This window comes from Camellia sinensis, chromosome 9, assembly GCF_055761805.1.
Source record: "Camellia sinensis isolate YWXY chromosome 9, ASM5576180v1, whole genome shotgun sequence".
Lineage (NCBI taxonomy): Eukaryota > Viridiplantae > Streptophyta > Magnoliopsida > Ericales > Theaceae > Camellia > Camellia sinensis.
This window is the reverse complement of record NC_138969.1, coordinates 75,093,690-75,165,778: the sequence shown is the minus strand read 5'-3', so window position 1 is coordinate 75,165,778 and position 72,089 is coordinate 75,093,690. Positions and strand designations below refer to the sequence as shown.

The following is a 72,089-nucleotide window of genomic DNA, read 5'->3' as shown; positions in this document are numbered from 1 at the left end:
ACTACCCACCACCCACCATCACCACTTTCAACCACCGTCTTCCGCCGCCACCTGCCACCACTTGCCATTTCTCACTCTTTTTTATATTTTTAAATTTTTTTAAACATTTTGTCAATTACCAAACGTGTTTGTAGTTTATGTTTTTTTAAAAATAAACAAAAATCAGTTTATAAAATTTTTGTAAATATAAACTGAAAACGTAAACGTTACCAAACACAGGCATTTGATAGATAGATAGATTGATAGCATTGCATTGGTAGAATGTTTATAAAAGAAAAAACCTGAATTTTGCCTTACACAAGCGTTACATGCTAATGATTGAGCACTAATCTTAAATTGTTTATATACCCAAGTTGATAAGGTTCTTTCTTTAGTCCCTTTTTCTTTGGTTACATGTTTAATGATGTGAAGGTATGACTCACCTAATACTACGTTCCTGGTATTTCTTGCAGGTGATTGCAAATTCAATCTAACTATTAAATCCATCTGATGTTATCAAACTTTTAGACTCACTGATATCCATAATCCAGTCTAAGTAAAGCACGTTTGGCTTAATTGGTTTTATATAATACCCATGTATGATGGATTAAAGTATGGTTTTGAATGTTACATATTATTATAAAATTTTCAACTAGTTTGTTAGTATTGGGAACTTTTGGTGATTTGGTCCTGTGCTTTTGTGGACTCACGTTGACATCAAACTTTTTTTAGCTGGAAATGTTATGAAAAGGATTTCTATGCACAAAACCATTCTTGTGGATTATTTGATGAATGATCATTTTTTTAAGTATTATCAATATTTCTATTTCTATTTCTATGCTTGAATTGACTTTAAATACATACTATTTACTAATCATCAGTTGTCTGTTTTAGATTTGATGAATCTCTTAGTGCTAACTCATGCTTGAGAGCCAATGGATCTCTACTGACCACCCACCACTCAGTGAACCTATCAACTTATTTTCAATGTGTCATTTATATCGCTGGTACAGTGCTAGTTGAGAAAGTTGGATATTGTGTGGTTTTTGTCTTACTAGTGTTCAATAATTAAATTCACGCCCCTTTTTGCTTGAACTTGTAGTTTCAATATTAGAGGTTGGTGATTTGTTTCCAATATTCTGTTGATAGAGGGAGCAGTGGTGGCAACAAGACTGTGACAAGAATTCTTTCAAGACAACCTATATTCTTTGAGACTCAGTAATAAGACTGTAAAGAAGTGCCCTGTTTCTTATTTCCATATACTAGTTTTTTTATTTGAATTAGGGTGGGTAATTGCAAGGATTATTAGAATCAGAACTGCTGTAACCTCAAATGTTTTTTGTAATTGCAAGAGGTGGAAAACCTTGCAGGATTCTTTCAGGAACTCTTTATTACTGTAACGAGAATTTTATTAAGGGAAGAGATGGAAAACAACGCATGAATGTTCAAATTTTTGTAAATATATCTTTACATTTATCGTATCTAATATTTGAATATATATATATATATATATGAGAATAGAAGTTGTTAAAACATTATAGGTATTTTTTTTTTGTTTTTTGCGACGGTAACAAGATGGTTATTAATACATTGTAGACATTTTTTTTTTACTTTTTTGCGACTGCAAAACATGAGTCGTCGTAAGTAAGTTAGGCGGTCGGAAATATTTTTGCGATTGTTGTTTTGCAGTCGCAAAACGTATTTGCCACCCCCACATTCGTGACCCCCATTTGCTGTTGCATGGGCCGTCGCAAAAAATTTTTTGTGACTGTATTTCTATTATTTGCAATGGCTTGTAGCGGTTGCCAAAAAATGCTTTTTTCAGTAGTGGTATAAGATTCACTTTATATAAGTAAAACAATTCACTTTTTTCTTTCCTTTCAAGATGTGAGATTGTAAAATAAAAGTTAAATGGAAGCTAACCAATGGAGATTTTGTGATTATCGGGTACGTAAGACATCCCATTCTTCTTTGTTTTGTATTGGAATCACCCTTGTTAGAGTGTCGGGTTTGATTGAGGCCTTGTCAACCGTTTGAGTTTGTCATTTTTGAAAGCTTTCCTCACAATTCTCATTCTTAATATATTCCGGTGTCGAATTTCGCATGTTTCTGGGGGGCATGAGGTTAGATTCGGGAATTTCAGCTCAGTTGGCAGAATTTTCGGTCTGGGAGCCAGGGCCGCACGTGACGATAAAGATAAAAACAAAATAAATAATTAATTAATTTATGATGGGTGGTTTGGAATCTCCTAACAAGTATACACTTTTTATCTTTTTTAAGTCACATCACCTCTCTAGTTTTCTGTACATCTTTTTCTTAAAAGTTAAAAAGTACACTTATTTATATTATTCCAAACCATAGATTTTACTTTTGGATATTTTTGTTGAAATGAAATTTGATGGTCAAATCATATAATGGAGGGCAAATGAGGTTTAAGGATGCTAGTGTGTGTGCATGAGAGGAAAACAGAGGGTTAAGGAAGGAGGGAGTAGAGACAGAAACAACGGAAAATATTAAATAAGTCCTATTTTTTTAAAAGAAGTTTTTGTAGAATCAAGTCCCTCAACATAGTGTTAATAATTATTTTTAAGAAAACTATGAGTTATTTGATATTATCCCCTAATTATTCCCATGTTGAATCTTTTATTCTCCCTAGTACTTTAATGACATGAAGATAATTGAAGGATACCTGCTAGGCTTATTCAATCTATCTTATGTAGGAGGAATTCATATTACCAAATTTTATTTTTCGTGAAAATAAAAAATTAATAGCAAACGATTAAAAACTTTACAATTAGTTTTCTCATTTCCATTTTCTGATATTTGTTTCTTTTCCCCATCTTGAGAGCTCAAAATCCCTTTCTTTAAATTCATAAAAAAAAAAAATGATTTACATATAGCAAAAAAATGAGGTCCCACGACAAAATCTTAAAGTACCAGTGCATTTCGGTTTGTTTCATCCTTCTAGGCCGCCACAAAAACTCAATAATGGAAGTCACCAGAAATAGATCCACGTTTCAATTGAAAGCATACGTGGAACCTGTTTGGTAATTTAGCTTTTTGATTAAAAATTTTTTTTAAAAAAAAACACTCAAAAAAGTTTAAAAGACTAAAAAAAGTGAAACAAAGATGTTAGACTTCAAAAAAACTATTAAAAAATTTATCCATGTTGCGTGGTCTAACATCCTTGTGAATATTTTGTAAAATTTTTAATAATTTTTTTGGGTCCTTATCATTGTTTAAAGTAAAAAAATTTAAAAATTATTAAAAAAGTCAAATTATATACACAAGTCATCCACATTTTTTATACATCTAAAAAAGTAATTCCTAAACATATAAAAAAAAAATTTTCTGGCTAAAAAAATTTTAAAAATCACAAAACAAAGTCAAATTCCAAACAAAAAAATATTTTCAAATTTACATCAGTTTCGTGGCATTTGAAGACCACCACCTTGAATTTACCCAAAGTTAATAATTTCCATTCAGATTAATATGCTGTTGGAAACACACATCTATGGCAGCAAGGATGCTCTATCCCCAAATAACTCTATTTTCCTGTCTCAAATCACTCACAACCATTGGATATGTCTTGAAATTTTCACATCTTGAGATTCTCATATGATCCAATGATTGTGAGTGATTTGGAATAGAGAAACAAGATTATTTGAGGACACTGCATCTATGGGAAGAGTAAATCATTTTTTTAGATAAAAATATCCCTTGGAATCTTCAAATTTCCCAAAAAGTTACTACTTTCTACTTCCTCTCTATATATTGTGTGTGTCTAGGGATAAGAGGCCATAAGTTTCACAACTATGGTAGTGTCCAAGTCCTAGCCATTCATATCTCTCAGAATTTATAGATTTAACATCATTTTTAATTGTTAATGTATATATGGTATATATTTCTACATATATTAGGTATTGATTTCTTAGATATAGTAGGTGTTATCATAGTTAGGTCTCTTATATAATACTCTTTCTCAGCCTATATATACAGGCCTTCTGTTGTATAGGACAATTAATTCAATACAATTCATTCAATACAACACATATTATTCCCTCTCTCTTGACTATTATAACATGGTATCAGAGCTATAGGTTAAGCTCTTGGTGGTCTTTGCTTCATCAGCGGACGGCAGCCTTGCCTTGGTAGCCCGCCGGACCTTAACATATTCTGCTATCATATTTTCCTATTAGTATCGCTTCTTGGTGATCTCTTTCTTTTGTCCGTTGTTTATTCCTACCCAAAATATCTCTATCATATTTTTGTATTTTTGTATTACTTGCAATGCATTTTTTTTCTCCACTCTATCTTTTTCTCTGCTTTAACCTCAAATTGGTTTCTCTCTTCAAACCTATTTGAGTTTGAAGAGGGGCATTATACCTATATCATGGTGAGTATGGTTATACACCAAGCGAACCACCCAAGCCGCCCCCTTTGGTTCACAATCCAAGTTGCTCCCTTTAGCACATAACTTAAGCCGTCCATTTTGGTGCACAATGCAAGCCGCCATCATCGTTCAGGACCACGTCATAAGTTATGTGTGTGCCACGCTTGTTGGTTCAACATCCAGTTCTCTACATCGGTCCGACATGACTCTTTTAAACTGTTCCGACAATGATTCCAGTTAGCTCTTACATCGGTCTGACATGACCCCTTTAAATTGTCCTGACATTGATTCCGGTTAGCTCCTACAACGGTCTAGCATGACTCCTTTAAACTGTCCCGACATTGATTCCGGTTAGCTCCTACAACGGTCCAGTATGACCCTTTTAAACTGTCCTGACATTGATTTCGGTCAGCTCCTACAACGGTCCAGCATGACCCCTTTAAACTGTCCCGACATTGATTCCAGTTAGCTCCTACATCGGTCCGGCATGACCCCTTTAAACTGTATTGGCATTAGTTCCAGCTAGTTCCTACAATGGTCCAACACGACCATAAGCTGTCTCTCGACATTAGTTCCAGCCAGTTTCTATATCAGTCCAGCATGACTATAACGACCCCGGTCTTTTCCCATTTAATTATTGTATCCGGACTGTTCCGTAGATTCTGTCATTGTATAATGGTTGTTGTTGTTATTCCTTATTTTCTCATTTGGAATTATAGGATGTGTTGGGCAGGTTTGTTTCAGGTTGGTTGGGTTTAGAAACCAAGAGTTGCTGTCCAGGTTTTTGGTTCTCCGCTCGAGCGAGGAGTTGTTCGCTCGAGCGAGAGGTAGTGTTTGATTTGGACCTGTAGCTGTGCATTCTTGGCTCGAGCGAGCTTTTCTTCGCTCGAGCGAGTTAGTTCATCCTTCGCTCGAGCTATAGTTCCTTCGCTCGAGCGTGTGTCTGGGTTCAGACCTGAGGGTATGAGTTCTTCGCTCGACCGAGCTTTCTTTCGCTCGAGCGAGCTTTTGAGTTGTTGGCTCGAGCAAGGCTTCCTTGGCTCGAGCGTAGTTTCTCTGTGTCTGGTCGCTCGAGCAACCAAGTCTTCGCTCGAGCGAGCCTGTCCAGTTTAAATACACAGCAGCGGGATTTGATCAGTTTTTTTTCATATTCATTTGATTCAAAACCCCAGGTTCGACCTCTCTCTCTCCCTACTCACCTTCTCTCTTAGGTTTGATCTGTTTAGAGAGTGTTTCAACCCTAGTTGCTTTATTAAAAAGATAGAGGGAGTCGAGGGCTTCCATTTAATCTGAACTTTTGGCAATTTGGAGCACTTGGGTATTTGGGCATTCATCTCCATCTTCTCCATTCGGGTTACTCTCTTCGAGGTAGGGATTTCCTACTCCATTTTATAGGTTTTGTTCTAAGTTCTGGTATTTTTAACATGTTGGGGATACTTTGGTAAATTTTGGGAAAAACCCTAGTTGTATTATTGAATTAATTTGTATAAGTAATTCATGGAATTGGGAAAAGAGGGTTAAATTCATGGAATTCATTGATTAAATGGCGTAATTGGATAATTGGTATCATTTATCTATGGAATTGTTGATATAGTTATTTTCAGTTTAGAAATAACTGTTTTGGGCTATCGGTGGAGGATAGTCGTGATTGTTGTAGATATTGCATGTGGATTAGGAATAACTGAAACTAATCACATTGGTTAAGTCATTAATTTTGACTATGGCATTGATACAGAAAATACGTGTAATGATTGAGCATTGCATTTGCATACATTGTTTTGTGTGTGGGAGGAGATAGGGGATGTACTCCACGGTTTAGGGGAAGATAGGGGATGGACCTCTAAACCGGATTTTGTTTGGGAGGAGATAGGGGATGGACTCCATTAGCATCACTTTTATGTGTGCTTATTTATAGAAGTGTTTTATTGATACAGCACTAAAATGTGTATCAATCTGGAAGTATGAAGTGTTTGATTTGAGCTTGAGTCTCATTTGTTGTTAATATTGGAAGATTGTGAATATGATATATGTGATTTCACTGTTATAAGTTTGGCCAGGTTCTGAGCCATGTTGATAAAACTGGAAAGTAAAATGTCTCTTTGGCAATAATGTCATGAGTCTGTAAAATGTCGTAATTGATTATTTTGGTTAACCATCTGTTGAATGCTATTGCTTTATTCATTGCTTATATGTGGTTTAGTATATTTCTACTGGGCTGTGGCTCACCCTTTATGGGAACATCATTTTCAGGTTCAGGTGATAAACTACCTCCAAGGAATTAGCTTGGGAGGGTTTGGCTTCTGGATTGAAGAAGACTACTTTTAGTTAACTGTCTTAAATTATAAGTACATGTAAACATTCAAGCCTAGGGCTTTTATTGTATTGAGTTAGAACTCATATTTTTGGTATCCAAGTGTTGGCTTGGAAAGATGTAAGCCTGTAGGGCATTTTATTCGATGATACATGTTATGCTTTATTTTGTAATACTCTGATGAATGAATTAATAGATTATCTTCTTTAAATAATGAATGTCAATGATATATATAATGGGTTAATTTTTAGGGCGTTACAACTTGGTATCAGAGCGTACCGGGTTTGAATACTTTGGGTACGTGGGAAGTGATTAGTATCACATTGGGTTCGTCTCGTTTGATAGAGACTTAGTGTAATGTTATATGCTTATGTGATAACATGTTTATGTGATTATGTGGGTATGGAATGTAGTTTCTAGGATGTTGATTGGACCCTTGAGTTTCTGGTAGTCTTGTTGGAAAGGCACTTGATCACTGCTGCTTCCAACCGGAACTATAGTAACCCTTTGGGACTATCATTATCCGGGAATGAAATTCGTAGGTGCTTATGTGATTATGTGCTTACGTGGAATGAATTATTGTTGTCCATTGCATTAGGACGCGAGTGTTTAGCTTCGGCACATTTATTAATGTGCTAATGTCTTTGTTTCCTTTATTAGGATGTCAGGACGAGGACGAGGACGCGGTAGGCGTGGTAGGCCGGGTAGGCAGGAGGTGCCTGTGCCAGAAGAGATTCCGGCAGTTCAGGAGGGAATTGGCCAGGCCAATGTGGCCGAGCCAGTAGGCCAGCAGGCTATGGGCGCTCTAGCCCGAGAGATAGCAGGGGCATTCAGGGAGTCAGTAGGCATTCTTAGAGCTGAGAATCAAGCTCAGGCTGGTATTGCGGATGCAGGACCTTCCTTTCTGAAGAGGGAGTTCTTCCGGTCCAATCCGGATGAATTTGTGGGTGATCCTAAAGAGCCACTTAAGGCAGATGAATGGCTCGAACAGACAACGAAGACGTTTGAGATGCTTGGCATCGAAGACGAGGGATTGAAAGTGACCTTGGCATCTTTCCAGTTGAAGGGGGATGCAGGTCAGTGGTGGAAGTTTACTAAGGGGCGTATAGGAGGTACATGGGAGGCTTTTGTGAATGCTTTCCAGGAGAAGTTCTTATCTCCAGCAGTCAGGGAGAAGCTGCGAGACCAGTTTTGTCAGCTTAAGCAGGCGAGTTCTTCAGTGGCCGAATTTGAGGCTGCATTTACTAGTTTGTCCAGGTTTGCACCTGAGTTGGTGGCGTCTGAGGAACGCCGTTGTATTGAGTTTGAGAAGAAGTTGAGGCGTGGCCTCAAGCTGAGAGTTGGGGGAACTATGATTCGGGAGTATGGGCGTATGGTTGATGCTGCAGCCCACATGGAAATAATGATGCAGGAGGAGGAGGAAGGGCAGAAGGGCTCCAAGAGGAGTCAGGATGGTCAGAATGATGGTAGAAGACAGAAGGGTTTTAATCCCCAGCAGTCTCAGGGTAGCTTTTCTCGATCGACTTTTCCTGTACCGAGTGTTAGTTCGGGGAAAGGCAGCCAGGGAGACATTACCTGTTTCAAGTGTGGCCAGCTGGGCCACAAATCTCCAGTTTGTCCTCAGAGGGGAGGAGTTCAGAGAGCAGCATCTTCTTCGGCTCGATCTCAGAGCCAGAGTCAGGGTAGAGTTCAGCCACTCTCGTGTTATCAGTGTGGTCAGCCAGGGCATATGAAGAGGTATTGTCCGCAGTTGGGTGGCACATCTGGTGCATCTGGTTTGAGGCCGATTCAGGGTCAGCAGCCAGCTCAGTCGGGTCAGGCCTCAAAGGCCAATCAGGGGGCTTCATCGTCTCAGTCGGTGCAGCAATCTTATGCTCCTAGGGTTGAGCAGGTTGATCAGAGGTCGTCTGGGCGCGTGTATGCTGTTACCGCGCAGGATCTTGTGCCAGTACCATCAGTTGTGAGAGGTACCTTCTTGTTTTGCAACTCGGTTGCTAATGTTTTGATTGATACGGGTGCATCTCATTCCTTTGTGTCTGCTGCATTTGCATCTGTTTTGGAGTTGGAGTTAGCACAGCTAGCATCTCCTATTTGTGTAGTGTCACCTCTTGGGGGTGAATTGATTTTGAAACAAGGCGTTAGGGGTTGTGATATAGAGGTTGATTATCATAGAATCCCATTTTCCTTTGTAGTTATGCCTATGAGGGGTTTCGATGTTATTTTGGGTATGGACTGGTTATCGTCATACCGGGCAGTTATTGATTGCTACCGCCAGAGGGTCACTTGTTGTACCGTGAGCGGAGAGTATTTTCATTTTCTGGGGGACCGGGTTGGTGATGTGTTGCCACCGGGGTATGTTCGGCGAGGAAGGAGTGAGCTTAGTGGGCTACTAGCTAACCTTTTGATTAATGAGGATGTTGAGACTCAGATTGTGTTGCCTAGGGTGGTTTGTGAGTACTCGGATGTCTTTCCCGAGGATCTTGTTGGTTTGCCACCGCATCGGGAGATTGAGTTCTCTATTGACCTAGTGCCCGGCACGGCGCCGATTTCCATGGCACCTTATCGTTTTGCCCCAGCCGAGTTAGTTGAGTTGAAGATCCAACTCCAGGAATTGCTAGATAAGGGCTTTATACGTCCTAGTGTTTCACCGTGGGGAGCACCTTTGTTAAAAAGAAAGGTGGTGCTTTGAGACTTTGTATAGATTATCGGAAATTGAATCGGGCTACAGTTAAGAATAAGTACCCTATGCCTCGTATCGATGATTTGTTTGATCAGTTGAAGGGTTCCCGTTGTTTCTCTAAAATAGACTTGAGATTGGGTTACCACCAGTTGAGGGTCAGGGAAGAGGATATTCCGAAGACGGCATTCCGTACGCGGTATGGCCATTATGAGTTTTTGGTGATGCCATTCGGGCTCACCAATGCACCGGCAGTTTTTATGGATTTGATGAACCGGATCTTCCGGGAATTCTTGGATCGGTTTGTAGTCGTTTTTGTGGACGACATCCTTATCTATTCGCCTTCTGAGGAGGAGCACGAGGCACATTTGAGGGTGGTGCTTGAGTTACTTAGAGCCCATAGGCTGTATGCCAAGTTTGGGAAGTGTGAGTTCTGGCTGAAAGAAGTCAAATTCTTAGGCCATGTGGTATCCGGTGAAGGAGTGTCTGTTGATACATCCAAGGTAGAGGCAGTGCAGGATTGGGCACAGCCTAAGAGTGTATTTGAGATCCGTAGTTTTCTGGGGTTAGCTGGGTATTACCGTCGGTTTGTGAAAGATTTCTCCAGGTTAGCATCACCGTTGACTAAACTGACTCGGAAAGGAGTCAAATTTGTATGGGGTGAGACTTGTGAAAAGTCGTTTCAGGAGTTGAAAGTTAGACTGACTACCGCTCCAGTATTGATTATTCCAGAGAGAGGGTTGGGTTATACGGTCTATTGTGACGCCTCACGAGAGGGTCTGGGTTGTGTATTAATGCAAGAAGGGAAAGTAGTTGCCTATGGCTCTCGTCAGTTGAAAATTCACGAGCAGAATTACCCTACACATGATCTAGAGTTAGCAGCTGTGATATTTGCCTTGAAGATTTGGAGGCATTATCTTTATGGTGAGAAATTCGAGGTGTTCTCGGATCATAAGAGTTTGAAGTATTTATTTACACAGAAAGACTTAAACTTGAGGCAGAGGAGGTGGATGGAGTTCATAGAGGATTATGACTTTGAGTTGCATTATCATCCGGGAAAGGCCAATGTGGTGGCCGATGCCCTTAGCAGGAGACCTGTTGGTGACATAGCTAGCATAGCCATCCGAGAGTGGGAGATGTTGGGTGCACTTGGAGAGTTTGATTTACTTATGGGCGAATCCGTTGAGGCTGCGGCCTTGTTTTCTGTTGTTGCACAGCCTACACTTGTGACTCGAGTGTTAGAGGCTCAGAGAGGTGACCTTGAGGTAGAATCTCTCCGTGAGAAGATTTCCAGTGGAAAGGTTGAGAAAGGTTTGACGGTGTATTCCGACCTGAGTGTGAGATACCGAGACCGTCCGTTTGTGCCGGAGTCTTGCCGAGAGGAGGTACTCCGAGAGTTTCATCATTCACGCCTTGCGGTGCATCCCGGAGGCACTAAGATGTATCGGGATTTGGGTCGTCAGTTCTGGTGGCGGGGTATGAAGAGAGATGTGGCAGCTTTCGTATCTAAGTGTCTTACTTGTCAGCAAGTGAAGGCCGAACATCAGAGGCCAGCGGGTTTGTTGCAACCCTTGCCTATTGCCGAGTGGAAGTGGGAGCATGTCACTATGGACTTCGTTGTAGGTCTTCCGAGGACTCAGCGGGGTAGTGATGCTATTTGGGTGGTTGTAGACCGGTTGACTAAGTCGGCGCACTTTATTTCTATGCGCGTGAGAGATTCGGTAGATCATCTTGCCGACTTGTATATTCGGGATATAGTGAGATTGCATGGGGTCCCAGTGACGATCGTCTCAGATAGAGATCCTCGTTTTACTGCCAGGTTGTGGCAGAGTTTGCAGAGTGCTTTAGGCACTAAGTTGACCTTTAGCACGGCTTATCATCCTCAGACTGACGGACAGTCCGAGCGTACTATTCAGATACTTGAGGATATGCTTCGGGGTTGTGTTCTAGACTTTAGTGGGTCGTGGGAGAGGCACTTGCCGTTGGTGGAGTTTGCCTACAACAACATTTTTCAGTCTAGTATCGGTATGGCACCATTTGAGGCCTTGTATGGCCGACCGTGTAGATCTCCTGTGTGTTGGGCCGAGGTGGGTGATGCACCTCTGTTGGGTCCAGAGTTGGTGAGGGAAACGACGGAGAAAGTTGAGCTTATCCGTAAGAGGCTTGTTACAGCACAGAGTCGTCAGAAATCGTATGCCGACCGTAGGAGGAGACCTTTGGTGTTTGGGGTGGGTGATCATGTCTTTCTGAAGATATCACCTAAACGGGGTTTGATGAGGTTTGGAAAGAGTGGGAAGTTGTCCCCTCGATTCATTGGTCCGTTTGAGATCCTTGAGAGGATTGGCGAGGCTGCTTATCGTTTAGCTTTGCCGCCGCAGTTGTCCGGAGTACATGACGTGTTTCATGTGAGTATGCTTCGGAAGTATGAGCCGGATCCATCACATGTGTTGGATTGGACCGATTTGGTAGTTGATGAGGATGTTTCATATGAGGAGAGACCGATTCGAGTCTTGGATAGGCGGAATCAAGTTTTGCGAGGCAAGACCATCCCTTTGGTCAAAGTTTTGTGGAAACACCACGGAATGGAGGAAGCCACTTGGGAACATGAATTGGAAGTCCGCGAGAAATATCCGGACATGTTTGTTGATTTGTAATCTTATAATTAGATTCTGTTATATTGTTGAACTTAAGAGCTTTACATATGTCTTAAGTTGTAAAACATTGAGTATGTTTTGGTAAATGGGGTATCTTGAAACTTGTTTCATTATAGAAAGATTAGTGTAACATTGTATATGTTGATTACATTGTTGGATGTGGTATATATATCATGCAGTTAAATATGATATGGGATTGTTAGCATTGAAAGGAATAATGCATAATAATGATACAGATTGAAATATATTTTGTGTTATATATTTGGTATGAGATGCCTCTTGATAAAGAGATGAAATGACCAGTTTTGGGTCAAGATGTTTACTAATGAATTGTTTAAAAAAAAATCGGTTATAAAAAAAAACTTATGCTTAATTTCGGGGACGAAATTCTTTGAAGGGGGGGAGGTTATAACGACCCCGGTCTTTTCCCATTTAATTATTGTATCCGGACTGTTCCGTAGATTCTGTCATTGTATAATGGTTGTTGTTGTTATTCCTTATTTTCTCATTTGGAATTATAGGATGTGTTGGGCAGGTTTGTTTCAGGTTGGTTGGGTTTAGAAACCAAGAGTTGCTGTCCAGGTTTTTGGTTCTTCGCTCGAGCGAGGAGTTGTTCGCTCGAGCGAGAGGTAGTGTTTGATTTGGACCTGTAGCTGTGCATTCTTGGCTCGAGCGAGCTTTTCTTCGCTCGAGCGAGTTAGTTCATCCTTCGCTCGAGCTATAGTTCCTTCGCTCGAGCGTGTGTCTGGGTTCAGACCTGAGGGTATGAGTTCTTCGCTCGACCGAGCTTTCTTTCGCTCGAGCGAGCTTTTGAGTTGTTGGCTCGAGCAAGGCTTCCTTGGCTCGAGCGTAGTTTCTCTGTGTCTGGTCGCTCGAGCAACCAAGTCTTCGCTCGAGCGAGCCTGTCCAGTTTAAATACACAGCAGTGGGATTTGATCAGTTTTTTTTCATATTCATTTGATTCAAAACCCCAGGTTCGACCTCTCTCTCTCCCTACTCACCTTCTCTCTTAGGTTTGATCTGTTTAGAGAGTGTTTCAACCCTAGTTGCTTTATTAAAAAGATAGAGGGAGTCGAGGGCTTCCATTTAATCTGAACTTTTGGCAATTTGGAGCACTTGGGTATTTGGGCATTCATCTCCATCTTCTCCATTCGGGTTACTCTCTTCGAGGTAGGGATTTCCTACTCCATTTTATAGGTTTTGTTCTAAGTTCTGGTATTTTTAACATGTTGGGGATACTTTGGTAAATTTTGGGAAAAACCCTAGTTGTATTATTGAATTAATTTGTATAAGTAATTCATGGAATTGGGAAAAGAGGGTTAAATTCATGGAATTCATTGATTAAATGGCGTAATTGGATAATTGGTATCATTTATCTATGGAATTGTTGATATAGTTATTTTCAGTTTAGAAATAACTGTTTTGGGCTATCGGTGGAGGATAGTCGTGATTGTTGTAGATATTGCATGTGGATTAGGAATAACTGAAACTAATCACATTGGTTAAGTCATTAATTTTGACTATGGCATTGATACAGAAAATACGTGTAATGATTGAGCATTGCATTTGCATACATTGTTTTGTGTGTGGGAGGAGATAGGGGATGTACTCCACGGTTTAGGGGAAGATAGGGGATGGACCTCTAAACCGGATTTTGTTTGGGAGGAGATAGGGGATGGACTCCATTAGCATCACTTTTATGTGTGCTTATTTATAGAAGTGTTTTATTGATACAGCACTAAAATGTGTATCAATCTGGAAGTATGAAGTGTTTGATTTGAGCTTGAGTCTCATTTGTTGTTAATATTGGAAGATTGTGAATATGATATATGTGATTTCACTGTTATAAGTTTGGCCAGGTTCTGAGCCATGTTGATAAAACTGGAAAGTAAAATGTCTCTTTGGCAATAATGTCATGAGTCTGTAAAATGTCGTAATTGATTATTTTGGTTAACCATCTGTTGAATGCTATTGCTTTATTCATTGCTTATATGTGGTTTAGTATATTTCTACTGGGCTGTGGCTCACCCTTTATGGGAACATCATTTTCAGGTTCAGGTGATAAACTACCTCCAAGGAATTAGCTTGGGAGGGTTTGGCTTCTGGATTGAAGAAGACTACTTTTAGTTAACTGTCTTAAATTATAAGTACATGTAAACATTCAAGCCTAGGGCTTTTATTGTATTGAGTTAGAACTCATATTTTTGGTATCCAAGTGTTGGCTTGGAAAGATGTAAGCCTGTAGGGCATTTTATTCGATGATACATGTTATGCTTTATTTTGTAATACTCTGATGAATGAATTAATATATTATCTTCTTTAAATAATGAATGTCAATGATATATATAATGGGTTAATTTTTAGGGCGTTACAATGACCCCTTTAAATTGTCCTGGCATTAGTTCCAGCCAGTTCCTACAATGGTCCAACACAGCCACAAACTGTCTCTCGGCATTAGTTCCAGCCAATTTCTATATCGGTCCGGCACGACCTTAACTTGTCCTGGCATTAGTTTCATCCAGTTCCTACAATGGACCGACAAAAGTATAAACTTTCTCCCGGCTTTAGTTCCGGCCTCTGATCTATTTCAAGCACCCTTGCACTCTCGTTCGGATTTTGTATTCTATTTGCCTTTTATTTTATTTAGTTTTATTTCATGTTTTAATTTCTCTCTCCAAACTCAAGATGTTTATCCTCCTTGAGTTTGAGGGAGGATGTTAATGTATATATGGTATATATTCCTACATATATTAGGTATTAATTTCCTAGATATATTAGGTATTGTCATAGTTAGGTCTCTTACAGGATACTCTTTCTTATAGTTAGATTTCTAGTAAGATACTCTTTCTCAGCTTATATATACAGGCCTTCTATTGTATAGGACAATTAATTCAATACAATACATATTATTTCCTCTCTCTCTACTATTCTAATATTAATAATGGTCTTTGGATGCTCCACTTTCAGAAGGGGTTGGATGCCTTGTTTGGCAAGTGTTAAAATAATATATGTTATTTTAGTACATTATTTTATTTGGGTCACATTACTTCTCTACCACATCACTTCCAAACCCAACTCATATTTCATATTTTTCATAAAAATTCAAAAAGTATACTAGTTTAACACTTCTCAAACAACTCCTAAGGTACAAAGCATGAGTTAAGCCGCCCGCTAACTTTAGGACTAATAAAACATAATAATTGCTCTAAGTTAAAATTTAGTAAAATTTTTAGGGAAATTTTAATATTCACACAATTTAAAAAGATGTATCATATGCACTTTTAGTTATATAATTTTTTTTTTAAATTGTGACTATTTTCTTTTAGTTATGACATTATTTAATTATGACTAATGAAATCTTTGATTATATCTCATTTTTTGTTTGGTTATAATATATATATTTTTTAAATTATAACTCAGAAAGTATGAAATTATATTGTTTTAACTATAAAATATATATGGCATATATTTTTTTAGGAGTCTGTACTATAATGTTTACCTTAAATTTTATTAAATAGAGGAGGGACTAAACTATTTTTTTAGCTCTTTTAGCTTTGTTCTTAGTTTCAAATGTTGGTATTTTTTCATAATAATACAAGAAAAAGTTGGAGATGGTTTTTTACGCCCAAAAAAAAAAAAAAATGTTTCCTATATTCTTTTCCTAACCCCTTCTTTGGTTCTTGTTAGAGAAAGTGCATCCATTATCAAGTTTGCCAAAACTATTCAGAAGATGCTCCTATATTAGCTGGTTTCGACTGTTGTATTTTGAGAGACATACGCTGGCATATCTCCAGCATCCATCGAGAAGCGGTGAATCCATTTTAAGGAAACTGTCTAGTGCAGGTTTCGATTTGTTTTTTTTCTTATCATTTGTTCTTAAATTTTTTAATATTTAGTTTACAAAGATGAGTTTTAATATTTAGTTATCCATGTTAATAACTTGTTCTATTAGTAATGTAATCTAATTCATTTTTGTATTTAGTTGTGTCGTTTATATTATATTTCATCATTTAATAAAAACAATTGTTCACAAAATGGATACTAATGTTGGGTCACAACCTGATCTAAGCCCAATTTCCAAACACATCCACAAGCTAAGCCCAACACAACATAACTTAACCCAAGCTCAAAATTAAGTCTAAGTCCAAGTCCAAGCCCAAGCCCAAGTCCAAGTCCAAGTCCAAGTCCAATTCCATGACCAAATCCAGCACATGCACAAGCATAAGCCTAAGCCTAGGCCTACTTCAAACTAAGATTAAGTCCAAATCTAAGACTAACATTTATTGATGCCTACTTCATAAGACAACTCTCATTCCCAACTCAATGGTTTCGACCCATCATTTTTATATTGTAATCTTCTCACTTGAGAGAATACAAAATCACTCAGACTCAACCGGCACTTGAATCTTAGTTTAAATTCAAATTAAAATTATCAAAAAAAATATTATTATTCAATGTTAGACTCTAGGTTTGAGCGTCATAAAGAGAGCAACTCTTTAACATCTATTATATAAACAATGTGATGCAAAAAAAAGGCAAAAAAACAAACATATTTTGCATTAAACTAGTCGAACATAAATTTTGAAGATAAATAATGGCAGGTGGTGTTTTTGTATTCTTATGACTTGCGGGAAGCTTTATTGTAAAATTATAATTTACCTATAAAAGTAGAAAAATTCTACATTATATACCTTATTCTGGGTGTGTATCATGTGTCTCGGCTATGATAATTGTATTTTTTAATTGTGACATATTGTGATTCATTGTGGTATTAATTATGACTTAGTGTGATATTGGTTATATAATTTATTGTGATTATTATTTTAGTTATGATTGAAAAGATCTTTAATTATACTTTTTGTTGTGTTTAGTTATGACTTATTATTATTATTATTTTTTTATAATTGTGACTGAAATAGATTTAATTATGACATTTATATGGGATTGAGGAGGCTATTGCGCATAATTGTTGCACTATAATGGAACCTTTTTTTGGCATCATTTCGATGATCAAAATCGTTAACTTTTTAAAAGAAATTGAGTAAAACATACTTGTAAAAAATTTAAATTAATTGGATATCAAGACATATGTGTATTTAAAAATTGAATGATAAATTTAATTTTAAGTATAAATTTAAATACAAACATGACTTGATGAAAGGGATATCGATATTTAATTAACTTGAATTTTTTACAGACATATTCTACTTGATACTCTCTAAAAATTGAATGGTACAAATCATGGGAATAAGGGTTGGTTTGGGGTGTCTTAAAAAAGTGCACTTTTTGTTTTTTTACGAAAAGATGTGCAAAAAAGTAGAGAGCTGATATGATGAAAAAAAAAATAAAAAGATAAAAAGATGGATTATATAGTTCATGGGAAGACTCGAAAAAGACCCCGTTAGCCACGCAACAGCCATTACTGCATATGGTGTGCAGCAACCTCTCCAAGCTCCATTTACATGCAAGTTTGATTTTATAAACTTATATTTCATTAAATCCTAAATAAATTTCAACTTCTTATTAACTTTAATACTAGATGAAATTACCCTTCCGTCAATATTGCCGCCGTTGACGCTTCGGCATAGTGGCCGATCTCGTCAAGAAATCCCAAGCCAGGACCAAGATTCTCAAAGCCCAGGTTCCCATTTCCCCACAATCTCTCTCTCTCTCTGTTTGGTCTCTAAGAAAAGATAAAACAGCTTCAAAGAAATAACAAAATCAAACAAGTAAAATTAAGACTGATTATCCTCTGTCCACCAATTTTTTTTTTTTAATTTTTAAATTTTTTTTCTCCTATTTTGAAATCACTTCAGGAACTCGCTAATTGATGAATGTTTCTTTCATTTTCTGGCAATCCAAACAAATCATATTGGCATAGTCCTTTGACTGCCCTTCTGTTTTTTTTTTTTTCTTAGGTTTTTTAGAGTTTAGATTTACAGTGTAAGTCAATATTTTTTCTAACTATCCGAAATGTAAAAAGAAAGAAATTTGAAGAGGATTGAAACTATAACAAGAAACAAAACGTCAATGTTGAGCCTGAGCTAACACTTTCAAAAATTGAAATTTTTCTTAGTTGACGTGACAATTATATGAAACATTTTTTTTGCAAAATTGAGAAATTTCTAAATTTTTTTTCTAATTTTAAAACTGAGAATATTATCAGTTGTTATGCAAAATTGAGAAATTTCTCAATTTTACTAAATAGTTTTACAACCCGAGAAATTGTTAGTTACATATAAAAAAATATTATTTTATTTTTATAAAAATTTTATCCAATATTGATCTTGTTTAATAGATCTCATTGCGTAGACTCTAAAAATATATTTTTTATTAAAAAAAAATATGTGTAATAAAATTTATTAATTTTTTAAGTTTTGAAGCAACAAAATAAAAGTAATTGCAACGCCCCCACTTGGACAAGAGAAGTTATCTAGTGCTTTTGGGGCATGGGTATGCGGTTACCAAAAAATTTGTAATTAGTGAAGGGGTGGGACTTATAATTTTGCATCGGGGCATGAGTCATAATATTTGGTGATTGGTAAATAAATTATCATGTGGTTACATTTAGAACACTTAATAATTTGTTATTAGCAATTAATGATTTGACACTTCTCAATCCCTTTTGCCTTGTAATAAGTGTAAAAGAATTCTATATGTATAGATATTTTGAAAATGGGACTTTATGGGTTAAAAACAGCAGTACTTATTGGAATATCAACTTTACAAATAGGACTTTAGGATAATTAATTTTTATTTTTATTGTTTAGCTAAAGTAGTAAGTAAATCACTAAATTTCACTTTTAACATACCAGCTATCAAGTTGGTCATTTTAATTTGGGGAATTTTTTTAAGGTCACTAATATTAAGATTTTATAAAATAAAAGACATACAATATTTTTATAGTAGTTAAGATCCTTCAACATTTCTACAAAAAAAATTTGACTCAGAGAAATTTTACCCGATTTAGAAAAATTTCTGTCACGCCCCAAATCCGGGCATGACCGGCCGTGGCCCATAAAGACTCAGCCCAAGGCACGTGTAAGCCTAAACACAAATCCATAAAACACATTGAATAACTATACAATAGTTCAATAATAAATAACCAAACTCAATCCAGTGACATACCACAAGTATAAACGGCAAAACCAACCGTAATCAATACCATCCAAACATATGGGATATAAACAACCCACATATCAAAACAATCCTAAATGAATCTCAGTAAAAATAAAAATAAATATGCACAACCTTGACATAACAATATAAAACAAAATAAATGAATGTCATAGAGGTCCATGTAATCGAGTCCCCATTATGTCATGAGTCCACTCTAAATCCTTTTAACACCTGGAAATGATAAACAACTAAGTCAACTGATAGCTCAGTGAGCAGCAACATGGATAGTATATACAGTTTTGAAAACAGGGATCAATTTCAAAATAAGATATATATCACAGAAACTAGATTGGCATACAGTTTGGTAAAGAGATTCTGTTTCAAAAAGAAGGTTCCATAGTTCAAAAGTTAAAATACTCATGTCTCTCGAGAACATGATAAATGACATTTTTTACTTAAAACAGATTACAACATGAACACCAATAATTTTCTGGGTACCAAGAAAATAACAAGTAATATGCCACACAGTTCTCAAGGCTATAAGCCCCGTTAGATCCAATACCGAACTAAGAGTCATCTCAGGGTGGCAACTTGGGTCTTTTCTCTAAGACGATCTGATTGAAGGTCACCTAGCTTAACTTAGGTCTTTTCCTTACAATCGTTGAGCACTAGAGTCATCACGGCCTAACCCGGATCTATTCCCCAGTGGCCAAAGTCACCACACACAGTGAAATAATTTCCCTGGACTAAATACATAGATGGTCCCAATAATCAATACACATCAGTTTCGCAAAACATGGTAGTTCATCCTTATAAACATGAGACCAAAACAAATAGTTTACATTATGCCAAGTTCACACATGTTTCAGAAACAATTTGATTCCATTGATAATATAATAATTTATCAAAATAGTTTAGTCTTGAAACAATAATTTAATTTTCCAATAGTTCAGGGTGAAAGTTTGCGGAAAAATAATTTATTTTAAATACACTTTTTCAAAGAAACACCACCTGATTACACAATCTAAAATACATTCTCCAAGTGAGTTGTTGATAATACCTCACCAAGCGATCCAAGTGTCTCGCCTCCAAAGTGATTCACCTTGTACTCTCTTTGATTTATTTTTGTGTATATATTTTCTACAGACCTTAAAAATTCTTATGGCCAATTTTTTGTATCAAATACATCTGATATATATACACAACACATGATAGAGTTTGTATGTAGGTGGGATCCTTAGGGATCTCTATCTTTTAGTTGTGGGGATAAAATAAAAGATGTATCTTTTATTTTAAATATACATGATACAACTTATCTAATTTTTCATTAATTATCTTTTAAACAGATAATATAGAACTTCCACTAATTGCAATAATGTCCATCAACACATTACAATTAAACTCCTAAAAGTAGAGAATTACAAGTGAGGCCATTTCTTACAATTAATCACAAATTTCCTTCTACCAAAAGCCCTAACTCATGTAGCCGAATTATAAATTTTTCCTTCTTCTAATTGGACCCTAAAAGCATTTTCCAAAAATAGTATTTTTACAATTATATATGTATAAAATATTTTTACGAAACAGTAACCGGCCGGTTTTTTTTTTGGTCCAATGTTAATAGGAAAAATTGCTTGAATATACTTTCTCACTTGAGAATGGAGGATTCCATGTTAAGCACCTATATAAATTAATTACCACTCACATAACCCAACATGTCTGTGTATAGCCTTTGATTCGGCGTCACCGATTGACAATGTCAAAGTTAAATGAATAGATAATTAATTTATACAAGCCTCTCAGGTCAAAGGAAAATAAGTGTATTGTAATAGAACTACTTTTTAAACTGATAGTGATCATTCCATAGGTGTTCTTAAAACCGATCCTGTTCAGTGCATGTACTTATTGCATAACACCCATATATTTGCTTAAGGTCACCATCTCAATGATGGAGTTAATCATTCTATCATATAGCAGCAAAACAAGTGTAGGCCATAGTAGTGCGATGCCCAATCAACACCCATAGCCGAGAACATTAATTGGGTCTACAAGGCACTGAAAAATCATAACTCCCAGCTTTTGGTTCATTAACCATTAGCATGTTTTTTTACAATGTTACCCAAGGGACCTTATGTTCACATCATATGTAACATTAAATATAACATTACCTATAATAACATACAAAATGCAAAATATAAAATGCCAAGCAATTTATATAATCAATTAATAAAGTCAATAAATTGGTTTTTGAAGGCACAAATGCTAACACAGGGTAGGGGGACATTTATAAAAATATGTAGCATGAAACTATTCACCTGAAAATGAAATAATATAATCCTCGAATAAAGTATGAAAGTCCAACTAGTGCCCTGAACAAAGTATTAAAACTACACGTCACTACTAATTCAAACATACTAAAAGGAATAATAAACTAAGTAACCCCAAACTAAAGCGCACTAACACGGCTCAACCCAACTCACCGCTACTCTTAAATATTACCTAAATTCATGTTCTTTAAGGTCTAAAATCACCCAAGACATGGGTTCAAATCGAAACTTAATTAAAAGTAACTTTAAGATAAAACAAAATTTTAAAGGAGAATTTGGTCATAGCCCCCTCACTATCTAATTTTTCTTTCAAAAGGACAAGAATTATATAAGTACTTTCAAAACCCCCTAATATTTTAAAACTTGTTTCTTTTACTATATTACCCTCATATCTATCAGCTCTCCTATTAAGACATTTTCACTATGTATTTCTGAGTAAAATTTTACTCTGTATGAAAGTAAAATTTTACTATGAATGAGAGTAAAATTTTACACTCTGAAACTAAAAGTAAAATTTTACTCTGTATGAAAGTAAAATTTTACTTTGTATAAAAGTAAAATTTTACTATGAATGAGAGTAAAATTTTATACTCTGAAACTAAAAGTAAAACTTTACTCTGAAAAATAAGTAGACTGTAAGACTCTGAAGCTAAAAGTAAAATTTTACTCTGTATAAAAGTAAAATTTTACTCTGGTTCTGTCAAATGAAAAAAACAGAGCAATAGAACCAGAGTAAAATTTTACTCTGGTTCTATCAAATGAAATTTGATGTTCACTCTGAAAAATTGATGGAACTTTGAGCTTTGAGCTTTGAATCAGGCCTATAATCCTTGAATCAATCGATGTTTACTTTGAAAAACATTGAATCATGCCTATAATCCTTGAATCAGGCCTATAATCTGAAAATTTTAGAGAAATCTCAATTTTTCATACCCCGGTTCTTCAGATTTTTCAGATTTTACAGATTTTTCAGATTTTTAAAACTTTGAGCTTTCAAAAATCTATATATTTGAATTCAAATCTCAAAACACACAAACACACACACACACACACACACATATATATATATATATATATATTACAGATCGGAATATGTAGATATATATATATTCGAATTCAAATCTCAAAACACACAAACACACACACATATATATATATATATGTATCAGCACGATTTGCAAGTTCTCCACAGCTCCGGCCATGGAGGAAGCTAGGATTAGAAGAGAGAGACGAGGTAGAAGATAAACAGTTGAAGGAGAGTGAAGGAGGAGAGTTGAGAAGATGCAGAGAGAGATCGTCGGAGCTTAGAAATGACATAGCTCCGGCCATGGAGGAAGCTAGGGTTAGAAGTGAGAGACGAGAGAGAAGATAAATTTTGTATCTGGATTGTGTATATGTGAGGGTATAATAGTCTGATAAAATATTTAAATAATAAATTTTGTCCTTTATGCAAGATTTTATAATTATGGAGGGGTTTATAAAGTATAATTTTTTTCTTAATCCTTCTAACAATGAAAGGAAAGTAAAAAGGGTTTAGAGCCAAATTTCCCAATTTTAAACTAGTTTTCCCAATCTATTCACTAACTTTGAAAATTAAAAACCCACTCCACGTTGTTTGAAAAATTCTAAAACCCTCCAGATATCAACTAATATATCCTAAGTTTCAAACCCAAATGGTTTCACTTGATTTTCTTATCAAAATAATTATCTACAATTAATTACATCTAAACAGGTTGTTTTCTGCAGCACTTTAAAGAAAATAATGGTTATCTTAGTATACATGAGAAATCAATGCAAGGCTAAAAACGTATGAAACTAGATTCGTAACTGGTTCTAATGACGCTGATTTGATAATTTTCGGATTTATACCCAAAGAGAACAGCACTCCCGAATTTATTGTTTAAACCAGTTTTCTGGACAGATTTGAACGCATTAGTTTATATGGATTTTGACTCCCAAAAATTATGAAAAAGTTTAGATATTCAATTCAATATGTAATTGATCTATTGTAAAAATTTTAGTTCAAAATTCATTTGTTTGATATGTTTTTTTGATTTTTAAAGTTCGTGATTATGCCTAGAATTTTTGAACTAAAAATAATACCCATTCTTTATACATGAATGTTTGAACCTTAAACATTATATCTAGACCTTTAGTAACAATACCAAACAGGAGCACCAGTGCCTTGACAACACAACACACAAGATAAAGCCACATCTCTTCCACAATGAGATTCATGCAACCACACAACATCTGTTCTTCCATCATTATTTCCCAGAACCCAGGTTTGATATACTTAGACTTCCCTTCACACCAGCCCATAAATTAACATACACCTAAATGATTAAACCATGCGTTTCACGAACTCAACTATGGACGATAAAAAATAATAATAAAATTGTGAATAAACAATTTACTTATCCACACAGTATTGATTACGCAAAATTCCTCTCTCTCCTTGTTTGCCACAAACTTCTTCGCCTCTCTCTTGGTTACGGAGACCTATGATTTGATTTAGTGGACATAAAACCCTAAGCTTCCTCACAAACATCTACACCCACGTTTCTTTTTTATATTTTATTTTGTTTTTTTGTTTTTTTTATATATTATTTTATCTTTTCACCAATAAAATTAAATATAACTATTAGATCAAAATATACTTAATAATTTGTTTCCTATTATTATTATTACTATTTTTAACAATAAATCTTGCCTCTAAATCAAAGACTTTCACCATAAATTTATTTTAAGTTTAAAAATTAATTAAAAGACCTTCCAAATATTTAATTTGCACTTTAGGATTCACCACCAAAATATTTTGAGATTGTAATATTATTATTATTTAATTATTTACTTGATTTGTATATTTGGGTTCTCACATTCGCCCCTCCTAAAAGAAAAGTTTCGTTCTCGAAACTAACTTGAGTAAATCATGAGAATAGATGTGGGTACTTCTCGCGCATCTCGTCCTCGCGTTCCCAAGTCGCCTCTTCAACTAGATGATTACGCCACAATACCTTAACCAATTTAATGACCTTTGTACGCAACATTTTCTCTTTCGAATCCACGATCTGAACAGGGATCTCCTCATACGAAAACTCCTCTCTAATATGAAGCAGCTCATAATCTATCACATGCGACGGACTGTGCTCATATTTCCTTAGCATAGACACGTGAAACACATTATACACTCCTGCCAACCTAGGGGGTAGAGCAACACGGTACGCAAACTCACCAACCTTCTCCAATACCTCAAATGGACCAATGTATCTAGGACTTAACTTTCCTTTCTTTCCAAACCTGATGATTCCTTTCCATGGTGATACTTTCAAGAATACCATATCCCCCACATGAAACTCTAAATCTCTTCTACGATGATCATCATAACTTTTTTGTCTACTCTGAGCAATCAATAACCTCTCTTTAATGGTGATAATTTTCTGTGCAGCATCCTCCACCAAATCAGGTCCCAACATTTGCCTCTCACCAACCTTTTACCAACACAAAGGAGACCTACACTTCCTCCTCAACATTAATAATGTTTTTAAAGTATAATAATTAGGGGTGAGTAGCAGATATTCCGATTCGCCCAAACTGACCAAACCGAACCAATCCACCACATTTTGGACGGATGCGTGATGGCGAGCAGACGGTTGCAGATTGATTTTTTTTTTAATCTGCCTAGTTTTGGACGAAAGAGGGATTTGAGGTTCCTTTGGCCGCAATCGAACCGTCAAACCGCGAGCATCCCTAGTAATTTGTAAGATTTTGTGTTTTCAATTTGTTTAGATATTTTGTTTGTGTTTTCAATTAAAAAATAGTTTAAATATTATATTGTATTTTTAATTTGTTTTCAATTTAGAAATCCTTTAGCAAATAGTAGGTGTTGATATTTGATATTTTTGTGTGGAAAATATAAGGCTTAATTTTGTCATTTTTTTAAAAATCAAATTAAATAATTTTTGAATAAAAAAAAGTAATGAAATAGTTTTGATAATGCATGGTTTTCTTATATGTATTTATTATTGGTATTTGACAATTTACTTGATAATCTTTTGGTTATGTTGAGTTGGATTGTTATCCAAAAAAATATTGACAAGTTGTTGTATTATGTTCAAAAGTTGTAAAAATTTAAACCACCAAACCGATTTGCATCTATCTGTCAATCCGTTCAATCCGCATTCGTCAATCTGGCAGACAGATGCGGATTGATTTTTTTCAATCCGCCAATCCAGTGGACGAATGACGGATTGGAAGTTCCCCGGACATAACCGAATCGCGAACACCCCTAAATAATTGTACTATAAAAAAATTGAATTATCTAAAAAGGACTAATATTTTAGGACGAAATAACTTTTAAGTCAAAATATAATAAAATTTTAATTAATTTGATAGAGATGCTCTAATATAGCCAAAACTTTAACTTTTGCTAGTGAGCCAGGTGAACTAAGGACCGATTAAGCTAGTACCTACAAAGAAATTTGGTTAAGGTATATTTGTTTAATGGATTAGATTGAACGGAATTACGAGTTAGGATTAAGTAACATAATTTCTTTTGATTTTTTTTTTTGAAAACTCGGTGTTCGACGCAACTAACATACGCCTCGACTAATATTAGTATAGTTGTGTTCTTGAATCTATTCATCCTTTGACGTTCCTTGATGGATCTCCTACTAGTGTAGACACCCCATTTTTGACCGACCTTTAGACTCAGACGTCACCAGTTGAGCGCTCGGTGATGTTGCATATTGTGCTCGTTCTGAGGTTTCAGAGTCTCGGCTGCGAGCCTTGCCTCCAAAGTTCGGGGCTCTTTTGTGCTTTGCCTCGGTTTGCGAACCAAGTCCTATTTTCTCTGTTTTCTCTTCCCGAAGGAAGGGAGAGGTCTCGTAGATCATCTCTCAGTGGTCGTAGGCTACGTTTCGTGGTCGTAGGCCATTTTTCCCATTTGGAGCCCGATTTTCAGTTTTCGGAGCCGTCGGGCGTGTGCCTCGGTTCGGGACCGCTCAACTACCTCTGATTGCTCCGATTTTTGGCACACATCTTATTTCCTCCCTTTAGAGGGACACTGTGGCCCTGGAGACCACTTTCATGGTCATATGCCACTTCCAGTGCCTAACAGCCTATTTTTGGGGCCTCGAACCGCGCGTTTTGGCCCCCGAACCTTCGTTTTGCATCCGTTTTGGTCCATTTTTGGTAGGGACCCTATTTTCATTGTTAGGAAGGTGGTAGGATGGTGGGAGGCCACCTTTTCCCCTGAAAAACTAGTTTTCTCATTTTCTCTCTCCAAAAGCCAGTTTTTCTGACCGAAAGCTGGTTTTTTCCACTTTTGAGCCACATTTTCTGGCTTTTCATACCACCATTGTGTTGTGCTCATCTGGGAGGTCACCAATATGGGTAGGCCGGCCAAAAATTCATCTTAACCCTTTTGAACCTTGCTTAAAAGCTAGCTTTTCTCTCTGCTGGGTCACTTTTTCTGGTTTTTCACTACACAGCTGTGTTGCACTCATCTGGGAGGCCACCTCTTTGGGGTGGCCGGCCAGAAATTCTTCTTGAACCTTTTGACCCCTGGTCGGCTGACCAGGGGAAGTGACCGGCCGGCCACTTGAACTGGCCGGCCTGCTTCTTGCTTTTGCTCTCTCTGAGTGTAATCCAGCTGTGCTAGCTGGAGGCCATTTGGTGCATCCTCCATACATGTGTATGGAGGATACTTGGGGTCCCTTTGGGATATTTTGAAGCCTCTCCTCTACAAAGGAGAGGCTTGGCTTCATGTTCAAGGGTTGAGCAATTTTGGTGAAGGCATATATCCTCCATCCTCCATAGTCACTATTCCAAGCTCCAAAACCCTAGTTTTCTTGGCCTTTTTGCACTACAACCCCTAGCACCACACCTCCATCATCTTTCCAGCACTTTGGGACTGATTTTAAAAGGTTGAAGGTTCACCAACTTGGTCCAAAAGCTCCAGCTTTGCTGCTCTTCAAGGGTAAGTGCCTATTTCCCTTAAACTTGCATTTTTTTGCTCCATTGATTATCCTTACTTGCAAGTATTTCTGGACTTTGTCATAAACTAGAAAGTGTCATATTTTGAGCTCCTATTGAATATTGATTAAGGACACTTCTCTGTTTGAGGCCTCCTACACCCTTACATGCTTTATCCCTCTTTGTAGGCTTATTTTGCATCATATTTTAGCCTTACTTGTAAGCATTTTCGAGATTTTTCATAAACTAGAAAAAGTTTCCTTTTGACCTTATAAACATGTTTGTTTAAGATACCTTTTTTTTTTGGGGTCATCTACCCCTTTCATGTCTTATTTCCTCATGTTTTGAGCTGTGCATGTGAGCACTTGCGTTGGCCTTGATTTGGCCTTTTAGTCACTAAAATCCAGCAGATTTTCAGTGGCCTTGATGTGTCTTTGAGCTCCAAAATCATAGAGGGGTGACCCTCTCACCCCTCGTTCTCTTTACTAGCATGATTGGCCTTCCAAAGGGACTCTATTTTGTATGCATTGAAGTCATGTTTCAGGCCTCATTTTGTGGCTTTTAAGGTCTACCTAAGCTCTGTCAATAGCTCATTTTGCCATATTTTATGTCCCTTATGCATGTGTAGTGCAATCCCATTCAAGGCCTTTCAAAGGGGTCTTTATGTGCATGTTTCCGAGACTGATTTCAGGGCTTATTTAATGGGTTTTAGGGCTGTCATAATCCATTTCCAGAGTTTTTTTTGCCATGCTAAGTGTTCTTGTTGTATGTGCTTAATAACCCCTTGTATGGCCCTCTGAAGGAACTCATCATTTTTGCATGCATTGGTTGCATTTCAGTGGTTATTTGGGCGTATTTTGACATATTTTATTCACTGTTTTTGGCTTCTTTGATGAGTTCTCATACGCTTCATATACATGCCATGTAAACCATACTTGCTAGCCAAATTTGCATGCTATTTTAGTTTATCATGTTAGCACTTTTTGGCCATGCTTTAAACTAGAAATGTGCATGTTTTGGGACTGCCTTGGCTCTGCCTTTGTACTTCATGGCCAAATAATGCTTGCTTTGTATAGTTATAATTCAATACATGTGCCTAGCTTTGAGTTTCGGGGCTTATTTCATGCATCGGGTGCCATATTTCCATGTTTCGGGACCATTTAGCATCATGTTTCAGTGCTGGGAATTACAAGTTTGTATGCCATCTTTCATCCCCTGCCATGCTTTGGTATAGTGGCATTTTATGCCTTAGGTTCGGTCCTTGAAATTCGTGCATGTGTGCATGCATTTCGATTCTCTCATTTCCATCACATGGCCACTGATGTGAGTGTGGCTGAGGTCCACTCATGTTGGTGTAAGTCCATCGTGCATTGTGTATACCATTTCAATCCATAGCATTGCGTATGCTAGGTTGCATTTTAGAGCATTGTGTATGCCATGTTACATCACGCGCATTGTGTATGTCATTTTACTATAGAGCATTGCGTATGCTAGGTTGCATGTTAATCGCATTGTGCATGCCATTCCATTTGCATGGTGCTTGGAATAGGGTTTAGTCCAAGCATGGGAAGCGAGGGGCGTTTCGTACTCCAAGTGACGAAACGTGCCTGAATTCTCGGTCCCCGACGTTCTTGATTATCTATGATAGAATTGTTGGCTTCACATGTTCATACCCGCATTCATGTCATATTAAAATGTGCAATTCAGTCTCTCGGCCATCATGCATCGAGATGCGTGATTGGTGGCTCAAGAACCGAGGGCCACACTTCCTAGAGCTTGTGCAAGGACGGGGAGGAGTGGTCGCGCACACATATGTTGAAAATACATTGCTTTCTCTCTTTATTGCCTTTGTTGCAGAAAAACCAGAGTCCAGGGGCAGAAAGTGGTTGGCTGACCAGGTTTTCTAGTAGGCCGACCACCTTTTTTGGTTTTCACCATGAGGAGTGGTCGGTAGGTGTTTCCCAAGCCAAGAGCTGGTCGGCAGCCTTCCTCCGGTGGAGTTTCAGCCTCCTGGAGCTTTGTGTAAGTTTCTGAAATCAGTTGCAAACAATGGCGGGACAAGGCATCGCGATGGAATTTACCGACAAAGCGCATCGAGCATGCATGCATTCATTGTCATCCAAAACAGAGCCGAGACAGTCCATTTGCATGCCAGTTTATAGCTTACTTAGCTAATTTGTTAATTAGTTAATGGTTATGTAATAATTAGCTGTAATTCGTTATTCATTTCGGACTGTATTATTTATTCGGACCCTCCGAGCGAGGGCACAATTGTAATAAGTGTGCGTGCGTGTGATGTATGTCTTCCAACCCCACGTCTTTCTCCCTTTTATTTACTAGCTTATGATGGTTAGATTAGGGCATGTTTCAATTAGCATACTTATACTTGCATGTTGGCATCATTCATCTGTCTTGCATGCACCAGGCTCGGCGCACCATACTAACTGCATTTGTATTTCAATTCCAAATTGAATACGTGTTAGCTGTAGCATCATCATATGCCATGTTTAGAATAGCCGAGCCTATTGTAGTTGCATTTTTGCATGTGTTGCATTAGGCATTTCTGTATAGTTAGGATCATGCATGGATTTCTAACATGGCTTCTGTTTTGGCTTGGAGTACTCGGTAAGTTTTATGCTTTAGCATCCTTGCATGCGTGTGAGTGACTGCCATGATAGCATGCTTACCATGAGGCTATTTGCTTATGTGATATACCTGCCTGAATGCCTGTGGGTGAAGGTTGGGCTATTTGGATTGGAACAATTCATCAATTGTGAGTTTTAAGCCCACTTGAGAGTGGCAAATCATCATGTTTTCTAAGCCCACCTGAGGGTGGCAAAATCTGCATTTTAAGCCTACTTGCGAGTAGTAAACCATTTTCAAAACAAACATGAGATGTGTCGTTCCAATTCAGGCAATCCGGTCTATATTTGTATGTTGTGCATACCACATAGTAAATCTAGGCTAATAACCGAAATAAGAACACATAGTGTTTTCAAAACCCGATATCATGGTTAGTAGAGGCCGATCTTTGATCGGGCGAGCGGGGGTGCTCACGAAGTGACCTTCCCCAATCGTACCCAAGTTCCCGAGCCGAGGCAACTTTGGTGATGACGAACACGTGGCCTTAGGCAACGAGTCAGGGTTTCCTAAATTTTCCAAAATAAAATATTTAGGTGGCAACTCTGTATCTGGCAAAGCAGTCCATATTTGGCACTTCTTTCAAAAAAATTTGTTTTCAAAAACGATTTGCCGGATTTGGACTCTTTGATGATTTCATCGGTCTTGCATCGCACTCTGCGAGATTAGATACAGGACCGTGACAATTGAGTCCGAACTGTAGTGAGGCCCAAGGGCGCGTCTACAACTGGTCTTAGTTTTTCTAATTTGTTTCCCCCTTTTAAAAAAAAATTACTATGGCTGTATTAAATTGAAAATGTAACGTAAATTGTATTTGTTTACACACTAAAAGTATGATGGTATTAATTAATTGAGATTAAATTTATATAAAATCCTCATCGTATAAAAAGTGATTTCATTGTTTTTGCAAAGTAGTGTAACAAAATGATTTTTTCACATCAAATCCTGACCCTAAAATTCTAGCCGCTTGCAAGCCTCCTGATAATGAAATGGTAAAATTAATTCATCTTTAGAATGTTTAAGGATGTTTGGAGTTGCTGTGTAAACCTGTTTTAACCAAAAATTAACTTTTAAGAATGACCATTTTACCCTTGAACCTATTTTTAGCCGAAAATCAACTTTTTAATCCTGAGAAAGAGAGAGAAGTCTAGTTGTGATTTGATCAAACGTATTTTCCAAAACTAGTGGCCGGTTTTATCAAAAACATTGATCATAATGCAATTTGGGCTTACTTGTGCCACAAGCCAAGGGCATAAGACCTCGCACTTGTGCATGCATGCATGGCACGTGTACCAAGAGAATTGGTGTGTGCACGCATTAAAAGTACGTGCACACAAGATTAGTGTGTGCACACATCAGCTGTGCGTACGTGCGAGACCGGTGTGTGCGTACATTGAAGCGTCACAAAGCCAAGTATAGAAACTCAATCTTGTTGTAGTTTTTTAGGGAACAATTGAGAGGGAAGCGATGAAACTCTAGAAGGGTTCTAGAGCCTCCCCCAACTCTATAAATAGAGCCCCTCTACCTCTCTTGGGAGTGGTTAAAAACTTGAGGCATTTTTTAGAGGTTTAAAAGCCAAACACCACACCTCCTCGCTTCCCTTCCCCTTAGCTCCGAAAATATTCTACCACACCACAACTCTAAGTCTCTAAAATCATCCTAAGGCTTGAAGAACTCGAACTAAGTCATAACCAAAGCTTGAGGGAGGCTTGCAAGTAAGAAAACCTTTCTCGCTCTTTTTTGTGCTTTTATCAAAATAGCAGGTAACTTCTCACATTTTCGTTACTTTAGCACTTCTTTTATCCATATTTTCAGTAGTTAGTCTTAGTTAGGGTGTTAGTTTGTCATTTTATCATGTTGTTTGCATATTTCAAGTTTTTCTTATATTTTCACATATTTTCTCTCTTTTAATCAAAACACCATATTTTAGTCTTATTTTAGTCATATAATAATCATGTATGGCCCGGTTTGATTATCATGTAGTTTTCTAGTATTTTTTTTTTCTTTTATGTGTTAGTTGTATTTCATGCATATTCATCATACTAGTAGCCTCAAACTGGACAGGATAATTCTTGTATGTATTAGTTGTATATTAGGGTCATACTGTATGTAAGACACTGAAAGTGGGTGACCAGGTAAGTTCTCTCAATTTCCATAACATGTGCATGTCCTTGTTGCATTGCCCTTTAAATAATCCAAGTCTATTTGTTCTTTATGTGCAAGATTGTATGTTTTGGATGTTTTGAATATTGTTAATTTTAGATTTGGATTTATGGCCATGGATTGATAAAATCCAATTCTTATTGAAAAATCATTATTCTCTTGAAAATACGACTTTATTCCTTCAAATCTAAAATAAATTATTTTCAATTTTTTTTTTCTTCAAATCACATAGTTTAGGCTAGTTAAAGGTTTTAGGTCTAAAAAAGAATTTCTATAAATAATTAATCACTAAAATCATAAAATAGAAAGTAAGTAGAAGCCAATCTTCGGATTCGGCAGAAATGGGTACTTCCATGAAAATGACCTTTCCCTTTTGTACCTAAACTTCCGAACCTGAAATTTTCTTGGTGATAATGGATTAGGCCTTAACTTAGTTTTCATCATTAAAAATTTCTTAATTCTTCTTTAAAAATTAAGTGACAACTCTTTATTGGTTAAAGCAAGTCGGTGTGGGATGCATGCCTTAGACTTAAAAAAGACACGACGCTCACACATAGGACTATTACAATCTTGTACCATTTTTGTCAATCAAATATTCACTACAAGAAAGTTTTAGAGACAAAGTCACCTTTTAGGGACAAAATATTTTTTGTCACCAAAAGTGTTATTATTTTATTTTTAGTGACAAAATTAGACATTTAGTGATAAATTATTAACCTTTTGGGACCAAAAGTTGTCTAAAAAAATAAACTTTTTTTGGACCAAGTTATTTTGTCCCTAAAAGTGCATTTATTAGTGACATTTTGAAAATTTTGTCCCTAAAAGCTCTCTTTGTTTTTTACTTTTTGGGATGACATTTTCACGACTATTCTTGTGACAACTAAAATTAGTCCCTAAATATTTTTTTTTGTAATAAAACTTATACTTTTAGAGATAAAAAAAAATTAATCTCTAATACTATTATATGTTGTATGATTAATGTAAACCTCTAACCTATTAAGCCAAATAACTTAACCCATAGGTCCTAAAATATAGTGTCCGTTCATTGCATGTGCCACTCTAAAGATCATCCAAAATTTGACAATTATTTAGGAGTTCAACACAGAACGCCAAATTTTAATTACACCACAAATTTCAGTTGAAAAATGTTACATATAATTTTTTTTCATTTCATGACATAAGTGGATGAATTATATCTGTATTTATGAATGCGAGCTCTAATGTTTTGTATCTAGAAGTGAGAAAAATAAAATGAGAATGTGTATAATATTGTTCATCCTAATTTATAGATTTTTTTTTGGGTGTGCATAGTACAAAGCATTTCCCTAAACTCAGTATTGAGCTCTCTTTTCCAAGTGATTTTCTTTTACAAGTAATCACTATTAATCATTTGGAATTATTTTTTGAGTGATTTTTTGTTAACTTTTTATTATTTTTAGTAAAATCTGCTGAAAACAAAAGAGTAAAAATAACTATTTTTTAAGCTTTTTCTGGGTTTATTTGTTTATTTATTTTTTAATTTTTAAAATTTTCTACACTAGATGGATTGGAAAAGTGGAAAAGTTAAAATTTTGAAATAAATTAAAAAAATAAAATACTAAAAATTTAAAATGTGACATTTTAACTAGGTATCAAAGGAGGCCAGACTTTAGACAACAATTTTACACATTCCTGTTGAAGTAGTAACCTTCCCAAAACAGGAGAGAAGCAATGATATAATGGAAGACACTTTTTCATTAACACATTTCACATCAAAGAGGTAAGTTTTGTTACTTTATACAACAGAGAGAATATTAATAATCATCACCACACCACCACAACACAAGCCATACATGATCACTCCAAGCCCAACCAAGCTATAATAACTTATTAAAATTCCAAGTTCACAACACACTAGCAAGCCAAGCCAAGCAAACCCTCTAATGAACAACACATCAGAAAAAGCAAACTTAATTGTTGGGTATACCTCCTTATTGGAGTGTAGGACCCAATTGGTTTATTAAAAGAGTTTAATTTGGTTTGGTATTAGTTATAATATATTTTTATATATTATATCTAATTTTGTGGAGACCCAATTTAGTTTGGAAACAACTAAGGTTTTGATAAAAAAAATCCTAGATTCACAATATATTATTGGTATTATTTTTCCCAAGGAAACAAAAGGTGCTGTGCGGCTGCTCGATATTTTAGTTTTCAAGGTGAGCAACTATTGATCATTATTATTGGTGAGATTAATACTTGCTTCGGTGGTGTGGTTTCGGCTGCTTCATTTGGTTCGTTTTTGGTGCTGATTTGGGTTATTATTTTGGGTCTTCTTCAACTCTGGTTCTGAAGATTTTGGTTAATCTATTTGGTGAGGTCTTTCCTCTTGTTTATTTGTGATTATTTGGAATTCATCTAAGGGTGGTTTGTGAGACCATTCGTGTCTCATTTGTAATGATTTGGAAATTTTTTGGTTGATAGTGGAATCGAATTTCGATCCTGTGGACGTACCTCACGTTGAGGGAACCACGTAAAAATTCTTGTGTTGTTTTTGATTTAATTTTTCCGCATTAATTTTTATTCTCATTGATTGATTTACTTGTGGGGATTCACATATTTTCCCTAACAATTGGTCTCAGAGTTTACGGTTTATTTGGATTTATTTATTTGTATAAATTAATGGAGGGGAATGCAGGTCGCATGTCTAGCTTCAATGGAAGCAATTGTGTAACTTGGAAAACTAAAATGGAGGACCTATTATTTTGTAAAGATTTGTAGGGATCTATTGAGGGTGATAGTGGCAAACCCGAGGGTATGAAAGATGATGAATGGAATAGGCTTAATCGAAAAGCCGTTGGTGTTATCCGTCAATGGATTGATGACAGTGTGTTTCATCATGTTACTACTGAAACTTCAGCACATGATTTATGAAAAAAATTAGAAGGCCTTTATGATAGGAAATTAGCCACAAATAAAGCCTTTCTATTTCGTAAGTTGGTTAATTTAAAATATAAAGAGGGCAGCCCTATTCCGGAGTATTTGAATGAAATAAGGAGTATTGTTAACCAACTTGCTTCTATGAAAATTGTTTTTGATGATGAGTTACAGGCTTTGATACTACTTAGTTCTTTGCCCAAAAGTTGGGAGACTTTGGTTGTGACAGTTAGTAATTCGGCCCTCAATGGAGTTGTCACAATGGACCAAGTCACTAGTAGCTTGTTGAATGAAGAAACTACAAGAAAATCAACGGGTTTCTCTCACTCAGAAGCATTTGTTGTGAGAGGCCGAAGCAAAACAAGGGGGAGGAGTAAGACTCCTCATGGTAGTGATCAACGCCGTGACAAAACAAGAGATGATTCTTTTTCAAAGAAAGACATTGAGTGCTATTATTTCCATGAGAAAGGGCACATGAAGCGGGAATGCCGAAAGCTTAAGAATAAGGAGAAAAGGCGTGACAAAAGTGTGGATAAGAAGCAAGAAGACACAATGGCAGTTACTACCGATGATCTCATGGTTGTTTGTGAAGACGATTGTATCAATTTTGTGGGCCAAGAGAGCAATTGGGTGATTGATTCTGGTGCTTCTTTTCATGTGACTTCTCGAGTTGATTTCTTCACTACCTACACCAAAGGAGATTATGGTTCTGTTCGAATGGGTAATGAAGGTCTGTCCAAGATTATTGGCATGAGTGATGTTTTCTTGGAAACAAATTTAGGCTGCAAGTTGTTGCTTAAAAATGTGAGGCATGTTCCCGACATTCGTCTCAATTTGATCTCTACTGGGAAGCTAGATGATGAAGGCTACAACAACAAATTTGGTGATGGAATATGGAAGCTCACAAAGGGTTCTTTGGTAGAGACTAAGTACAAGAAGACTCATACACTTTACTCGATGCAAGAAAAAATTTGTAAAGGCGTTGTCAATGCACTTGAAGATAATACTTCTACCGAATTGTGGCACAAGCGGCTTGGCCATATGAGTGAAAAAGGGGCTACAAGTTTTGTTCAAGAAAGAGCTTCTACCCGATTTGAAAGGTACACATCTTAAAACTTGTGTTCATTGTTTGGCGGGTAAACAACATAGAGTTTCTTTTCAGAAAAATGTTACTTCTAGAAAAGAAAATGTTTTAGAGTTGATTCATTCTGATGTTTGTGGTCCTTTAAAAGTTAGAACACATAGTGGTGCACTTTATTTTGTTACTTTTATTGATGATTATTCAAGGAAAGTTTGAGCTTTTTTTACTAAAAACAAAAGATCAAGTTCAAGAAGTATTTAAGCATTTTCAGGCCATGGTTGAAAGAGAAACAAGACAGAAATTGAAGTGCATCCGATCAGACAATAGTGGTGAATACATTGGGCCATTTGATGAGTATTGTCGCAGCTAAGGTATTCGGCACAAAGTTAAGAAGACGCCTTAATAAAATGGCGTTGTTGAGAGGATGAACCGCACCATTGTGGAATGTACAAGGTGTTTGCTTTCACAAGCTAAATTGCCAAGATCCTTTTGGGGTGAGGCAATGAAGACAGCGGTTGACGTAATCAATTTATCTCCTTCTTATCCTTTGAATGGTGATGTTCCAGAAAGAGTTTGGACTGGTAAAGATGTGTCTTATGAGCACTTGAGAGTGTTTGGTTGTCGAGCTTTTATTCACATTCCAAAGGATGAGAGGTCCAAGCTTGATAGCAAGTCAAGACAAGACAATGCATTTTTCTTGGCTATAGGCGTGATGAATTCGGGTATAGATTGTGGGATCCGGTCGACAAGAAAGTTATTCGAAGCCGTGATGTGTTTCTTGAAGACCAAACAATTGAAGACTTTGGCAAAGGTGATCAACCAGAGCCACAAACTAGTGATCTCATTAACATGGATCCATCTCCTTCATCTTCAGTTGATGATGAAAATGGGGGAGATGTGCAGCCACCTATTGAAGAAGTGGAGGATGATGCTAATCCTAATGAAGTTGAGCCATAAATTGAGGAGGAGTATCCAACTCAAGAACCGTCATTACAACTTGAGTTGAGAAAATCTACAAGGGACCGACAACCTTCAAGAAAGTATCCTCCCAATGAATTTGTGTTGATTTTCGATTAAGGGGAGCCTGAGAGCTACCAAGAAGCAATTGAGCATACAAAGAAAGATGATTGGAAAAAGGCCATGGAAGAGGAGATGAATTCATTACTTGAAAATCACACTTATGATTTAGTGAAGTTGCCTGAGGGGAGGAAAATTCTAAAAAATAAGTGGGTCTTCAAATTGAAGAATGATGGCAAGAATCTGAGGTACAAGGCATGTCTTGTTGTGAAAGGCTTTGGGCAAAAGAAAGGTATTGATTTTGATGAAATTTTCTCGCCAGTTGTGAAGATGTTTTCTATTTGGGTTGTACTTGTCATGGCTGCAAGTATGAACCTTGAAGTTGAACAACTTGATGTGAAGACCACATTTCTTCATGATGATCTTGAAGAAGAAATTTATATGGAGCAACCAGAAGGTTTTGTGGAAAAAGAGAAAGAGAAATTTGTTTGCAAATTGAAGAAAAGTTTGTATGGTCTCAAGCAAGCTCCACGGCAATGGTACAAAAAATTTGACTCTTTCATGACGAATAATGGTTTTTCTAAAACCACTTGGACCATTGTGTGTTTGTGAAAAATTTCCCGGATGGTAAATTTATTATTCTTTTGCTTTATGTTGATGACATGTTAATTGTGGGTCAAGATTCTACCATGATAAACAGGTTGAAATTGGAGTTGAGCAAGTATTTTGCTATGAAAGATTTGGGACCGGCAAAGCAAATACTTGGTATGAAAATTGTTTGTGATCACAAAGAGGGGCTGATTTGGTTGTCTCAAGAAAGCTACATTGAGAAAGCTCTTGAGTGGTTCAACATGGATAAAGCGAAGCCGATTGGTTGTCTACTTGCAGGTCACTTCAAACTTAGTTCGAATCAATGTCCTACAAGTGAGAAAGACAAAGAAGAGATGTTGAAAGTTCCTTATACTTCAGCAGTTGGTTTTTTGATGTACGCCATGGTTTGTACAAGGCCGGATATTGCTCATGCCGTTGGTGTGGTAAGTCGTTTTCTCTCTAATCCAGGTAAAGAACATTGGACAGCGGTAAAATGGATTCTAAGGTATCTTCGAGGGACTTCGAAGGTGTGTTTGTGTTTTGGGGATGGTAAGTCGATGCTTGATGGGTTCACGGATTTTGACATGGCCGGTGATGTTGATTCTAGGAAATTTACTTTGGGATATTTGATGACTTTTGCAAAGGGAGCTGTGGCATGGCAATCTAAATTACAAAAATGTGTTGCTCTCTCAACTACCGAAGCTGAATTTATTGCTATTATGAAAGCTTGTAAAGAAGAGTTATGGTTGAAGAAATTTTTGCAAGAGTTGGGTTTGAAGCAAGAAAAATATGTGTTTTATTGTGATAGTCAAAGTGCTATTCACTTGAGTAAAAATTCTACTTTTCATTCGAGATCAAAACACATTGATGTGAGATACCATTGGATTCGTGATGTGTTAGATTCGAAATTGTTGCAACTCGAAAAGGTTCACACAGATGATAATATTTCGGATATGTTGACTAAGACTTTGTCGAGGGACAAATATTTGAAGTGTCGAACTTTAGCGGGTATGGTTGATATCTCCACCTAAGTTGGTAAGGGGAGAATTGTTGGGTATACCTCCTTATTGGAGTGTAGGACCCAATTGGTTTACTAAAAGAGTTTAATTTGGTGTGGTATTAGTTATAATATATTTTTATATATTATATCTAATTTTGTGGAGACCCAATTTAGTTTGGAAACAACTAAGGTTTTGATAAAAAAAACCTTAGATTTACAATATATTATTGGTATTGTTTTTCTCAAGGAAAAAAAGGTGCTGTGCGGCTGCTCCATATTTTAGTTTTCAAGGTGAGCAACTATTGATCATTATTATTGGTGAGATTAATACTTGCTTTGGTGGTATGGTTTCAGCTGCTTCGTTTGGTTCGTTTTTGGTGCTGATTTGGGTTATTATTTTGGGTCTTCTTCAACTCTGGTTCTGAAGATTTTGGTTCATCTATTTGGTGAGGTCTTTCCTCTTGTTTATTTGTGATTATCTGGAATTCACCTAAGGGTGGTTTGTGAGACCATTCGTGTCTCGTTTGTAATCGTTTGTAAATTTTTTGGTTGATAGTGGAATCGGATTTCGATCCCATGGACGTACCTCACATTGAGGGAACCACGTAAAAATTCATGTGTTGTTTTTTATTTAATTTTTCTGCATTAATTTTTATTCTCATTGATTGATTTACTTGTGGGGAATCACATATTTTCCCTAACAAATATCTTAAGTCTCACTTATTATCATACCCTATTAACAATGAAGCCAATCAAACTGTTGAGATTGGACCCAAGTCCACAGAAGTTTTTATGGTTTTCATGGCTTCGAACCTGGGCTCCTTAGACTGGATCTTGAGTCTAGCATAGAGCTTCATGTAGTCCTCGAACACGAATTTGGGGTAAACTTGATTCTGCTCTTCTTCTTTCTCCACTAGTGTCGGTGTTGGATAGATGACAACGCCACTACCTAGATTGTAAAATGAAGCTGTCGACATTCAATTTCCATCCAACTGAGCAATCACCCGGTGCATCACACTCTTGTATCTGCCATTTGTGATTACCTGTAAATTGCACAATCAACATAGTTAACCATTTTATCAGCACATTTTTTTGAATGATGCAATGGGTAAAAACCATGTTAGTTGGACTGGAGAGGTGTTGCAGCCAGGTGGCTCGCTATATAAGAATCACTTTAACAATTAAATTGTTCACTTTGTAGAGTTGTGTGTAGTAAATTATGCATGATTTTTTTTTTTTTTTTAAAAATTAATTTGTTATTCATAGCAACATGTTAAACATAATTTTAAAAATAGACTATTCATTTTTAATACAATTATAAAGTTATATGACTATAAATATCTAAAGTAAATCTATAATCCTAGTTTGGCTCAAATATGTGAAGTGCGGATAAGATTGAATTGATGTGTTGTGTGATGCGTACATTGAATAATTTGGATCACACATACACATTTCTAGGTAAATTTCTAGGTAACAATTATGGTTTTGTAGTATTACTGATAAATATCATACCAATCTGAATTTTTTCGATCATAATGTATACATAAAACTCTGCAAAATAAACTGTGCATATCAAATCCCACGGACACTAACAACACTTCTTGAATCCAACAGTGGAGTGGAGAGAATCTTTTTCCCTTTCCCAAATATATACTTTGTATTGGTAAGCTATTTTTTTTAACAAAAACAAAAATAACATGAAAATGATAAAAAGTTTAAAATCTTTCATTATTTTTGTTTCTGAAAACATGAAAATAAAAAAAGAGAGAAGATGAAAACAACCAAAAAAAAGTGTGTTTGCGTTTAGTAGTAGTGGTTAGAACATTACAATACCTCAAGTTGGTCACCAATGTTGATAACAATCATAGTTCTAAATCGCGGTATCGGCTAACTTAACGGTATTGATCGCGGAGTATCGGTATCGGTAGTATCGGCCGGTATGTATCGGGAATCGGGTGCCGCAACCGTGAAATTTTAAAAATCATTAGCAATCCCTCTAAACCAAATTTTATGCATTTTTTTTGACTCTTTTAACTTTAATTTGTTACATTTCAATCAAAATTTCGTTATATAGGAACATTTTTGACTCATTTTCAACTAAATGATTTGTATTTATTTTTGACATATGTTAAACTTTTAATAAAAAAGTTGATTTGAATATTTATTATTTCTTGTACTGAGAAAAAAATAAAAATATATATATATATATATATTAATATAAATAAAGGTGCAGGTGTATAAACAGGTGTAGCCACACCACCTCCAAAACAAATAAATAGAAGAAAAAAAAAAAAAAAAAACCTTGTCCCTGGCTTCTTCACTGCAAGTAATATCCAAGTAATATCTAAGTAACTCTCTCTTTTATATCATACTATAAACAAATAAATAGAAGGAAGAAAAAAAAAAAAAAACTTAAACATTTGAATCTACAAATCCACCATAAACCCATGCACCTCCATGTACCCAAGTAACTCTCTCTTCTTACCCATCTCAACTCAGACTCCCAATGCACCTCCATGTATATCCACTTCAATCTCATACTTCCATACCATAATACAACCACCTCTCTCTCTCTTTCTCTCTCTCTCTCTCTCTCTCAAAATGTTGATCGGAAGTTGCAGAATCCCGCCAAACTCAGGGAACTTCAGCTTTAGATCGACGGAAAAAAAAAAAAACCAGAAACAGAAACAGAAACAGAGCACATCAAGAAGAAAAACAGAGTCGCGACACAACAACAACAGAAACAGAGACTGTATCAGCCTGTATCAGTCCATATATCGGATTCACGCCATTACGTACCGGGACTCGAACGTTACGGCGGTAAATTTCATTCTCACCGGTATACCGATGAATATCCAAATCGGTGCTATGATTTTCCGGTACGAATCGGCCGGTACGTACCTTTCCGACCGATATTTAGAACTATGATAACAATGGATTGTTTCAAGGGGGGGACATCAATCCATTCTCCATCCTTGAGCAGCTGGAGTCCACTGACCTTGTCATCTTGGAAGAGGAGGATGATGCCGCCGGCATCGGTGTGGGCCCGGAGGCCCTTGGTGCCAAAGGTTGGACCTTGGGAGCCATAAAAACTACAAGAAAATCAAGTTTTAGCAGCGTTTTTTATTGCAGCGGCCTGAAAAATGCTGCTATTGATGGGCTATTGTAGCAGTTATTGATCACAACTAAAAATTAAATTTTTAGTAACATTTTTTTCCTAAAATGCTGCCATATATTTTTTTATAATGACGGTTTGTACTCAACCGTTACAAAAAGCCAGGCAAAATAAAGACCCGCCAAATTCAACTTTGATTTTGCGCAGAATCCAATTTTGTGTGTGTGGGGGGGGGGGGGAGGGGGTGAATAACATATCAGAATTTCAGTCCAAAAAAAAAAAAAATTTCAACACTTCTTTGGGGAAGTGTCTGAGTTCATCCTCCTCGCGGCATTCATCATCCTCCCACTGTGATTTCTAGGTTAGTTTTCTCTCTTTGTTTCTTTTCTCTATCCATCTGTTTCTTCTTGTCTCTTAGTTTATCTCTCTGTCCTTCTCTCTTTCTTCTACTGTCTCTGTTTTTGTTTTTCCCTTATTGTCTTCGGTCAAGTTTGGGTCCATGAAATTCATTGTTAAGCTACGACTTGCCATTCCATTCATTGTTTCTAATGTCACCAAAACTTCTCTACTTTGAAGGATTTCATGAACATCTTGAATGATATTGATTTGGGAAAATAGTTTAGAAAATAGAAAAAAAATTGTTGGTATTCTGATTTTTGATCATCTATGATATTCATATTTTATCGAATATAATTAGTGAAGTGAATGGATTGTTGTTGATGCTACACAATAAAATCTCATGCTTGAGGATTCATTATGCATGCTAGGTGTTTGATAAAATGCCACAATGGAGTAATAGTGCCTACATTTTTGTTTATTGGTTTGTTCTCTCTCTCTCTCTCTCTCTCTTTTGTGTTGAGAAAATTGTTGTCTATGAATTTAATGCACAGTTTGTAATGCTTTGTTGGCTTAATAATGTGATTAGAGAAAATTGTTGCCTCTTTTCACAGTCTCATGTTGTTATTTATGTTGGGGGTTTCTTTCACTCCATCAAAACTACCACCCGAATCTCTTGAAATATGGGCATATGAGGTTAGATTGTGGGTTACCGATGGATATTTGATGTTTATATTTCAGTACAGATAAGGCACCTAATTTATTTTAGACATGTATTCTTAAGATTGGTCATGCTTTCTTGTTTTTCAGTGGAACACTGTAGCTATAATTTTTACTTATAAACATTAATATTTCATCTTTCCTTTCAGGGTTCCCCATTTTGCAAAGTTGTATGTGAAGTACTTGTAGAGTTAGAGTCGCCACACTTACTTCATAGGTAAAGTCCATTATGGCCGTCTTGATTGATGATTTATGCATGGACAAATGTTATTTCAACAGTGCTCTTTACTTCGATGATGCCATCATGTAATCCTTTAAATGAAGAGCTAGTATAGGATTGACATCTATTTATGTAGCCTAACATAAATTTAATACACTTTCAATGATATTTTGGAATTTGAGTTTGTGGCCATATGTACGTAATAATCAAAAATGAAAAAAAAAGGAAAAAGGAAAAGAGAACATGTGTATCTGTTATTTATCTATCCCTTTAAACTTTAGTTCATTATCTTCTAATATTTAAAGATTCTTGTTGACTCCTGTTTTTAACCTTATTGATATGATACTTTAAACCTTGTCACCAAAAGAATCCGCGCACCTTGAGATTCCTTTGACCATTGCTTGTTACTAATTTTTGTTGTTTTTGTTATTGTTGTTGCCATATATGTAAACCTTGTTTAGTTGAAAATTTATTCGGAGGAAGATTTTAGTATCACAAATACTGATGTTTGATAATGTTGATCAACCCCCCCCCCCCCAAACAACACCACCACCACCACAAATTTAACATTTTCCGTTTACATCAATATTTAGCTTTGGATCATACATTTGTGCCTTTCATATGCACTACAAGAAATTTCAATTTTGGCGACTAAATTTTTAGTCGCCAAAAGTCATATTTTTAGTCGCCAAAAGGTTTTCCCAACTAAATAGTTTGGTCGCTGACTTGGTTGCGAAAAGACGGTCGGCGAAGGTATTGGCGACTAAAAAAATTTTAGTTGCCGAAAGTCCTATAAATGGCGACTAATATTTTTAGTCGTCAAAAAATAATATTTTAGTCGCCAAAAATCTTATTTTCCGCTACTAAAACTTTGGTAGCCAAAACTTGAAGTATCTACGGCGACCAAAGTTTTAGTTGCCAAAGGGTTTTTTTCCATCTTTTTTTTATTTATTTTTATTTATTTTTTTTAGCTACTAAATTCTTAATCGCCTAAAGTCAGCTTTTATTTTAGCTACTAAATATTTAGTAGTAAAAAGTTTTTCTCCATTTTATTTTTATTTTTAGCTACTAAATATTTAGTAGCCAAAATTTTTTCTCCATTTTATTTTTATTTTTAGCTACTAAGCTTCACACACATCTCTATTTGTATTTTTATCAAAAAAGGCACTGAATTTTTGGTTTCTGGAAAATGAATGATATGTTTAGAGAGAGAGTAACAATTTTTGCTAGAGCTTTGTAGTTATGTTTAAACAATGGGGGATACATAATAATCTTTCTAGCATAGATGGAAGCACATAACAATAAAATTAAAAATTAAAAAAATGGCACACATAACATCAACTCTTCCATGGTAAATTTTGTAGTTCACAATGTTCAGATTCTCCATGTGCTCCCCCAACATGTAACAGACCTCACCTTGTCAAGCTTTATGCAGCAGCAACTGCAACATCAACTTTCACAAACTTTATGCGGCTCAATGAAATGCTCATATTCTATCTATAGTACCAGTCCTGGGAAAAACTGCCTATTTCCATTTATTGCAACTCATATGAAGAAAAACTGAAACTTGATCTTCCTTCATGAGTTGATTTCAGCTCGAGTTTCTGAAATGGGCTGCAGACAAAGTTGAACACGTCTTCACCAATCACTTGAATAGGTTTAAGAGAATAGAAACTAAAATGCATAAAGTACAAGGCGTAGCATGTTTGGTTCATGAACATGCATACAGTTCAATTGAAAAAGGAAACGAAATTGTTATCATAACAATATTATATTTTCAAGAATTAAAGGGGAGTCGCAATGTGGATTATGAAGCACTCTGATCAGGAATTGTGAATAAGGAGGCCGTATACCTGCTATTAGGATCATAATAAAAGCCATTGATGGAGCAATCACTACAAGAGAAGCAAACATAGTAAAAGCCAGCTATAGTTAACCCACAGTCAGTTCCAACATTCACAAAGTATTGCTCTTTCCATCTTTGCAGAGTAAAGTCAAAGGTAATATCATTACTTAAACTAATAAAGGAAACTCCTAATACTGCCACCAAACCAAATTAAGCTGAACTAAAACAAAACTAAAAAGCACTCACTCCACAAGTGATTTAGATAAGAGGAAATCAAAGTTATATATTATTAAGGTTTTTGAGAGAGATACAGGTAGGGAAAGTGTTGCTGGTGTAAGAAATGAGAAGACAGGTCTTGATCTCACAATTGCTGTAGAGATATAGTCTGAATTACTTCTGCCTCACTATGACATCTAATCAATTATCAAATTTCAATAAACCAATTCAATTTTAAGAATTTTCCAAATCAAAAGCATTTCAAAAAATTTATAGTAGCAAAGTAACCATATAATTGAGAAAATTTACCTCAATTTAGCTAAGCAACAACATATACAATTTTGCAAAAACTACAGCAATTCACCTAAGCAACAATACAATTCAACAAAATTGCACCTTACCAAAGCTGTAAGTGATGTGGATCCGAAAAAACAAAGCTGCAAGTGATGGAAAGGACAATGTCCCATCCCAACTGGTTAAAAACAGAGCAACATATGATTCAAAATTGTAGACATTAACACACTAGTCACACCATATGAAATATATATATATATATATATATATATATATATATATATATATATATATATATATATATATATATATATAAGGCTTATTGGGGGTGTTTGTTTCAGCTTTTCAAAGCTAACTTATGGCTTTTAGCTTTGAAAAAGTTATTTTGGACTATTTAGTTAAACTTATTTCAAACAGCTTTTGATTCTAACAGCTTATTTTAACTCAAAAAAATTAATTCTGGGAAACTGCTCACCCCTTGTTTCTGATTATCAGATTCTGCTATGGACATGTTAATTTATAGTTATACTCTTAGATTTTTTTATTTTTTTAAAAATAGAAAATGACCCAAATGGACTATAGATTATTATTATTTTTGTTATGAGAAATGTAGACAAACAAAAAATAAAAATTAATTAAAAAACCTGTTTCACAGCTTATTTAACAAACACTACTCAGCAACTTAAATCTATAATCCAACAGTTACACCAAATAGATTAACAACGTCTGATTAAAGTCATAATCTATAATCTGTTAAGCTATAATCTATAAGCTGTTTTAACAGCTACACCAAACGGGGCCATTATGGATCTACTTTGTTGCCTTCAATGAATTTAAATTCCCAAACAAAAGTTCCAATTATTCAATCTAGACCAATTTCTATCAATAATCAAAAGAAAATAAAATGCCCAAGACATTTTTTTATTCCCAACAAACAGAATTCAATTCAAATTCCCAAACAAAAGTTCCAATTATTCAATCCAAACTAAATTCTATCAATTCAATAATCAAAAGAAAAGCAAATACCCAATAAATTTAAGTAAATTTTTTTTCAGAATCAATTGATAAATTCGACGACAAGAAAGGATTGGATATCAGTACCCTTGACCGAGACGACTTCTCAGCTCAGATCAGATCAACAATAAATCAAGCGAAATTTAGGGCTTTGATTTGGGAACAAACAACAAATTGAAAGAAAATGGCTGGTTTAGATCAAAAGGGAGAGAATGGATTGTGAGATTGAATAAGGAAGAAAAGATTATGATTGAAGCCATGGCAGAACTCGAAGAAATGGGCACACGCTAGCGATCTCTTCGAGAGAGGATGATGGCAAGATGAGAGGTGGTCAGCGGCGTCGCGAAGGTGAATCTGTGAATCGGTGCTCTGGTTGCGCGCGACCATGAGGAAGAGCGGCGGAGGCACGACTGGTGGAGCGGCGGTGAAAGAGGAAAGGGAGAGGAGCAGTGGAGAGGGAGAGGCAGAGGGGGAGAGAGAGAGAGAGAGAGAGAAACACTGAAGAGAGAGAGGGACAGAGGCACTGATATTTGGTTTGGAAACCAAATATATATATATTACACCATTAGCAACTAAAGATTTTTAGTCGCCAATTAGTTTTATAAATCCCTCCAAAATTTGAAAGGTCTCGCTCTAAATATTTTAGTTTTTTGGCGACCAAACATTTGGTTGCCAAAGATAAAAAATAATTTTTTATTTTACATTCGGCGACTAAATGGTTTTAGTAGCCAAAAGTCAACATACGGTGACTAAATTTTTTTTTTGTCGTTGAAAATTTGTTTTTGGCGACCAAACTTTTGGTCGCCAAAGATAAAAAATAATTTTTTATTTTACAATCGGTGACTAAATGGTTTTAGTAGCTAAAACTCAACATACGGCGGCTAAAATATTTATTTTGTTGCAAATTCTGGTATTTTTAGCGACTAAATTTTTTTTTAGTCTCCAATAATCAATATATCCCTACTAAAAAAAATTAGTAGCTAAATATTGTAATTTTGCCGACTAAAAAAGTTTTTAGTCACCAATTCCACTACTTTTGGTGACTAAATTTTTTTTAGTCGCTAATTTTGGTCGCCAAAGGTGTATTATGTCGTAGTGATGATTGGATGTGTAGACCTCAAACATGTTCAATTATTTAGTTTTAGGACTCACTTATATATATACATAGGTTTTTGTATTTATTTCCAAACATTTCTTGGCATTTCCAAAACTTTTTGAAATGCTTTTGAAACATTTCATGTTCCAAGTTGACCAAAATGACAAAATGAAACAAAATGTTGATCCTTGGGTATGGAAAGAATATGGGAAGATATAGTAACAAATATAGGTAGCGAATAGCGATGCAAATAGGCAATGAGAAAAGACATCCTACAGCATCACTTGGCATAAAGTATATATGTAGAGCAGATTAGCAAATAAGACTCATATTGTCAAACTTAAGCAGTCAAAGAAAAGGTTTGTTGATTGAGTTGAATTGATTAGTCATTGGCTCTAAGGATATTACTGGTTTATAGATTGTCTTGACTCCAATAGTTGATACACTTTTTTGGTATTTCCCTTAGTAGAATATATTTTGGAACTTCTTGCTATATTTTTTGTGTAGATGAAAGCTGTTCATTGTTATTTTAAGGTTTTCTTAAAACTTTTTTGTTTGTACTAGGTGTGTTTTGTAACTTAGGTGCTGCTTCACCAAAAAAAGGTGTTACATTAAACATAATCCTCTAATAAAATAGTTCAATTTTGGGAGGGAAAAAAAAATATAGAGAAGTCATACAAAAATAGTGCCTACCTTTTTATATATTTTCTACATTAACATTACTTATCCTTTTTGAGTATATAACTTTTTCCCTTATCTAATTAGCATGTTTCAATGGTTATGAATCAGCCAATCATAGCATTGTCTTTAGGTTCAGTTCAGAACCTCCTGCTTCTTTGACTAATGCATTCCTTAATTTCTTTTTTACTTTTTTCTTTTTGTTCAGAAAATTGTTTTCCATGAATTTAATGCACAGTACACTTGTAATGTTTTGTTAGCCTAGTAATGTGATTAGAGGAAATTCAACATTCATGTATTCCCTTTACCAATAAATTGTTAGTTAGTTTGGACAAAATTGGGATTTGATAGGTTGACTTCTCTACTTTGCTTCCTTTATTAGCATCCGTAAAAATACTAAACAAACCAGTGAAATAGAGAATTGGGCAATCGAACAAATTTGAATATCAATAATGTATTAAACTGTAATATACAATTAACAATGGACCCTTGGATGTTGCTAGTGGTTGCTTGATTTGGTGGCTGCTACTAATGTTTGGCTTTATTGGCTGATTCAGTTCAAATGCCAACTTGTTAGTTGCTTGCTTACATGTTCTAAGCCCTTTAGATGTCTTCAAGCGTATCTAATCTTAGAGATCAACTTGCAGTGCTTAAAGAAAAGCACCAAGAACTAATGCAGAGTTTTTTTTTTTTTTTTTTTTTTTTTTTTTTGTTGGGTTCAAAAGAAAACAAAAAACAGAGGAAGAAAACAGAGAGGGATGGGTTTCATCATAATGCAGAGTTTTTTTTTGCTGGTATGGAGTGGGTTTCTTTGCTACCTTTGTTTGTTTGGCTTTTGTGATGCTTTATGGAAGATTAGGTGTTGTTGGCTTTGGTATGTTTAGAGTGAACCTGGAATATATGGAGTGATAAAGGTGGTGTGTAATTTCTTTGTATCTTTTTATTTCCTTCATTTTGTTGTGGTTGGTATCTTTTGCCAACCCTTTTGTTTCTTTTGATTGAGCTTGCACATGATTTTGCAGTTTTTGTGCCAACCTAGTTGGGATGAGTTAGGTTCACTATGATGCAATCTCGCTCTTCCTTGTTGGTTGTTGTATGTCTCCTTTATCTTTAATAAATAGTGCTTTATTTGGCTGGTAAAAAATAATATGCAAACATGATCTTCAACTTCATTGTTTATTTTTTGAAACCACATACTTACCAAAAAAATAAGACTCCTCGAGAATTATTTGTAGTCTAACTTTTCTTTATTGATTTTAAAATTGAAAATGATACTTATGCTCATTCAATTATTTTTATTGTAGAATATAAGACAATATGAAAGTATCAAACAATGGATGCCATTTCTCGATTTGAACATTTTTCATGGAGGTCTTTATAAAATGGCATCATGAGTAATACTTTTGAGTACTATTGTCACGTGACAAGTTTATATGTACCTTTTGGATTATGGTGTGGCTATTAGTTAGCTAGAAATATTTGATCTATTTTGGTATGACAAGCTTACGTAATGAACCTTTTAATTAAGGTGTTTTGGATATTTTGGGATTATAAGAATGCAAACTATTTTATCTTTTACAATTATTGAGTATTGAGCCATTAGAATAAAATCATGCTTTTATAGATGTATAATGTGAGCAGGGATAAGTGAGAGACAACAATTAATGGTTACCAAACTATTGAAAATTTCAAGTTATATATTATTGATAATTGAATAGTAAACATAGCATATAACCGCGGTTAATAACCGTCGCTACAAATAAAATTCAAAAAAAAATCTATGGCTATAACGACAGTGTAAAACTGATGGAATAGAGTTAAAATATAGCAGCGGTTCACAAAACGTCGCAACAGCGAAGGATATAGTAGCAGTTAACTGTCGCTATAAAGTAATCAACTAATGGTTAAATTTAAGATATAGCGACATTTATAACCGTCGCAATAAAAAAAATTATACCAACTTTTCACAAAAACGTCACTATAAGGCTATGCTGACGGGGCTATTGTGCTAGTTTGGCCGCTACTATTGCAGCCGCAAGTAAAGGTGTGCTAGTTTTTAGCAATACTTTTTCTTGCTTTTAGCGGCATTTTTGGCCACTGTTATAAGTGATTTTTTTTGTAGTTGATGTACCCTTTCTCTAGCCCAAGATTTTCACATAGCAAGTCCAGAAGCTGCTCAGCCAGTTGTTCTAGTTTCAAAGCAAATTCCTCCATTGCCTTCCTGTTACTATCCTCTCACAAAACAACAATCTATATGTAAGCCAAGGAATGCATACATAAACAAAGTACAAACAATAGTGCTATATGCATAAAATAAAAAAATAAAAAATGTCGTGTATGATTTTGGTTTATTTTAAATATCACGTATACCATTGGACCGTTGAAATCCTCCAACTGTGTGGTTTCGAAGTGTGTTAATGTATGATTGGACTTCTCGCTTGTACTAACCTACTTGGAATGGGTGTTGTTTGCTATGATGCGATGCTTTTTGCATGCCTTTTCTTTGTATATGTTGACTCATGCTATAGTTTTTTCATCAACAAAGTCCTTTTATTCATAAAAGAAAAATAAAAATAAAAATAAAATACTTAAGATAAATCTTAACCACCAAATATTATATTTTCTCTACATTTTTTTCTATGTTTGAGTTCTGTCACTACAAAAAATTTGCTTTTTTGCGACGGTAAAATACCGTCGCAAATACCAAAAACCCCGTCGCAAAAACTTTTTTGCGACGGCATCGGGCTTTTAGCGACGGTAATAGGGGGTCCCAACAAAGGGGGTTGCTAAAGGCCTTTAGCGACGGTATGGCGCCATCGCAAAATATTGGCGACGGCAAAAGTGCCTTTTAGTGACGGTAAAATACTGTCGCTATTAATGTGTAGAAATTTGAAGTTTTTGAGACGTCACTGTGTTGCTGTCGCAAAAAAAGGTTATTTGCGACGGTAAAAATACCGTCGTTGAAAGTTTTATTTGAGACAGAAAAATACCGTCGCTGAAAATGGTTATTTGCGAAGGTAAAAAATACTGTCGCTAAAAATAGTATTTGCGACGGTGAATGATACCGTCGCTAAAGGCCTGTAGTTTCACTTAACTAGTAATGGCAATATCTTTGGCGACGACTATGCTACTGTCGCAAAAAATCTTTTTTGAGATAGTATAATACCGTCTCAAAAAAAAAAAAAAAAAAAAAAACTGCAACACAATTATTAAAAATATGAAAATTACCTGTATTAAATGAAAATAACTAAAAAAAATCGATAATTATATAATAATATAAAAATTCCTGTATATAAATAAAAATTTATCCATAATTAAAGTATTCTTCCATTCATAACAACATATCATCAAAATTATCTCATCACATAATGTTGCATAATACATACATAATGTTCACAAATCCAAAGAACGTAAATCAAAAATAAAAGTATTTGTCATGATTCTTCCGTGGGTTACAAAAACAAAAGTTTTCACAATCTTCACATGCCTGCATTCCACAAGAAGCAAACTGCTACTCAGGAAATATCTGAAAATAAAAAATAAAAAAAATTAATGACAATATAATTATGTGTTAATATTTTAATTACAAAAAAAGATAAAAAATTAACTACTATATAATTACAAAGATAGTTAAGTAAATAATTTTGGATAGACCGAAATAGGGCTCTAACTCCCAAACCGGGAACCCGATTGGAGTCCCGTCTTCTCCCACAAGTCTTTCGTGCCTAGGCGGTCGTGTGTGCCAAGTTTCGTGCCAATCCGACCCCGTTTGGTGATTTTGGGGCGTCAACAACTTGAATTCAAGTTTCTTAAGGAACTAGTTTGCCGAGACCGAAATAGGGCTCTAACTCCCAAACCGGGAACCCGATTGGAGTCTCGTCTTCTCCCACAAGTCTCTCATGCCTAGACGGTCGTGTGTGCCAAGTTTCGTGCCAATCTGACCCCGTTTGGTGATTTGGGGCGTCAACACCTCGTATTCAAGTTTCTTAAGGTACTAGTTTGCCTAGACCGAAATAGGGCTCTAACTCCCAAACCGGGAACCCGATTAGAGTCCCGTCTTCTCCCACAAGTCTCTCGTGCCTAGGCGGTCGTGTGTGCCAAGTTTCGTGCCAATCCGACCCCGTTTGGTGATTTTGGGGCGTCAACACCTCGAATTCAAGTTTCTTAAGGAACAAGTTTGCCTAAACTGAAATAGGGCTCTAACTCCCAAACCGGGAACCCCATTGGAGTCCCGTCTTCTCCCACAAGTCTCTCGTGCCTAGTCGATTGTGTGTGCCAAGTTTCGTGCCAATCCGACCTCGTTTGGTGATTTTGGGGCGTCAACACCTCGAATTCAAGTTTCTTAAGGAACTAGTTTGCCTAGGCCGAAATAGGGCTCTAACTCCCAAACCGGGAACCCCATTGGAGTCCCGTCTTCTCCCACAAGTCTCTCGTGCCTAGGCAGTCGTGTGTGCCAAGTTTTGTGCCAATCTGACCCCGTTTGTTGATTTTGGGGCGTCAACACTTCGAATTCAAGTTTCTTAAGGAACTAGTTTGCCTAGACCGAAATAGGGCTCTAACTCCCAAACCGGGAACCCCGATTGGAGTCCCGTCTTCTCCCACATGTCTTTCGTGCCTAGGCAGCCGTGTGTGCCAAGTTTCATGCCAATCGGACCCCGTTTGGTGATTTTGGGGCATCAACACCTCGAATTCAAGTTTCTTAAGGAACTAGTTTGCCTAGACCGAAATAGGGCTCTAACTCCCAAACCGGGAACCCCATTGGAGTCCTGTCTTCTCCCACAAGTCTCTCGTGCCTAGGCAGTCGTGTGTGCCAAGTTTTGTGCCAATCCGACCCCGTTTGGTGATTTTGGGGCGTCAACACCTTGTATTCAAGTTTCTTAAGGAACTAGTTTGCCTAGACTGAAATAGGGCTCTAACTCCCAAACCGGGAACCCCGATTGGAGTCCCGTCTTCTCCCACATGTCTCTCGTGCCTAGGCAGCCGTGTGTGCCAAGTTTCGTGCCAATCCGACCCCGTTTGGTGATTTTGGGGCGTCAACACCTCGTATTCAAGTTTCTTAAGGAACTAGTTTGCCTAGACCGAAATATGGCTCTAACTCCCAAACCGGGAACCCCATTGGAGTCCTGTCTTCTCCCACAAGTCCCTCGTGCCTAGACGGTCGTGTGTACGAAGTTTCGTGCCAATCCAACCTCGTTTGGTGATTTTGGGGTGTTAACACCTCGAATTCAAGTTTCTTAAGGAACTAGTTTGCCTAGACCGAAATAGGGCTCTAACTCCCAAACCGGGAACCCCATTGGAGTCCCGTCTTCTCCCACAAGTCTCTCGTGCCTAGGCGGTCGTGTGTGCCAAGTTTTGTGCCAATCCAACCCCGTTTGGTGATTTTGGGGCGTCAACACCTCGAATTCAAGTTTCTTAAGGAACTAGTTTGCCTAGACCGAAATAGGGCTCTAACTCCCAAACCGGGAACCCTGATTGGAGTCCCGTCTTCTCCCACATGTCTCTCGTGCCTAGGTAGTCGTGTGTGCCAAGTTTCGTGCCAATCCGACCCCATTTGGTGATTTTGGGGCGTCAACACCTCGAATTCAAGTTTCTTAAGGAACTAGTTTGCCTAGACCGAAATAGGGCTCTAACTCCCAAACCGGGAACCCTGATTGGAGTCCCGTCTTCTCCCACATGTCTCTCATGCCTAGGTAGTCGTGTGTGCCAAGTTTCGTGCCAATCTGACCCCGTTTGGTGATTTTGGGGCGTCAACACCTCGAATTCAAGTTTCTTAAGGAACTAGTTTGCCTAGACCGAAATAGGGCTCTAACTCCCAAACCGGGAACCCCATTGGAGTCCCGTCTTCTCCCACAAGTCTCTCGTGCCTAGACGGTCGTGTGTACCATGTTTCGTGTCAATCCGACCTTGTTTGGTGATTTTGGGGCGTCAACACCTCGAATTCAAGTTTCTTAAGGAACTAGTTTTCCTAGACCGAAATAGGGCTCTAACTCCCAAACCGGGAACCCCATTGGAGTCCCGTCTTCTCCCACAACTCTCTCATGCCTAGTCGGTCGTGTGTGCCAAGTTTCGTGCCAATCCGACTTCGTTTGGTGATTTTGGGGCGTCAACACCTCGAATTCAAGTTTCTTAAGGAACTAGTTTGCCTAGACCGAAATAGGGCTCTAACTCCCAAACCGGGAACCCAATTGGAGTCCCGTCTTCTCCCACAAGTCTCTCGTGCCTAGACGGTCGTGTGTGCCAAGTTTTGTGCCAATCCGACCCCGTTTGGTGATTTTGGGGCGTCAACACCTCGAATTCAAGTTTCTTAAGGAACTAGTTTGCCTAGACCGAAATAGGGCTCTAACTCCCAAACCGGGAACCCGATTGGAGTCCTGTCTTCTCCCACAAGTCTCTTAGCTTACAATGCAAAGAATTCAAAGATACATTTTAGCTTAGAATGTAAAGATATATTTTATACCTAATCTTCTGGTGGTGGTGTATATGGATTCTCGTCTTCTGCAGATTCCCTAAATGCCCGGTGGCCACTCGATGCATCAGGAGCCTATGATAGTCAATGCATAATGTGTTAATCATATTCGAATTTTATACATAATGTTGTGTGAAAATTTAACTATCAAACAATTTAATTTATATCGAACCTGTCTGTTGGGATCCACACTTGCCCCCTGTGACACAAAGGCCATCATCTCAGCTCTCCGCTGCTGTAAATGTGTAGAGAACTCTGCTCGCAGCTCCTCTCTCAACTCATCCCTTAGCTCCGCACGAACCTGCTGGGTGATCTGAACAATAGTGGATGGCTGGGGTGCTGACTGTGATGGCCCAACACCATCTTTATACACTGCGCTCCGAGGCACAGTTCTCCCGTATGTGCGACAATATCCATGATTGTCATGACCTATCAACTCATGGAAAATGGCATTTCTAGCCTCCAAAGTCCGACAATCCTCAGGTAGCATAGAGAGTTGGCCATTAAACTCATCCTGTATTGAATAAGACATACAAGTATATGCCAAATTAAGATGGTTGACACACAAAAAATAAAAAAACAAACTTTAAATACAATCAAAGGTGTTTGGAAACTACCAAGGTCTGGATAACCTCTAGGTCGTTTGCTCTACGTGTCATAAGCCAAACATTCATCTTATCAGTAGACTCCCCCTTACTGGTCATCTACCTTTTTTTAGAAATATGAAAATTAGAATTCAAATAATTTGCAAATATACAATGTTTATTTATATACAAAAATAAAACAATAAAATATAAACCTCATGCCGTATCTGAGCGAAAGTAGTACGCCCTGTGGTATGAGCTATGCCATGAGCTCGCCGATTTTTAGTGTTCCTAGTTGCAATTTTCTATAACAGGTTCAACAAATGTAAGTATATAAATATGATTTGTATGTTTACATATCATACATATAACTTATTTGTATACCTCAGCATCGGAAGTACGCCAATACTCCACAAGTTCTTCCCACTGGCTTGGCACAATGTGCAAAGGAACATCATCCTTCAGATTAGGATCTTCACTTCTAGGCTTGAAATACTTAGACTTAATCTTATTCTTGTGATCCTTCCATATGCTGTTACAATTTTTCATATAGATTGGCTTGTACTCCTCTAGACATATATTCAAATTGTCCTATAAAACACAATTTCAAAGTTTAAATAATAATAACACAATTTTGGAATGTAAATTTTTGGACAAAAAATATACTTTTACCTTCACATCCTTCCAGATAACATCAAGAATGTCATCAGGCACAGTGTTCCAGTTAAGAAAAGTAAGAGGAACAATATTACCATTTCGCACAATAATGCCAAGTTGAGTAGTTAACTTAGACACGTTATCCCCTATTGGACAGTAATTTTCATCAAATTGTATGTCCAACTTTGTACCAGTACCCCACTCCCTAATGCCCTTGGCACATCCTCTACCACGCCTACTCAAGGTTGATGAAGAACTAACATGACCTGCGAGATACAATAAGAATAAACAATATGCAGTGATAATAAACAAATGCAAATTTAAATAATGTCAATACAAATCAATTTCTTATACCTGAGGGAGGCTGTGAAGAAGTCGAAGGGTCTGAAAAATACAATGAAAATAAACAAGTTATATGTAATGAGAACAAATAAATATATATTTAAATAATTTTCATACAAATCAAAGCAAATTTATATACCTGCGGATGGCTCATAAGTCAATGACTCTAGTTGGGATGATAGCTGCTGCGGTGCCACTGATGGGGGTCGATGCGGTGGCACTAATGGCCCATCTGATGGTGCTCGCTGTGATGCCTCCTCCAATGGTGGTGCCACTGATGGTGGATGCACCAATGGTAGGCGTGGAGGCTGAGTAGATGATAGCTGCTGTGGTGCCACTAATGGTGGTCGATGCGGTGGCACTAATGGTGCTCGCTGTGATGCCTCCTCTGATGGTCGTGCCACTAATAGTGGTCGCTGCGGTGGCTGGTCAGATAGTGGTGGCACTAATGGCCCTTCTGATAGTGGTCGATGTGATGCCTCCTCTGATGGTGGTGCCGCTGATGTCCTCTTACGTACCACATCGGACATCATGCGCCGAGGATGATCAGGCTTCCTCTTCCTTCCCATAATAATCTGCAACCAATATAACATTAATTGACATTAGAAACATAGACAATGGTTTGTCATCAACTATAATATGACATTAATTGAACTAATACAATTACAAAGACAAAGTAAATTAAGAAACTGATGATTAACTACAACCTTGGCCTTAATTGAATTACTAATGTTGATTAAATATCAGCCTATTTGAACATCAACTGTTTCCCCTTCTGCGGCTTCCCTCACCCAACCAACTTCTTCATCACGAAGCATTATATTTTCTTCCAATTGTTGGCTCATATATGGCTCGATTTGTGGATCAGTCGAACTCATATCAAATAAACCTCTCTGAGACATCTTCACCGCCACTTGCCAGTCTGGTTGTAATGGGTCTGCAACATACCAAACTTGCTCTGCTTGGGATGCCAAGATGAAAGGTTCATTGGTAATTCGATCATCTCGGTACAACAAATGATTGAAGTTGACTAATGTGAAATTAAAGACATCTTGTATCTTCCCGTGAATGTTGTCAATCCAATCACACTTAAACAACACATGGTTCTTCTCACTGGAATATCGAATCTCAATGATATCTATCAATTGTCCATAATAGTACACAGACCCCACACGAGGATTCTTGTCTTTCCGACTAGCATAACTTATGGTATCTGCCTTCAAAGCTACACCACAATTTTGTGTGGCTCGATGGTCATCCATGGCCTTTACTCGATACCGAAACCCATTCATTATATACCCATTGAACCTCCTTGCTAGGTTATGAGGACCATTTGCCAATACAGTAATCTCTTCAGAAAATGTGACATCACTAGTCCTTCGCAAAGTTTGAACCTATTTTAAAAAATAAAAATTGTAAAATTTAAAATGTAGTTTGACTTAGGTAAATAGAATCTGTAGATTTAAATACATACATGTTCCTTGAACCAAATGTGAAAAGTTTCAAAATGTTCACGCCGAAGCTGATGATCGTCAACACGAGGCATTTTCACCTTAAGTTCTTGAAGGTGTTTGCTGTGTAGATTGAAATTTTATCAAAAAACAAAATTTGGTTCAAAATTCAATGAAACATAATAAAATATTGAGTGACATAACTTACTTTATGAATGGTTGAACCGCGGATGTATTGAATAAGACATACCGATGAGTTTGTGCCCAAGAAGTGTTATCAAGATAAAAGCTTGTGATTTCACCAACAGCACGACCCAGATTATCATCACCACTGTAGTTCCTCACGGGTCGATTAGATTTAGTTTCCACATCATTGAGATATTGTGCACAAAAATTCATGCATTCTTCCATAAGATATCCTTTAGCAATTGAACCTTTTGGACTGAGCTGGGGTTCAGATGCATGGGCATCAGGCCCCTCTGGTTCATTACCCTCAACACTTGTACCGGCATGTGGATTTCCCATAGCCCCTTGTATCATTCCAACCATATCGTCCCCAATGTCTAAATTAGCCAATGTTTCATTATCTCGATTACCATGCAGAGATACGTACGATTCCCCATGATTAATCCAATGTTTGTACTTTTTTAAAAAACCATTCAAAATCAGATGCTCCCGCACACCCTCTCGTATAAGATGGTATCGATTCTCACATTTTCTACACGGACAACTAATCATCGAACCTTCAACCCTATTGGTGTAGGCAAACACAAGGAATTGATCAATCCCATTAATGTATTCCCTCGACATCCTATTTGGAAAATCAATCCAACTCTTATCCATCATCTGTACTTCCCTCAAATGCACACTTCACTTCTTTTGTAATCTTCTCAACAATATATATAAATATATTTAAATACATGCATATGTGTTTCCCACTATTAATTTGCTTCAGGCAAACTTACTGGGAAATATACATCTCACATGCAAAACAAATATGCCCTAGAAAAAAAATATAATTACAACAAATGTAAGTCATAATGAGATGTAAGGGTAAAAATATAATTACAAGACATAATATCACATAAATGAGCATGTTAATATCATATATATATATATATATAATTACAACATAATATCACATATATATATATATAGGTACATCGGAAAAAATTGAACTTTTGCTGTAAAAAGTAGAAAAAAATTATGTTAAGCAATAATTTCATTTTCACCAACACAATTTCACTTATGTGACACTACGTCGAATGAGCTATTATGTAGGTCGAACGCATTTCAAAATATAAATTCCTTGTTTGAAAAAAAATACCCTTTGATTTTAGTTCCTTAATATCACGAGTCCCATTTTGAAAAGGGTGATTATTATTTTATATTTTTAGGATTGGACCTAGATTATTCATCTAGGCTGCCTGCGTGTCCAATGTTATGGTATCAAGCCAAAAGTAGTTCAAAGTTCAATTTTTTGGTTGGATTTTACTTACTTGTGTTGTGACTGTACCCAATAGAATGGGTTGTCAACGTATTCAAGTTGACAAGTCAAGAGTGGAATCAAGAACAAGTTCAAGCTGGAATCAAGATGGTTGCAGTTCTTATTTTCAAATTAAATTTGAATTTTTTTTTTGATTTTGTGACTGCACTCAATGGAAAGGGTTGGCTACACATTCAAGTCGGTAAAAAAAAAAAGTCCAGACTGAAATCAATTCAACCATAGTTCATGCTCAAATTTTAATTTATTTTTATCTAGGCTAATTTTATAGCCTTCAAAGACCACTGTTATAAAGCTTAGCGTGACTCCTTCAACCATATTGCATTGAGAAATTAAAATGAAGTTAATAACCAATTTATACGTTAGTATGACTCAGGAACTTGCCATTTATTTGTGAAGAGAAAGTTGCAAATTTAGTATAGTCAAAAAGGCATCCATACTTTTGTTTAACATTTTATCTCAAGCCCAGACAAAATGCTTTATTTCATAACTTGCAAAATTTTATAAAGTTGTCTAAGGCTTTGCCTAAGTTTCGGACTTTCGTAATGATAGCCTATAATAGTTAGTAAAATTTAAAATTGTGTATATCCAGTGTTGTTTTTTATGTGTTGGATTTTTAGGTCTCTTGGAAAACCAAACACGTGCATTATCCTGGACTATTTTTTTTGAGGCACTTGCCATGGAAGTGAATTTTTTAGGCCATAGGGTGGGCTATTTTTTATACCATGAAAGGGACAGTAAGCATTTTTTGGGTCACTAGATAGGAAACCACTGACATATATGCTTGCACAAAAATATATTTACCGGCATACATATACTTTGCCTCTTTTGTTCGTTCCTTTCTTTTAGCTTCGTTTCTTTTTATTTCTGTTACCTCTATATATATATACATATTTTTTCTAAATATTATTTTCCTATCAAAATCAATGGAGATAAAGCTTTAGTAGTAAATTTTTAATTAAGCATTAAACTAATTAAAGTTTCCTAATGCATTGTTAGTCTTTTATCATTGAATTCCAAGTTATTTTATTCAAAACTTGTAATGTATTTCATGTGTCTAAGCGATATGCACATGTTCCCCAAGTGCTTAAAGCATGTTGTCTAAAATATTTTAAAAAATAGTAGAACATGTTTGGAGGTGTTTCTGGCAAAGGTCGAGAAGTTTCCCAGGAGTGTCGTGTTGTGTCGGTGTCCGACACGACATGCCACCTTCTTATAAACTTTTAATTCAAGCAAACCTCACACTTTACAAGCTTTAGCTATTTCAAAATGATTCCATCAATAACCCGACCATCTTTCATCCTAGCTTCAAAATTACAAGTTTATCATAACCTTAGACCACCATTAAACCATTTGCAGGTAGCATAATTCTATTTTTTTTATTGATTCCGTACGAAGTTTGGAATCAAAGCTCATGTGAATATGCTTCACCTAGAACACAAAGGCATCCGCCAAGCTCAAGTCCAAATTATGATAACGATTTCTACCCAAACACAACTCTTCCCTGAAAAAATTAAATTCAAAATTGTCCACATGCCACGTAGCTCCTCTTGGGTATGGTTCAACCGCCAAACACAACCTAAATTCTATCAACAAGATAAACTGAAGTAGTTGCTATAGTGAAAAATAAGAAAATAGAAAAACTACCAGTTTCTTTGCTTTCATTTTTTATGTACTCTTATGGCATTAACTAGTAACTAAGACACCTAGAATAATTACGAAACAGAAAGTGTCAGCATTTCCATTTAAGAGAAAAGGAAATGACAAACTTTTCAAAGGAAAATCAGATTTTGGTGCTGCTGGGGGCTTATGTGCTAAAATCCAAGCTTTCAAAGATCTGCAAGAAGACATTGGATCTTATACAAACTGGCTAAGAAAGAAAAGCCTGTGCGGATACTTTATAGACGCAAGTGCCAAGACACTTACACCAAGAAATGAGCAACCATATAGAGCTTGAGGCCAGTGGTCCCACGAGATATCACATCCTCATTTGCAGGTTGAATCTCATCAAGCCACTGCCACGCAATTTCCTGCAAACAGCATACAAGAAGGCACATTTCCAACATCACAAAGACATTGTTATAAAGTTTCTCTATTTAAACCAGCTTCATCATCTTTTGACTGGACAAAACATTCAACCAACCATTCAGCTATTACAGTCAGCTTATTCTTATCCTTCATTGTCATCCATTAAGGAGAAAGAAACCCGAATTGTTAGTTACATATATCAAATGTTTATGTGTATATATTCAGATCTCTCTACATATAGAAAATATACAGGGGACTTTTTAATTCTTTTACTTTAGAAGCAAATTATTAATAGTAGAACTACAAACAAGAAACAAACAAGATAAGGACTCAGTTCAACGACCCGAGACATACAACAGAAGTGATCTTTTTCACAATCTGGACAGTTTTAGATGGGGAGAGGCAACATACACTGATCTCTGTTTTGGTAAGTGGGGCAAACGCGGTATTGTCTTTCACACCAGCAATTATTTAGATGGGGAGAGGTAACATTTAACCTTCTCTCTACATTTCTCTCTTCAACTCTCTTTCTCTTTACAGACCCAGCTCTGGTTTCGACACTGGCCACTGCCTCACACTACCATAGGCACTCCACCATTGTTGCTGCTACCCATTTTTAAAGAAGAAACTTAAAATGAAAAATATTTTTTTTACTAGCAAAGAGAAATATTTTACTAACATGAAAAATATGAGCATTGTAAAAAAAAAATGATGTCAAAGGAGATTCCATATTTTTCCTAAAGTAAGTGAAACTTTTAAAAACCAAATGAATTGTAAACATTTAATTGAAATACAAAGCACATGTAACCACTTTGGAGGTTGGTCTAAAGGCCTGATGCGGCAGTTACAGTCTTCAAATATAGAAAGGAGAAAAGACAATCTTACTACTTTCGTTCATAGGATCAAAGATTTCTTCTTCTTTTTTTTTAAAATGGAGGACGGGTTTGACTATACAACCTGATATGTTCACAAAGCATATTCTGAATTACAAGCATGAACACGTCAATCACAATTTAAGAACAAAATTGTTCTTAAATCATACAATAATTTTCAGAAAGTACCTACACTCTCTTTTTCATGTTTAAGAAATTCACAAGAGATGGAATGAGAAGGAATGCACAAGAACAAATACTCACTTTATGAATGGCCGTTCACAGTCGCTCACAGTTGCTCGTCACTCGTCGTTCACAGTCGCTGCTGCTCGTCACTCCGGCGAAGGCCGTTGTTCACCCTCGTCACTTTGCGAAGGTCGTCGTTCACCACTATTTTGATTTTGAATGATTTTGATTTGAGGATTTTGGGGATTTTAGTTTCTAATAGTTGGAACAATGGATTGGGATTTTGGAGATTTTAAGGATTTCGGTTTCAGAGGGATTTTGATTTTAGGGATTTCGGTTTTAGAGGGATTTTGATTTGAGGAATTTAGGGATTTTAGGACTTTGACCGCGAATGGGATACAAAAAGCGGGATAGCAAATATTCATTTATTTGCGACGGCATATGTCAACCGTCGCAAATGATCATAATTACCGAATGAAACGACATCGTTTTATCCATAGTTTTTTGCGATGGTCTTCTGCCGTCACAAATGGTCCACAATTGCGACAGTAACTTCTTACCGTCGCTAAATACTACGTTTTTGCGATGGTATTCCGTGCGTCGCCAATGTTCCTGCAGTTTTCTTTTTACAATCTTTAGCGACGGAATAAGCCCCGTCGCAAAAGTCTATTTTTTCTCGACGGCAGATACACGCCGTCGCAAAAGAGTTTTTTGGCGACGACAACTATGATGCGATTTTTGCGATGGCAGTCACCCCGTCGCAAAAACCTCCGTGTTATTTGCCAGGATTTCTTGTAGTGTGTGTAACTATCCTTTCTCATAAACAAAAAATTAGTCCCTGGAGCTGTTTGGCGTTGATTTTGTGTTCTATTTTCTGTTTTTATTTTCCAAAAACAAAGCAAACTATTTCTAGGGAAAAAAAAAATTCAATAAACAACACCCTTTAGAAATTATAAAAACAAAAGTTTCAAATATTCAAAAACGCTTTTTTGGAAAATGAAAATGATCTAAAATGAGAGGTATTTCAAACTTTTCATTATTTTTGTTTTTTAAAATACAAAAAGTGATTTACATAGCTAACTATATATAGTAGCATGAACGAAACCCTTTGGCCACTAAGTTTCTCTTTTCAGAGGAGATTTAGGTTCCATTCTCAGAAGTGTAATTGGGAGGTTTAAATTTTCTCACAAGGTGCGAGGGTGTGAGTTTTAATACCCCCAAATGCTAACATAACATTTAATCACTAATCAAAAAAATATAGTAGCATGAGAGAGAGAGAGAGAGAGAGAGAGAGAGAGAGAGAGAAATTTGATGATATGATATATGAACCTATAATCATCTTGAAGATCAGGGATTTCAGAGATGTTGGAAACAGGAAGATGGCAGAAGAAGAAGGTGCTTTCCCAGTCCAAGTCATTGATTTCAGACTAAACAGTCTCCAGACCCTTGCTTTCCACCATTTCTTTGAACCTTTGTTCCAGGCACTTCTTGTAGTGCTCCTTTGTTAGCCTCTCCACTGTGTCCATAAGCTCATGGGACATACCATGATTCACCAACTTCATAAACCCAAAAAGAAAAAAAATGGGTAAATCAGCAAAAATCTCAAAACTATCCACTCTATTTGGTTTGGAATTTTCAAAAATAATTTTTTGAGTTTTTTTTTAGTGATTTTTGAAAATATTTTAATTAATTATTATTATTCTTATTTTTACATTTCGGATCCAATTAATTTAGATATACTTAACAAGTATAAAATTTGTATAAAAACCTTTTTAAAAAAATGCAAAAAAAAATTTGAAAATGTATTAAATTTTCGTATTTTTGTATTTGGTAATTTTTTAAGTTTTTTTCTTACAAATATTATACTTTTTAAGTATATTTAAATTAGGTGTATCTGAAAAAATAAAAAATTTACGTAAAATTTTAAAAAACTTTAGTAAAAATAAAAAAATAAATTATTGGAAATAAAAAGCTCAATTTTATGAGAAAACCGAAGAAGATGATTGATATTGTGTTTTAGATTACTTTGAAATGACTAGTTGTTATTATTTTTTGTGCAAAAATAATCTTCGAAATCTCAAAATTAACTTTTCTTTGTTTTGTAAAATGTGGGTTCTAATAATTTTCTAATAAATAAAAACAGAAAGCAAAAACAATATACCAAACAAAACTGCTTCACATAAACATCTTTCATCATTAATGCTGTACCTCAAAGAAGCCCCAGTTCTCACAAGCATCTTTGATCATCTCCATTGTTAGGTTTTATTCTTGGCAACCCCGTTTGACAAAACTCCTTTTAGTTGTATTTATTTTCACACTTTTATTTCATTGAGGCTATGAGTGTTTAGATGCGAATCCAACCCGAATTGTGTCTTTTAGAGAAGTTTGTGATGCTAATGCTTTCAAGATTGCCACTTCGCTGATTATGACGGGGATCGAGCTGCCCGGTCAGCTCGCGGGGGTCGAGGGGGCAGCGCCACGGCGGGGTCGAGGGGCAGCACCCCCGAAGCAAAATGCAAAAATGAATCCCTGGTTCCAGCAGTTTTGGTCGCCTGTAAAAGTACTGAGATGTGTGATTTTACGCTTGAGCGGGTTTTCTAGCGCCCGAGCGGACCTCTGTTTTGTCACACGCATATTTTGCTGAAGACGCTTGAGCGGGATGTTGGGCGCTCGAGCGGACCGCGCGAACACAGTTTTCCGGATTTCAATAAGGATTGGGTTTTCTTCCACATCTAGGATTACTTTTGGTTTTCTATAAGTAGTTGGTTTTCTCCCAAAACTAGACTACTCCTGAATTCCTCCAGTTCTTCTTTTTGATTCTTAAGGTTTATATCTGGGGATATTTTTTAGTTTTCTTTGATGTTTTGATTGAGTATTCAACTCATGTTTTAAAGAGTATACATCAAAGGTTTTGTTTGTTCTACAAAAGAGAGAGTTGTTCTTCGGTGGATTCTGAAGAATTCGAGCCTGAAGCTTTGGTGGATCCTGGGGTGGCTCATTGTAAAGACAATTCCGAGGTGAAAACGGGTTGGAAGAGGGGCATAGAGGTTAGTTCAATTAGGCGTAGATTTGTTAGGTAATTGAGAATATACTTGTGTAATTCTTTTATATCTTCTTAGTGGATTGTTTTGTGGTTGTTGCCTGTGGTTTTTTTATCACAATTGGAGGTGTCCAATTGTAGTTTTTTCACGTAAAATCGTTGTGTTGTTTTGTCTTGTTCGTTTGATTTGGATTGTTATATATTGCTTAAAATTGATACATAATCACAAATCAACATCTAGGGAATTTCTAGATTTTTCATCCATAGTTGCTGCTCTCTCTTCACCATTAAGTTTCTCCATGTCAATGATTGGAAAAGCCTCCATCTCTCTCTGTCTTTCTCCAAATCTTTGTACCTCTATATGTTTAGTGAGGTATCTGGAGTGCAATTTATAGATCTCCAAAAGTCATAAAGTAGGAAAAGATAAAGGGGTAAGGAGCTTCATTTAAAAGAAATAAGTGATTGGCAGTCTACAATTCAAGTAAATAAAAAATAAAAATAAATAATAATAAATTAATATTACAATATATGTTTACTCAAGTTGTAAGAAATTTATTTTCAAATTCAAAGTCAAAATAGAAAAATAAGATCCACGTGATATAAGGAGAGACTAGACACCAAATTCAGAATCCACTTAATATAGGTAAGTTAATAAACCCAACCCAAACATACGGTTTTTAATAATAATTAAAAAATAATTAAAAAAGTAAATAAGTAAAAACAGGACTCGTGGAGGATGTATGTGATCACATCCTGATGGACCCGCACCATCTTTGGCTCAGTCAGGAGAGCCATGGGTCTATATAACTTGTTGAGCCATCTCTTTGTAGCGGGACCTACTGTAATGGTTAGCTCATTTCCTCAGATTTTTGGGGGCCTTGTGGACTATTTTTATATTTTATTTATTTTATTTTACTTTTGGCCATGCACGCGGTACTTCTTTTGTATTTGTTAAACTATCTCCAATGATAAATCAAAAATTTCATTAAATTTAAATAAAAATTTTAATTTGATACTATTCACTCTAATGTTAAAATTAAAATTTTTATCAATTTTTTTCACATCCCCTGTTGTTTGGGAGGATGGCCAAGACGATATCCTGGAAGTCGTCCAGACATGAAAAAAAAAAAAAAAAAAAACTATCAGAATTGCTCTTGGTAGACATCTGGGTGGGCATCCTAGTATACATTCAAGAGAATATATCCAACCCAACGATAAATTTAAATTTAATAAAAAATAAAAGACTCTCATCATTTAATGAAAGTTTTGTTTTTACCTCTATTTAATATGATTTTGATAAAATGGTTACATTTGATGCTGGATTGGAAATGCTCATAGTGTTTTGAGTCTTTAAGATGACATGTAATGAAGTTGCCACTTCCTGGCCTTGGATATTATTCTAGGCAAATTTTTCGTTACACATATGCATCTTATTACAAATTAACGGAATTTTATCACAAAATTTTATAATATTAATCACAAAATACATAATTTTACTATAAATTGACGTAACCAAAAATGTCATAAACAAATTACAAATTTTTGTTATATGAACTACAAAATTTTATAAATTTTGTTACGTTAATTTATGATAAAATTACGCATCTTATAATTGATATTATAAAATTTTATAATAAATTACACCAATTATATAGAATTTTACTATAATTGTTTACACCAATTATGTAGAACAGATCTGAAACTTGGATACTCAGACCAACGGAACCAGCAAAAACAGATCAAACACCAGCAAAACACCAGATCAGTACAGCAGTAGCAAGTAGAACAAAGGCACCAGCAAAACACTTGCAGCCAACAAAACAGATCAGAAACTAGGATACTCAGACCAAAGCAGATCAGAACAGATCACAGCAGGTTGCATACACAGGTCAAACAGATCAGAGCATAACACAGCAGGCTGCATACTCAAATCAACAACCTGTAAGCTAGAACAGGTCTACAACAGCCAAAACAGATCACTAGCAGCCATCAGAAACAGGGGAACCGAACTTGAAACCATCAGGACAACACAGCAAACTGAAACAAAATTTTCAGAGAACCCAGAAACTCACAGCACTGGTCTCACCAAACTATAACAGACCTTGCCTCACTCCTGAGATATTGTAGAGGAAATCTGAGACCGAAAAATGAAGCTCCTTTGAGGCAGCCTTAAGCCAGAAAGCCAACCTAATGAGAATCAGCTCTCGCAGCTCCTGCAGATTTGGATTAGACGCATTAAAGAAACAATCATTCCTATGCTTCCAGATTGACCATAGTGTTACCAAAGGTAGGGCACGCCAAAACCGCAGCTCAGCTTTCCTGCAAGGGTATCCTGACCACCATTGCAGCAGACCAATGACAGATTCAGGAATAACCCAAGATACACCCCACCACTGTAGAAGACCTGACCATACTCTCCAAACAAGTGGGCAGAGCATGAGGACATGCTCCAGAGATTCCTGCTGTGATTTACAAAATACGCACAATGAAGAGGCAGAGCTAGGCAAGACTCCAATCTGTTACAAGAAAACAGCAGTTTTGATCTTGTATTTCCATGCGAGCCAACCGAAGAACTGAACCTTAGGAGGAAGAAACTTGATCCACACCAGACGACTGAAGCTTTCAGTCGCTCCATAAGCACTGCTGGTATATTCGTAAAGGTTAGCCACAAAAGATTGCCCTGTCTTGGCTGCTCTCCAAACTACACTGTCCGGAGTCTCCAACTGAAGAGAAGGGGCTGAACCTACTATGCCATAGAGCCTTAGCAATTCAGACTTTTCCAAACAAACAGTGGCCTCCTAAATGTGAATAACCAATTCTTAGTTGTGCCAGATACTTCCACAAAATCTTTTAGAAGACTATCCTTTTGTAAAGATAAACTGAAGAGGCGAGGGAACTCATCTTTTAGGTAGAGATTCCCACACCAAGGATCAACCCAGAAACTGATGCGGTAGCCATTTCCCACCTTTAGCTGGAGATTGCTAGCATAGAAAAGGGAAAGGGACTGGTTTTGCTCACCTGCTGCCACTATGCCATTCCAGATAAATGAGAGAGAGGAGTTTAAACTTGGGTTTGGAACCCATTTCCCACCAAGGAACTGATATTTACTGCAGATAACCTTATACCAAAGTGACATTGGTTCAGAAGCAAATCTCCACCACCATTTTAGAAGTAGACATACATTTACATCTCTGATTCTTCGAACCCCAAACCACCTTGCTTAATACTCTTGGTAACCTCTGACCATTTGACTAAGTGAATTTTACGCTTGAGATCTGGCCCTCCCCATAAGAATGATGCTTGAATTTTGTCTAACTCCTTTGCAATTCCCTCAGGTAGCTTGAATAGTGATAAATAGTATACAGGTATGCTAGATAACACAGCTTTCACCAAGGTTAATCTACCTGCATAAGATAGTAGCCTCCTTTTCCAACCAGCTAGCCTTAGTTTTACCTTTTCAACTACTGGTGACCAAGTTTTCTTCCTTCTAGGGTTTGCACCCAAGGGTAGACCTAGATACTTTAAGGGTAGATTTTGGGACTTACAGTTTAAGAGGGAAGCAAACTCAGTAAGGGTAGATCCAGAGATGCCAATCCCACAAACCACACTTTTATGGTAATTAATTTTAAGTCCTGAAGCCACTTCAAAGCATTGAAGAATTCTTTTCAAGCTTAGCACCTCTGATAGCTTTGCTTCACAGAAACAGAGTGAATCGTCTGCAAATTGGAGGTGTGATAAATTCACCTCATCGTTGGCCCCAACTGATACCCCTCTAAGCAATCTCAGATCTATAGCTCTCTGGAGAAGGATATTTAATGCCTCAACGACCAAATTGAAAAGGAATGGTGATAAGGGATCACCTTGCCGGAGCCCTTTTTGGGGGTTAAACTCCTTGGTGGGAGAACCATTGACAAGAATAGAAATTCTAGCAGTGGTGACACACTCCTGAATCCAAGAGATCCATTTTTCGCCAAACCCAAATTTTGCCAACATTGAAAAAAGGAAATTCCAGTTGATGGAGTCAAAAGCCTTCTCAAAGTCTATTTTAAATAGCAGCCCAGCTTTCTTGGATTTGACCCAACTATCCACAACTTCATTTGCAATCAAAATACCATCCAAGATGTTTCTACCTCGCAGAAAAGCAGATTGTGAATCACCTATAATCCAAGGCATAACTAGCTTCAATCTATTTGTTAGGACTTTAGATAAAATTTTGTAGATGGAACCAATCAGACTAATAGGTCTGAATTCATTTAATGTTAAAGCTTTCTCCTTCTTTGGGATAAGAGAAATGAATGAGCTATTCAAACCTGGGAATAATCTGCCACTGGCATGAAACTCTTGCATAAAATTGAGGACTTCCCCTTTAAGCACTTTCCAAAAGTTTTGGAAAAACAACAAATTAAATCCATCAGGTCTTGGTGCTTTGTTCCTATTACAGTCACTTACTGCTGCCCAAACTTCATCTTCAGAAAAATCTGCTTCAAGCCCATGGAAGTGAGAGCTGAGCCTGACATTTTTGAATTCACCTGACAAGGTTGGTCGCACTTTCCAATCATCTTTGAAAAGGCTGGAGAAGTGAAGCCAAACCTCATTCTTGACAGAAACTGGATCCTCAATGACCATATCCCCAATTGTGATGGAATTAATAGTGTTTCTGGTTTGTCTACTAGTGGCCATGACATGAAAAAACCTCGTGTTCCTATCCCCTTTTAGATTCCAGTCCAACCTTGATTTTTGGAGCCATTCCCATTCTATCTTCCTGCTCAAAGACCACATTTCATTCCTTTTCTCTCTTTGCAGCACCAATTCACTTTCATTCAGGGGGCTGGTTTCAGCTTTTAGATCTAGATCATGCAGAGCAGCTTCAGCGGCTTCTAATTTCTTAGCCACATTACCATAAGACTCTTGATTCCATTTTCTTAAAGTGAACTTTAGGGACTGCAGTTTCCTCTTCAGAATAAACCCTGCTGATCCATTCAGATGTAGTTCTCCCCAGTTGCTCTCTACCAAGGAAGCCAGAGATGGATGTAGGGTCCATGCATTCAGAAATTTGAAGGGTTTGGGCCCCCAATCCCTGCCATCCTCCATGAGTAGGAGTGGGCAGTGGTCAGAAATAGTTCTTGGGAGGCCCCAGAGTTTAAGTTTATATCTCACTAGCCATTCAGGACTGAGGAGAAATCGATCTATTTTACTCCACTTTTTCCCTTCAATAGTATTACACCAGGTGAATTTTCTGCCTAGTATTTGGACATCGACCACCTCACAATTTTCAATGAAGTCATTAAACTCCTGCATGCCTCTGTCTCTGCGAGAAACTCCTACTCTTTCCCCCACATTCCTAATCTCATTGAAGTCTCCACCAAGGCACCATGGATTGGAAAAATTAGATTTCAAAGATAACAGATTTTCCCATAAAGCCTTCCTCCTTATTACATCATTTGGGGCATAGATGTTGACCACAACACAGTCAAAAGAATTGTGAACCTTACCTGACAAAAGAATGAAGTTCCTGCTGCAGCAGCAATCTGAAAGACGGAAGACCTCAGGATCCCAAATGCAGATTAGTCCACCAGATAGGCCTGCAGCATCTACAGTCATGAATTCCAACTTTCCTCTAGGCCAAAGAATTTTTACTAACAAGGTTGTGATGCTTGATTGCTTTGTTTCTTGGAGCAAAACCAAATCTACTACCCTATCATACAATAGCTTCCTGATTTTCCTTCTCTTTTCAGGCCTTCGTAGACCTCTGACATTCCAGCTTAGAATCTTCATGTGCAACAGACATACCCCAGATAGCCCCCATAAGGAAACTGGTTATTCTACAATACCAGGTCCTCCAGCCATTCTCACTTTATCATGCTCCTCCATGTGCATGAATTTCTTGACAACCTCGGATTCCTGACCCTTGTAGTCGATCCCCAGAGTTTTGCCAACCTGAAGTGTTTCAATGGCCTCATGTAGAGTATCCTTAGAAGATGAGGTGTGGATTGATTCGGAAATATGACTGGGTGAGGAGTGAACAGATGAAGATTTGGCTTTAATTTCTGATTTGGACCCAAAGCTTGAACCAGGACCTTTGTGACCTACCCTGCTTGCAAAACCAGCGAATCTTCCTGCAAGTAGTGAGTACTTTAACCCTTTCCTTCTAGTAATTTTCCTTTTACCTGTGTTAATAGGGCTGATGGAGGAGCCTGAAATGGGTTGCCCGAATGTATCGATGGCTTTAGTTTGCGGACTCACGCCTGAAGCTCCACACGGCTGCTCCACACCAAGAATATTTGATCCACTAATAAGAGGCCCAGAGGTTAGTAAATTCAGGTTCCTTGGCTCATTGGGCTGCAGCCCATTTTGATCTTGACCCAGAGCTATCTCTATACGGATGCCCGGCCTCTCATTTGGAGACTGACTAAGGCTTTTTATATAACCCGAGGTTATGATCTGGCCCTCTATTGTCTGATCTACAGAGAGCCTTTTCTGAGAATCGTGATTGCACTCGACCCACTCTTGCGAATTTTGCGGTAATAGCTGCTCATCTACACCTTTTTGGGCAAAATGATTACTCCTCTGGTGTAGACTT

General features: G+C 36.6%; 1 long non-coding RNA gene and 1 pseudogene across 1 annotated transcript; both read right to left on the bottom strand.

Annotated features, from left to right (window-relative positions):
- Positions 1-39,596: 39,596 nt before the first annotated feature.
- On the bottom strand, positions 39,597-65,836 carry LOC114264339 (1-aminocyclopropane-1-carboxylate oxidase-like; annotated as a pseudogene).
- Positions 60,762-62,934, bottom strand: LOC114316687 (uncharacterized). The gene is made up of 3 exons (XR_014339978.1): positions 62,548-62,934; positions 61,310-61,413; positions 60,762-61,220 (listed from the first exon to the last, which is right to left on the bottom strand). It is a non-coding gene; the product is annotated as an uncharacterized LOC114316687 (long non-coding RNA).
- Positions 65,837-72,089: the final 6,253 nt, after the last annotated feature.